At 41.2% G+C, this 72,089-nt stretch overlaps 2 protein-coding genes across 2 annotated transcripts; one reads left to right on the forward strand and one right to left on the reverse strand.

The window, feature by feature from the left end:
• The first annotated feature begins 31,682 nt into the window (after window positions 1-31,682).
• LOC131232313 (LRR receptor kinase BAK1) lies at window positions 31,683-50,171 on the forward strand. The gene is made up of 11 exons (XM_058228552.1): window positions 31,683-32,217; window positions 36,095-36,227; window positions 36,356-36,427; window positions 37,472-37,615; window positions 45,799-45,870; window positions 45,978-46,049; window positions 46,327-46,433; window positions 47,171-47,305; window positions 47,383-47,724; window positions 47,933-48,327; window positions 49,531-50,171. The coding sequence occupies exons 1-11, from the start codon at window positions 32,124-32,126 to the stop codon at window positions 49,843-49,845; spliced, it is 1,881 nt and encodes a 626-aa protein (XP_058084535.1). The 5' UTR covers window positions 31,683-32,123; the 3' UTR covers window positions 49,846-50,171.
• Window positions 50,172-52,068: 1,897 nt separating this feature from the next.
• LOC131232321 (CRS2-associated factor 1, mitochondrial) lies at window positions 52,069-62,838 on the reverse strand. The gene is made up of 5 exons (XM_058228560.1): window positions 62,171-62,838; window positions 56,747-56,874; window positions 55,030-55,255; window positions 54,820-54,947; window positions 52,069-52,319 (listed from the first exon to the last, which is right to left on the reverse strand). The coding sequence occupies exons 1-5, from the start codon at window positions 62,730-62,732 to the stop codon at window positions 52,092-52,094; spliced, it is 1,272 nt and encodes a 423-aa protein (XP_058084543.1). The 5' UTR covers window positions 62,733-62,838; the 3' UTR covers window positions 52,069-52,091.
• Between the last annotated feature and the right edge of the window lie 9,251 nt (window positions 62,839-72,089).

Consider the following 72,089-nt stretch of genomic DNA (forward strand, 5'->3'; position numbering starts at 1 on the left):
AGTTGCGAATTCTCAAAGTTTTAGTTGTAATTTGATTCTGAAATCTCTAATGGCTTGTTTGGGCAGTGGGATTAGAAGGGATTAGGTGGGATGAGATTCAAAAAACATAATTATTACCCATGGCAGGGATTGTCCCCTATTACCATGCGATAAGATTAATGTCATGCTTTGTTGATAATATGGTGGTACATTGAATGGATATACCCACCATCATCTGAAATTATTAAGAATAATACACATGTATTATATCTAAACAGTTCATTTGTTTTGTAACCTCATTTTATGGCATGGGCCTAAAAGTGAGGTAGATCCAAAACTTATGTGTCCCCAAAGAAGTTTTCAACGGTAAGTATTCAATCCCCGTTGCTTTCTATGGTAGGGTCCACTTGAGCTTTAGATTTACCTGATTTTTTGGCCCATGCTCTAAAATAATCGCGATAAATGGGTGGACAGTGTGGATATAGCCCACATCATGGTGGGACCTACACAACTTGCTAACATCGAATGAAATTGGCCCGGGACCCAATGCAATTCCATTTAATGTAATTCCAAGCTTTTCCATTCTTCCCAAGCATGGAGTGGAATTGGCACAGAACTAGATGAATCACATCCCACCTAATCCCTTCTAATCCCACCGCCCAAACAAGCCCTAATAATGCTTAGTATCCTTATTTAAAGGGATGTGAACTGAGCTGGTTTATTTCATTCATTAATTAAATTATGAATTTTATAAAATTTATTTCTATTTTTCTTGTTTTTTCCCTCGCGGTGAGTATATGTGAAGAGTACGGAGAAGCCGCGTGTATTCAGATAAGTAATTGACCTCATCAAGTTCATCCTCAACTGTTAGTCTTTTCACACGTGTCTCTGCACCGTGTACAGCAGATAGCGATCCCCAGCACACGAGTCAGGGTAGCGCAGCTGCGCAGATCTTGTAGCAAAGGAAGATGCGGTGGTAGCGGTCGCCATCAGCTATTTCTCGTTGATTTGCTGCTCTTGCGTTTTATTATTGAGTACGTTGTCTAATCTAAATCCGCATGCTTGACCCCTTCTCTTTATGTCAATTCCAAATCCTCATATCAACCATTGCAATAAACACTACAGCCATCAGATTTTTCGGCCCAAGCGCACGGGTTTCTCTTTCCGTCCATTGATGACATCCTTACCCCACCTGCCTGCCCTCTCTTTCTCACTCTAATGAATTTGATTTATGAATGCTCTTCAGTCTAACTGGGAAAAAGTGGGGCCTACCTGATGTATTCACCGCATCCGATCCGTCTGTTATTTATGTGTGGCCTCGCTTCACTCCCAGGACCCAAAAGTCAGCCCAAACTGAAATTTCAGGTGGGCCATGGGATAGGGGACGGTTGAGAGGGAGGGCCCCACCGTGTTGTATATATAGAATACAGTCCGTCCAAACGCTTCATCTGTGTCCCAGTGGTACCACCATAGCAACGGCAGCACCAGTCTTTCGTGGGGCCCACCAAACCGTTCATCAGATGTGCCCCACACGTGTGGCAGGAATCTCAAAATTCAGATCGATTCAAACCTCAGGAGCCACGCCACGGTACTACCGGACCCCGCGCCTCTTACATCATTTACTCAGCGTCGCAGGTCAGATTGTGTGGATTTACTAGTCATGAGATTGCCACGTGTCAATCGATCTGAACCAACCAATGGATGTGTCCCCATGCTGTAGTTTGAACCTTCTTTCTTTTTCTTTTTTTTAACTGTCCAAAAATGAACGATGGATAGGGTAGCAATAGAAATCAAATGTGTGCAATTTAAATGGCTCATCTAAAAGGTGGGCCATTGATTCTCACGTGTCATAATGAACGATTTGTAGGGTAGTTACTTTTATCAAATGGCATCCAATGGAAGAATAAGTCTCACGTGCGCTTAGTTGACTTTATCTTATCGTCCAACTGGCACATCATTAACAATGGTCATGTGTGACTGACATTCAACCCATCGAGAAGGATGGCCCATCGCAAAGATGCCTACTAAAATAATCAGGCCAACCAGTTGATGAGGTGGCCAAATATATGCTTTGGATTGGATGGACGGTTCTTCCATATTTCTTAAATGTGGCCAACATTATGAGTCGATATACTTGATTTTTGTAATCTGTGCTCTTCATGGTGTGTTCAACCCTTTGGACGGGTTGGATTTTGTATGTACTTCATAAGTTGAGGCTTTTGGGCTGGTTGGATGCATGATTTTACCATCCAACTCGTTGCGGATGCAACTTCCTCTACTAGAAAAAAAGGCGTGGCATCTGGATCTGTGGTGACTTATTTACTTTCTAGATATTGATTTTGGAGGTAAATTAATACGAAAAATGATCCGGTGCTCCTTGAGCACCCCAAATTATAATGCTCCTAGTTGTATCAGAGTATTTTGACAGTCCAATCGATAAATCCAGACCTTCTACTAGGTTCAAAATGCATGAATGAACTACAGAATGAAATTACAGTGATTGGGTAATCTGATTTGTTTACAAGATGGAATTCTCTTTTATGGCCGTCCATTTTCACGCCATGGATAGGATCATTAGTATTCCCCCATAAAACACGACACCCTAGAGTCCCTGATGGCCCCAATGAATAGATGGTTCAAAATTATTGATTATGCCTGATTTTTCACAAGTGGCGCTGCTCGTCCATTTTTAGACTATTGTTTTAAAAAATGAGAAGAGGAAAAGCCCGTCAATTGTCCTTGTAGCGAAGGAGCACTAACTTACATGAACACCTGATCATTTCCAACCACACGTACAGCAGTGAGAAAAAATCTTTGTTAATGTAGCAGATTCTGATGGATGATACGCAGGCGCTTAGAGAGTATTTGTAAATTGCATATAGTGGCATAAAGAGAATTCAAATTAAACTGTCCAAATCATGGACCCCAGTCCAGATGTATCATGAACTAGAAATTACACTGATTTGATTATGCGACTATTAGGTTGTTGGATATTTTATTGGACGGTTGAATATGAAATTTATCCCTTGGTTCTATCTAAACGACCAAGTGCCTCTGAGCTGGAGCATCAAGCATATTCAATTTTATATTGTAGATAAGTGATACATTGCTCTTAGAGCACGTATGGTGTGCTCCTCCTAGTTGCATTAGTTCACTTGGACAAACCAATTAATCAATCTAAAGTGCCCATCTCATTTGGAAGCGTAAAACTAAGGTAAATGAGAAATGGAATTTGAGGTAAATGAATATGCAATGGATGACTTTTTCAATTGTATTTGAACGTGAGTAAATGAAATGTACTTAAAATCTAAATATTCTCTTTGGATGAGAGTAAATGTTAGGAGTTGAAAGGTATTGAAAATTTTCAATATATTCACGAGAATATATGTGATATCTTAAATTAATTTTAATATACTAAATTAGTTACATACAATATAATAATTGTAATAAGTCCATTGAAATATATATAGACTTTAAAAAAAAAAAATGAGAAAATTTTAAGCCTTATATGGGATATAAATGCAATGATGACTAACAAGCAACTCTTTGACATTTTTAAACCGTCCATTTAAATGGCCACCCTTTGGACAATTTGGATTACTTTATTAGTGTGATTTTAATTATATAGCTGATAATTGGATTATCTCAAAGTATCATGAGTGTGCCGTATATATGGTGGACATGTGCATAGTGACACATTATTATTATTATTATTATTATTATTATTAATTTTTGTTAGCTTGTTAGTATACACCCTACTGTCACTCGATGCTCCACTGTTAGCCACCCCCACTAGGGAATTGAGACCATGACCTCAGGTGTTGAAATGAGATATTTTCTCTCAGTCTACCACTTGAGATATGGATTAGGGTGTTGATGCATTTGTTCACGCTTATGACTATTTAAGAGAACTCAAAAAGGCATTCCACCTCGTTCACAATCCTTTCTAAAAAGATGATTTCACATCAAGTCCATTTACACCCATTTCATCTCATTTATATTCATTTACTCTTATCTAAATACACCTCAAATGCTATTTACTTTTATTTACTCCCAATTTTTCTTATTTACCTTCATTTACTCCCATCCAAATAGTTCATAAATTAATGTGAAAAAAAAAAATGGAAACCCCCAAATGATCCAATACTTTCTTGACTTGCATTTATTTATACCATGACCTTTTTTCCCAAGCCTTATGATGGTTACATTTTTCTAACAAAAGTTACTCTTTAAAATTGCATGCAATCCCTGACTTGCCACAACAAATGTATGAATCCAATTGTTCATCAAACATACTTTGCGTACCATCATTCATGTTTTGGGCCATTAATCAAATGGTTAATATTTATCAAATAAATCAGTGTAATGTTTCCGTGGGCATGTGGATTATGAGATGACCCTACCACCATGGACATATGCGGTGATTGAGCCATGTGCCACTATTAGAAATGGCTCGATGTAACTTTCAAATATGCTTTGGGTGGGGCCATCTCTAACGGTGATGGCCCAATCAAATCCCACCATGACCTCTCATAGGGAGGCAAATCAAATTAGTGGACCTCGGTAACCACCGAGCACCATGATCTCTAATATGGCAAGATTGGGCCATGTGGTGAGTAAGAGATGAGGTCATCGTTAGGTACATATTGGGCCAAACAACTTTCAAAACTCTCATTGTTGACTTTGTTGTTGCCATCTTTGACAGAATCACATGACGCAAACAAATCATGCCATTTCAAGTAACCAAAGTTCCTGCATTCATTGAATCCGGCTGCATTCCTTCCATAGTGGTAGGGTCACCCCATAAACTCCATCAGTCCTGAGATACGTCTTTACTTATGCCCTAAAATGATATGTAAATTTTGATGGATGGTGCTGATATGCAACACATACTTTGAAGTGAGGTGAGCCCCACCATCAGCCTCTCACCTACATTAGTGGATCCGGGTCGCTCCACTTCCCACCATGAACATGTTGAAAGATGAGGTCCACTAATCAGTGGACCACATGTGTACACTGAATATAGATCATTGCTCCTCTTTTTTTTTTTATAACCGTAAATTCTTCACATGCATTTATCTTATGTGATGAGTGAACTTACTTGGGTTAGGGCATTGCTATTGTCACTCAGGGGTCAGTTCAGGTTAGGGCATTGCTATTGTCACTCAGGGGTCATTTGAATGCCTGTAATTTTTTTTAGTTGTAAACACATCACACCTTAAAATTTTTTTGGGTGTAATAGGTTTACATGCTATTTTATTTGGCTTTTAAGTGGTAATTTATTTACATGTAAATAAATTATTTGTTTTACTAACCTATAAAGTGTTTACGGCGAGTAAAGTAGGTAAAGTAGGTATTTATATCATAGATCTTGGACAATAAACCTTTCAAAATCTGCAAATCACATAAGAAGATTTGATTTTTTTAAGGCCTAAGCGAGCATTAAAGCATATGCACACTAAATGTACTGGATGTCTTCCACCCATCGCAAGAGACCACATTGCAATCTAAAAAAATTTAATGGTAGGGGTTCATCCTTCCTTGAATGGTCCATTTAATAAGGGACAAGCTACTTTTTTAGAGTCATGGGTGAGCATTAAGGAAAGTACATGATGGATATGATGGATAGATGGATGTACCACACACATTATAGTATGACGAGTGTATATTAATCAAGATGGGACTGCATGCATTGATCGTTGCATCACTAGCCATGGCAGTTTATATCAACCAGTGGGCCTTGGGGACATGCACTGATCATGAACTCTCTAGTTTCTTCTCGCTGTTCTCACCACATCCTCCTCCTTTGAAACGCGTAAAATGAGACAATCCAGACCGTTGATCTGGTGGTGGACGCCGTTGGACAATGATGGCCCAGAGGCTCTCCAATCACATGATTATAACCACTGATCAGCAGATGTTTACTCGTGTTCAGGGCCGTGCTAATTCTTCTCAAAATCAGATTATTGCAGTTAGCAGTGTCCTGTCGCTTTGATATTCCCTCCATCCCTTATCTACGGTGGGGCCCATCGGTTAAATGGTCCTGATTACTCATGACCAGCTGAAGTATACTCCTGATTACCGAGGCTGGTCTCGGCACAGTTGTACACTTCTGCCGAATGCACGGCTTTTCAACCTTTCTTTCTCGTGGAAATTTCCATACAGCGTACACAATGTGGTTTGGATGCACTATTTTTTAGCGGGCGCCGATTCTCCCGTTTGGTCAGCGGATTAGGTAAGTCCCGGGATCCACCGAAGTGAGTGGGAACCCTCACACAGTCACGTGTGCACCTTAAATCTACACCGTCCAACCGTTTTGAAAGCTCATTTTAGGGCGTGATCTAAAAAATGAAGCAGACCCAAATCCCAAATCTTATGTAGACCATACCACAGGAAACAGTAGTGATTGAGTCCCCACCATTAAAAACTTCATGGGGCTACAGGAATGTTTATTTTCCATCTAACCTGTTGACAGGGTCACACAGATCCGGATGAAGAGACTACACAAATATCAGCTTGATCCAAAACTTTTGGAGCCCATGAGAAGTTTTTAATGTCCAATTAACATTGTTTCATGTATCATGGCCCACCTGAGGTTTCGATCATGCCTTAAAATGAGCTTTCAATGCAGATGAACGGAGTGAATGTAGTCAGATACATCACAGTGAACCCCACAGTCAGGGTTCCCACCCACCTCCGTGAATCCGGGGTCTCACCTCATCCGCTCCCTCCTCACAGGGAGTTGCTGGGCCAACCCAGATTAGCAAAAGGACTCAGTTGCCTATATCATCCTTCTAAAATGGCACCCTCTTTTCTCGAAATAACCACGATTTGGAAAGTGCACCGCGAGTAACGAACGCAATTGCCATTAGATGCGTGCGTTATATATAAAAATATAAATAGAAAGAGAGGACGGTCTTTTGATTAGCACACATACTTTGAAAATTCTTTAAATATCCCTAAGTTGAAATTTTAGAACTCTCTGAAAACTAATTCCCAGTCAAAACTGTCCGTTTGCTAGTCGCTTTGTATTTATTGCATGGACTGAGAAGTGATCTCGTGGAACGCGTGAAGAGACTTTTCCGTGGGTCTGCTTGCATTCGGACTCATTGGCATCCACATCACCTATTCTGACCGTTCATTAGTTCTAGTCTACTCTTCAAAGCATCCCTCTGTAAAAAACCCGTTGATCGGATGATCCAAGCCATAATTCAGTACCATGTAAAAATTGATGGAAAAGATCCTACACTGTACGAAAGATAGGTCTGGTCCCATCATGGATGTTTAGGACTATCCGGTTGTCCTGATTTTTGCATCGCGGTGGAAGAAAATTGGATGAACATAATGGACGGTTGAGATAGGTGGTACGGATGCCTCTGATGAGTCCATATGCAACTAGATGCATGGATATATTTTTGCTAAGCCCATAAGGGCGTGTTTGGGCAGTGGGATTAGAAGGGACTAGGTGGGACGGGATTCATCTGGTCCTGCCACTCCATGTTTGGGAAGGATGGAAAAGCTTGGAATTAGATTAGATTGCGTTGGGTCTCGTCAAATTTCACTCAATGTTAGCAAGTTGGGTAGGTCCCACCATGATGTGTAGGCTATATCCACACCGTCCACTGATTTTTTGAGATTATTTTAGAGCATGGGTCAAAAAATCAGGTAAATCTAAAGCTCAAGTGGACCCTACCATAGAAAGCAACGGGGATTGAATGCTTACCATTGAAAACTTCTTTGAGGCCACATAAGTTTTGGATCTACCTCATTTTTAGGCCCATGCCATAAAATGAGGTTACAAAACAAATGAACAGTTTAGATATAACACATGTGTGTTATTGTCAATAATTTCAAAAGACAGTGGATACATCTATTCAATGTACCACCGTAATACCAACAAAGCATGGCATTAATCTTATCCCATGGCAACAGGCACAATCCCCTGCCATGGGTAATAATTATGTTTTTTGAATCTCATCCCATCTAATCCCTTCTGATCCCACCGCCCAAACACACCCTAAGGGCCTGATTGGCCGGGCAGATCCCATGGTATTAGGAGGGATGGGATCAATTTTAAGGTAATGATGGTGGTGGCAGTGGATTGTCTTAAGATCCAAGGGATTGCTTATATCCATGGACAAGTTCACTGGGTCTGATTGGCACGCCGTTAATATCCCGGGATTTTACCTTTCAATCCATCCAACCAAGGGATAGGATGAATTTTAAGGTAATGACGGTGATGTCAGTGGATTGTCTTAAGAACCATGGGATTGCTCATATTCCGGACAAGTTTGCCAAATCTGTTTGGCTCGTCAGTGGTACCTCAGGATATTGTCGTTCCCATCCCTCCTAATACCGTGGGGTCTGCCTGGCCAAACTGGCCGGTCGGATTGGAAGGGATTGGATGGTATCGAAAGGGATTGGAAGTCAAATCCCGGGCTTGGCTTGGCGTGCCAAACAGAGTCGGTGATCTGATCCCAATCCTATGTATCTCAAGGCAATCCCCTGACAACACCATCATTACATTTAAATCCCATCAAATCCACCCTAATCCTTCAAATTTGCCTGGGACGTGTTTGGTTTGAGGGATTAGATGGGATGAGAAGGTTTAATACTGGGATTCGCCGGGGGCGCTAAACAGACTGATATAGCAATTCAGGGATATAGCAATCCCATGGATCTCCAGACAATCCACTGACAACACCATCATTACCTAGAAATCCATGCCAGCCACCCTAATACCATTCAATCCCTTCCAATCCACCCGGCCAAACGGGCCCTAAGGGTCTGTTAGCCATCCCCATCAGGTGGGATTAAGGTGGATGGAGTTGCAAAAGTTATATTAAATGCATAGATGAGGTATTGTCTTTAGATTGGGTTTATCCCATGTTTTCTGATACTATGTTTTAATGTATGCATTAAAAAAAAATAAAAAATCTTAAGATTTACTTTAAAATTGCATTTCACGTGAATGCATCAAAATTCCGTGGAATTAGTAATCTCGTCTCACATTATACAATACCAGGCTCATTTTCCAAAGCTCAAAAAGTTAATTTTAATTCCATCTTACACTCCTTTCAAATATGCTATATGGATTTTCAAAGTGGGAATGCAATCTCATTTAATACAACTTAATACCACTGACCAAATAGGCCAAGATCATTTCTGTAATATCTTTACAACTACAGTGATAGTCAACTTGCGTATTTAAGGATAACAACGGGCCTATCTTGAGCAAGACTTGGGGTGGTCTTAGCTTGACACTAAGCTCTAGGCTTGGGCTGGTCCTAGCTTAACTGGGCTAAAAAGGAATCTCCGTGTTCTTGGCCTTGCGCCAAGCTAATCACGAAAGGAAGAATTGAAATGATTAAATCAAATTTCTTTTTTAATTGTATCTCATTGGCAAATCTTATCATATAAATGGTTTTTATGATTTTAGACACTGGATTAAATGTTATATAGTTGCATTAGATGAATTTACTACTATTGTTACACAATGATTGCATGTCGGGAAATACTATGGTATTTTGACCATCTAATCTTGCATCTGGGATCAATTTTTTTTTTTTTTTTTTTTAACATTGTATTAAATGAAACTTGCATTTAGTGGACCATGGAATTGTAATTAATGATCTAGATTTCACAATTGATGCTAGTCATTTATACCCATATGCAACTTAAATGTCACATGTAAAGGACATGTGTTGATGGATAGTGTTGATGCAAAAAACTGGGTGCGTCTCCTTTGATCCTCTCACCTGTACAAGTCAATGTGATGGATGTAAAAGGAGGTTTTTAGGAGAGTTTTCTGCGTACCTTTCACCTTAGAGGTCCCCTGTATTTATAGGAATGGGAGGGCCCCGGCGTGCAAGGATTCTTCTCTTGATTTCTCGGAGATTTGATTTTGATCTATTTTTGGACTTCGTCTGATCCCGAGATCTTCGGGATCGAAGATCCTTCTACTGGATTTTTGGGACGGTATTTCTATTTACACTGTTTTTTCCTTGCTTTGCTCGGTCCTAACCGACTCTGGTGACGAGTGGGCATCGGCTGGTTACAAGGATAAACTATTCGCCATCTGTCGGATAAAACGAAGCAGACTCGTAATCGATATCCTTTCTTAATCCGATAGCCGACTTTATAACCAACCCAAACATGGGTCGGTTTTATAGTCGATCGGGTGGCTTCTAAGCTTTGGGCCTTTATCGGCCTCTTTAGATGTTGCTTCCTCGTTTGCCGAGTTAACTTTATGCATCTTATATACTTAGCCTTGTAGCTCATGACTTTGTAAGTTTCGGTTGGGACTTATTTTCCGGAACCTGAGCTAAGTCTCTTTAGGCTTTTCGCTTACCTACCTCGGTCGAGCTTATTGCCTCGGATCGTTGGGTAGTGTCAATAGAATTGGTCCATTCCATAGCCGAGCCTTTGGACTTGTACTATTTTTTCCCCAACAGTAAGCCCCCTTACTCCTTGCATCAACGTTGTTGACGCTATGGAATAGAGTAATCGTTGAGTCGGCTTGAGTTGAGACCGACTTTATGATGGACCATTTAATGCTTGCAGGAGTGTTATGTTGTCCAGAGCACGCGGCTGTTTGTCGATCGAGGTCGTACGAGTGGGCAGCCGTCAGAACGCTTCTTCCCGCTTATAGGCGCTGGACACGTGGCGATGGCGGCTATTGCGTCATTCGGAATGCTCCACGTGTCGGGTGGGGGAGTCGAAACGACCATCGATTTGACTCCTCCTTAAATGCCCTAGCCACATGGTGTGGCTATATAAGGAGAGAGATGCGCATTTTTCATTTTCGCGTGTCTTCCTTTCCCTCTGATTTTCACTGCTTTCCCGTTTTCAATCATTTTTTACTATTTTTCCCCTTGGATTTTTGACTTTTGCTTCCACATTCACTTCCTTTTCAGCCCTCCTCGCTATCTCCGGTGAGTTTCGTACTCTCTCCCTCCCTTTCATTTTTGGTTTTGATGGCAATGCACGGCTCCTCAAGCCCCCGGGAGGGAGTTTTCGGTGAAGAGGCTGAAGCGAGGCATCTCTGGGATATCTCGGAATCACATTCATTTCTGGCGGAGATGGTCGTTAGTGCCAATGAGGCTTTCCAGCACTCTGAAAAGGGTGGCTAGATCCTCAGTGAAGCGTCCTATTTCTGCGGTCCCTCCCGCGGAAGGGCGTCTCTGGCGACTGCCCCGGGCAGACCCAATCCTCCTGGGGAGGAATCGAAGGAAGAGGATGAGGAAGCCGAAGGAGCCAGTGAGTCGGTCTCTACTCGGAGATCAGCGAAAGCTGCTGAATCGGCGGCCGAGGGAGGGGAGGCTGGAGATGAGCAAAAGGGTCCGGTTCCCTCAGTTGTAACCGAGGTGAATCTGGACAAAATTAGGGCCGGGTATCAAGTCTCGGACTCGGTTATCATCTATCTCCCTCTGCCGAGTGAATTACCCGACCGTCCTCCTGTTGGGATGGTTGCTATCTTCTAAGTCGCTCTACAATGCGGCTTACTCTGCCCCTCCAAGGAATAGCTCGGGTTCTGGGACTTTCACCCAAGGACATCCTAAGTGCCCATAGTGCTATAACCAAGTATTTTCGGTGTCCCATCTGACCATCCATGATGTGCCTGTGGAGGCCACGACCCTGATGTCATTACGACATACAATGATCATGTCACACATATGCGAGATGCATGAGTCATGCAGCAATTCCGCGTGTACCACGTGCTCATGTGGGTAACTCTTATCCATGAGTCCCATAAATAATCTGCCCAATGGCATATGCAATGATCAGTCACTACTTATATCAAACATACATATGATGCGTATGGGCATGAGTCATGGAGTTACACTAAGCATGGTATAAGGTGATGAACTATCCTCACAACGAAGATGGGCCTAGATAGCCTACACACCACAAGTATGGGCCTATCAATGGGCCCTAGGGAGAGTTTATAATGCGGACATTTAACCAACATTATTCTTATAATGTGGACGTCAAACCATCATTGCTCCCAAGGCACAACCTGCCATAAACATCATTACATAAACTATGGTGGAATCACACATTGCAATGGACCTTAAGGACATCCCATTGAGCCTCGACCCATGGGCCTTAGATACATCAAATGGGCCGCATCACATGGGCCTTATATTGATCAAGTGGGCCGCATCAATGGGCTTTACCAATGGGCCTTATGTACATTGCAATGGGCTATAACCCATGGGCCTTGAATACATCACAATGAGCCTCATAACATGGGCCTCATATATATATCAAGGTGGGCCTCAACAACGGGCCTCATACACATCAAGGTGGGCCTCAACAATGGACCATAAATATGGCAAGTGGGCCACATCACATGGGCCATATGTATATCAAGTGGGTCACATCCAAATATAGGTGGTGATAACGATTTCCACCATTAAAATTCCCAAGGGTCTAATGGTGGACGTTCAAACCCACGGTCTTCTATAATGTGATCCACCTGATCCTAGATCTGTCTTATTTTTAATCCTAAGCCTTAAAAATTATTTGACAAAATGGTTGGATGGTTTGGATGCAACACATGCATCATGGTGGGTCCCATAAAGATGGACGGTGTGGAGAGAACACATACATCATTAGGTGGGTCCCACTGTCCAATGCTGTGGACGGTGTGGACAAAACACATACACCATGGTGGGTTCCACTATCCAATACCGTGGACGGTGTGAATAAAACACCTACATCATTGGTGGGTCCCACGTGGGGCCCACTATAACGTTATTTTTCCATAAGGTCACACAAACCTGGATAGAGAGGAAAATCAAATTTCATAATGCTCCAAAACTTCTATCAACCCAAAAAGGGTTTCAATGGTAGCCGTTTAATCACACTGTTTCCTGCCATGTGGGCCACTTGAGTCCCACACGCTACTGATTTTTGGGAGGGGGCCCACTGCCCTAAAGGGCCCTTCAAATGCACGGCGTTGATGTTCAACGCACATCACGGTGGGGGCCACGCATGGGACCCATGTCCCTGGCCACCGTCCCACGTAGCAGCGCCAGGGGACGCGCTCGTCCTCTGGACGGTTAGCAGCAATAGCAGGCATTGCTGCTCTCTTTCCCTTGTATTTTTTTTTAAAAAAATAGTAATTCTGCGGTTTTTCATATGTGAGGCCTGCACCAGGTGAATTCGACCCAACCATTACATTCTACGGCTCAAGACACTCTAAATGAGCCCAATATTCGGTATGTTTTGGCGTGTAGAAAGTTAAAGTGGATTCAATGGTAATGCCACTATTTTCTATGCTATGGCCCGCTAGATAGTCGGATCTATTTCATTTTTCGGCTCAACACCTAAAATGACATAGGGAATGGAATGGACGGCGTGGATTAAACTTATACATCAAGGTGGGGCCTACTTGAACAGTCCACCCAAAGAGTTAAAAATCAAACTAATATTTTATTTTTCATAGAGCATGTCTAGACGTGTTGGACCTCCCACAGCTGCTCAGACTTCACTGGACATCGTCCAGCGTCCCTGGACTGACGGCTGAACATGTTCATCAAGGTGGGTCCCACATGGACGTGGCCCACTTGATTTGGATCAATCTAATATTTGTGTTTTCCCATCATCCGAAGGGTAGGGTTCACATGGCTTGGATGGTGTAGATCCAACACGTCCATCAAGTGGGTCCCACGAAGGCGGACAACATGGATACATTGCATACATCATGGGGCCAACAATCAAGGGAAAAGAGAGAGAGAAAGAGAGACACGTGATGATGGAGGGACTCTGGCACTATAGGCCCTCCCTTCCATGATTTACAACATACATCAAGTGGGTTCCATTACATATGGGCCCACCGATCAAAATCAACGGTAGAGATCCTTTCTCCACCGAAATGCAAGGTTTAGATGATCATATCCATACAAGGAAAATAAACATTATGATGGGTCCATGGAAAATGACCCCATCATAAAATGATCATGGGAATCAAGGTGGACCATCGGCCACATCTAGGGTCCAAAGTGAGATCCATACCATCAATCGGTAGGCCTCACTTTGCCCATCATAAAAACATGAAATCTAGGCATATAGAAACACTCACCGTTCAATCTTCTTGATTCGATGGAACGCCGATCTCCTTGTGCTTCACTTTGATGGAAGATGATGATAAAGGAAGGGCTAGGATGATGGATCTTGGGGTGGGAAGTGGGCCGCATAACACATTTTTCTCTCTTGAAAATGGCTTGGACGTGCATTACTTCTTGCTTGAAATTTTTGTGAAGAGAAAGAGAGAGAGAAGGGATGGTTGTAAGAGAGGTGAGTGATGGATGTGAGGTGATGGTTGTACTTGACATGTATGGGTGTGTAAGAGATAGGGTGAGAGAGAGTTGACTTTGGGGTTGCTCTTGTGCTTGACATGATGTGATTGATTGATTGATTTGAGTAATTAAGTGATGGGACATGTTGTAGAGATTCTCTTGGGATTACAAATACACGGTATTTTTCTCGAATTGAACGCGGGTCCACATGTCCTGGCCAGGGTATCCGATCAGTATACAAGACGTAGCGTTGGAACCGCGGCGATGGTGCGGTCGCAATAGTATAAGTCTCAGATTGAGCCGACTCAGATCTATGGAATACGACTTAAGGTCATGCGCAAACGTCGATTATCGATCGCGAATTGCTGAAATTCGATCGGAAGGATCGCAGAAGTCTACGGAACGGTACGGACTAGGATACGGGCCTTACAGTCGGTGACTTAGGGCCTGCTAAGAAGGCTGTCGATGATACCAGGGCCGAGAGTGCTCGTCTGGCCTTGCAATTGTAAGAAGCCTGGGAGGAGAGCCGACTAAGTCGTTAGGCTCTAAATGCTTTTGAAGAGAAGTTGTCTTGGCTTAGGACTGACACTAAGACTGTCATTAAGTAGGCCAAAGCCTAAGCCTTAAAAGACTTTCCTGAGTCCCAAGAGTATCTGGAGGAACGGGACCTCTTGTATCAGGATGGATACAGCAAATGTGTCGAACTGATGAAGCAGTCTTTTCCCGACCTCAATCTCTCGAGATTTGATGAAGGTGCCTCTAGGTCTGAAGGTCCGGAGGCCGGAACAGCTGGGTCTGCCGATGCTGCGGCTGATCCTAAGGTCGCTTCTGAGACTGCTCCTGAGGAGTGCCCAAGGTTACTCCGAGTGGTGGCAGTAGCTGAGTCCGAGCTACCTCCTGTGTTAGCTCCTGATAAACCTTGGAGCTGGTTTGAAGATGTTAAGCACTTTAAGCACACCAAGCTTCAGGTACTTCAAGCACACCAGGCGGGCTCGAGAGCATCTGCAACCGAGAGGGGACATAACGTATCGCGGCCGACCCTTTTTACCTTTATCTTTGTTATTCTATCAACCGAGAGAGAGACCGAGTGGATACATGAACGCCCAAGTGCCGAATACTAGGAGGCCGTGTTTCCCACTGTGTCGTAGTCGGTTGGGAGGGGGTGTGGCCTTACCCGCCCGAGAGCGGGGGGCATTGCTAGGCTGAGTTTGACCATTGGTTTCGCTATCGACGTGCCGAATAGGTATTGACAGACTATTGGCCAAGCGGATAGTAAGGTTTCTTACACTCACTTGGACTGTGTGGCTGGGAGAGCGGCAGTGCCATTTGGAGTGTACTAAACCCCGGTGATGATCCCAGAGATGAACTGTACTGATACGTGGACTTATTGAGCAGGAGTTGTAAACTCATTCATTCACTCATTCATTATCCACTTGGGCTGGTGGTGCGTAACTATTTGTTACGTGTACATTTGCAATGGCCAGGATTTCGGTTTAGGCGCGCGACTAATCTGAGATCAGGAGTTTACCACATTGAGACTGACTATCCAAATTAGGTATGTGACTAGTTTGGATAGAAGTCCCTTGTGATGGGCCCCATAGCCTGTGATACTACGTACTATCATCCCGACTTCACACTCTAGCATGGTCACTCCATTCGCACCGTATATTGCATTATATCTGCGGCATATGGCAATTTAGGTTATTGTGTTTTTACATTTATATGGTCTAGGTACGGCTGACGCTGTTTGTGTTACTCATCAGGAATGTATATTGCAATGCATCCTCTGCATCTGATATTTGGCGCTCTATAACTCCCCATTTGCATAGTTGATTCGTATTGCATATTCTAATATTGTATGACTTACGGACTTGTCAGTATTTTCGATTACTCTGTTATCTTATGATTTATGATCTTGTTAGTATTTCTGTTTACTTTGATAATTCCTGATCTTGTCAGTATTTCTGCTTACTCTGATAATTCATAATCTTGTCAGTATTTCTGCTTATTCCGACATTGTACGATTTATGGATTACCAATATTTTTTTCGGTATTGTATAACTATGGCATTGTATTGAATACTTGACACTTACCTTGTGCACACACTTACACCACCCTCTAAGCTTTTTATAAGCTTATGCACGATAGATGCGTGCAGGTGATGTTAGGTTGCAGTAGTGTTGAGCTTGGAGCGTGCGGCGGTCTTCTAGAGCTTGGTTTTTATTTATGTATTTCCTTCCAGCATTGTACTCAACTGATTATATTAGTGGATATGTAATGATGATGTTGCCTTTGTGAATTGGTAATCTTGTGGTTATGCTTATTGCGAGTTAAACGAAAAAAAAATCCTCCTTGTAGGATCCCAGGATCGGCATCTGGCGTATGGACGCTGGAGCCGAGAATGGGGTATTACGGAGGCTGTCGGCACCGGATTCGGCGATCGGGATTCCTGTGAATCCGATTTTCGGGTTTAGGGCGTGACATGTGGTACACGTGCCAATCCAATCCATTACAGGTGGGTCCTACGTGGGGTCCACCTTAACGTTCATCTGCCATCTAATCTATTAATGAGGTCACACAGACCTGGATAAAGAGGAAAAATAAATTAAATAATGATCCAAAGCTTCCGTGAAAACCCAAATGGGTTTCAATGACAGACGTTCAATCCAACATTGTTCCCTGGGACGTGGGCCTCTTGAGTCGTATACGGCTGATTTTTAGGGGGACCCACTGCCTAAATGGGGCCCACCCAAATGCACGATGTTGATGTTCACAAACACCACGGTGGGGCCCACGGTTAGGACTCGTGGTCCCTGGCTGTAAGACCCGTGTCCTAGTCCGTATCGTTCCATCAGCTTTCGCGGTCCTTCCGGTCAAATTTCAGCAACCTTCGCACCGTATCCGACGTTTGCACGTGATCCTAAGCCAGGTCCCGCACACCGACGTCGGCTCGATCCGAAACTTGTATCATAGCGACCGCGTCGTCGCCGGGGTTCCAACGCCGTGACTTGCGCACCGAACCGATACCCAGGCAAGAAAATGTCGATCTGCGTTTATTTCGAAGAAACACCGCGCGTGGTGGATTTCGAGGGAATCTCTACAATTAGTCCCATCAATCAACCTTAAATGCAACCATACCTCAAGTACTACAACCCATTCCCTCCTTTTTCAAAAGTCCACCCTCTTTCCACCTCACCATTCCTCTTTTTCCCATTTTCAACAACAACCATACCCCTTTTACAAATTTTCAACCCAACCCATCACCCATCACACCTCACCCATCCATATCATCTCTCTCTCTCTCTCATTTCTCAAATCTCCTAAACAACTCAAGCCTCACACGTCCAAGCTTCCCTCTCCCTCCCAAGTGTAGTCCACCTTCTCATCTTCCATCTACACCCTCCCATCTCTCATCCACACCATTAATCTCCCATCATTCACCGTCCAAGGCAAAGGCAAAGAGCATTTGAGGCCAAGGGAGCAAGGAGGAGGCTTAAAGGTGGGTGATCCACCATTGAAATCTTGATCTTTAGGGCCCACTTGTTGTGGGACCCATTTTGATGTATGTGTTGTATCAATGGAGGGCCCATAGTGGCGGGGTCCCTCCTCTCTATCCCACCGTATATTTCTCTCTCTCTCTTTCGTTGTGATGGTGTGGATCCCACCAATATGTGTTATATCTACCCCATCCATTTACATCAGACGGCGTGGCCCACTCTATTGCAGGTGATGATCCACACCATCCACTGTTTGGATGGGCCCAATGCTTATATATATGTTATTTTTTATATAATATATATATATAATATATATAATATAATATGTATTATATATATAATATAATATAATATATATTATATGTATATATATTGGTGGACCACATCTACGTGGGACCCACCACAATAATGTATTTATGTATGCCGTCCAGCGTCCCTGGACGCTGGACGCTGGCAAACAGTGAAGTGCTAACTGACATGGGAGTGTACTACCAAGCTAGCCAAAGAGAAAGGAGAGGTGGGCCACTCATGCAGGCCCCTCCTTGATGTACATACATAATCCAAGCCGTCCATTTCGTTCCCCAGGTCATTTTAGGCGTTGAGCTGAAAAATGAAACCGATCCCTTTTCTTGGTGGGCCATACCATAGGAAACAGTAGTGTTTACCGTTGAAAACTACTTGGATCTTTTTATTCGCTAGAAACAGGCTGCATATTGGACTCTGTTTGACTGTATCGAGCCGGGGAATGTAATGAGCGGGGTAGATTTCCTCGATGTGGGCCCCACCTGTGAAAAACCACAGAAAATTCAGTTTTTTTTTAAAAAAAAACAGAAAGCAGCAGCAGCAGCAGCGCTGCTGCTGTCAGAAGACGCAGGCAGCGCCTGCGGCTGCACTGGCCGCTGACGGACGGACGGGCTGGGGCTCATGGCCCCAGCTGTGGGCCCCACCTTGATGCGTTTCTCCCATCAGCACCGTGCATTTGATGGGTCCCCACGGACCAGCCGTCCACCCCAAAAATCAGCCATAAACGGAACTCAGGCGGGTCATACCATCTAAAATCATGTGTAGACATGCCTAGAATATATAAAATCGCTTGGTGGGGCCTACCTGAGTTTTGGATGTTGCTGAAATCTGGTCTGGACCGTTAGTCCAGTGGGACACACATAATGGGTGGGCTGGATCTGTGGACCACATCACGGTGGGCCCCCAGATTTGGGTGGCCTCATCAACTGTTTGAATGGCAAAATAAACATTACAGTGGGACCCCCTCCCTGACCGTGTGACCCACTTAACGGGTTGCATGGCAAATAAACGTTAAAGTGGGCCCCAGTTTCCCAAGGTCCACATGACCTTATGAATAGATTGGATTGCAAATGAATATTACAGTGGGCCCTACCTTGGTCCACGTGGCTTTATGAACAGTTAGGTGGAAAATAAACATTATGTTGGGCCCTAAGTTGGGTGGAAAATAAACATTATATTGGGCCTTAGGCTGGGTGGAAAATAAGCATTATGGTGGGCCCTACTTATGTATGTATTATAAACCACACCCTCCATTAGTGTGAGCTCCATCATGATGCATGTGTTTCATCCAACTGTCTAACCGTTTTGGAGATAATTTAAGGCCCATTGTGGAGGCCCATCTTCATGTATTGGTGTTCCTTGTTGAGGCCCACCTTGATTTGTATTAGGCTCATATTATGAGGCCCATTTGATGTACTGGAGGCCCATGGGTCAAGGCCCAATAGGAGGTACACAAGGCCCATTGTAGTGTGATTCCACCATGATATATATATATATATATATATATATATTGATTTTATAATGGGCTATACCTTGGGAGCAATGATGGTTTGATGTCCACATTGTGAGGATGATGTTGGTTAAGTGTCCGCATTGTCACCCTCTCTCTAGGGCCCATTAATAGGCCCATATTTGTAGCATATAGTCCGTCTAAGCCCATATTCATTTTGATCAGAACCCATCACCACATAACATGCTTAGTATAGATTCATGATTCATGATCATACGCATCATATGTATGCCTGATATGAGAAGTGATTGATCATAGCATATGCCTTCGGGCAGATCGTTTATGGGCTCCCGGATAGGCGGAGTCGCCCCACATGAGCGCTCGGTATGCGCAGGATTATTGCATGTTTGGTAGGGTGATTCATGCACTTGCATTTGTGTGATCATGATCATTGTATGCCCTAACAATATTAGGGCCATAGCCTCCACAGACACATCGTGGGTGGCTGGGTTGGATACCGAAAATGTTTGGTTCTAGCATATGGGCGCCATAGATGTCCCTGGGTGAAAATCTCTAAACCCGATGGTACGAGAGGATGACTCCAATGTCGAGACCGAGTGGATATATGAGCGCACGAGGGCCGAATACCAGGAGGCCGTGTCTCCCACTGTGTCGTGGTCGGTTGGAAAGGGATATGACCTTACTCGCCCGAGGGTAGGGGGCAATACTAGGCTGAGTTTGACCAGCTCGTAAATGGGTCCATTATCGACGTGCCAGATAGGTATTGGCAGACTATTGGCCAGGCGGATAGTGAGGTTTCTTACGCTCATTTGGACTATGCAGCTTGGAAAGTGGCAGTGCCTCTTGGAGTGTACTAAACACCGGTGATTATCCAGAATGAGAACTGTACTGATACATGTTGAGGATTGGCATACTTGAGTTGCATCTCGCATCACATGGCCGTGTTATGGCCGATGGCATTCATATCTTACACCGCTTAACCTTGGTACGGCTGATTGCATTCATGTACTCATCACCATGATTCCGCATTACTCTGACCTTGCATTTTGAGCACGCTTATATTGCGCACATACTTACACCACCCTCTAAGCTTTCTATAAGCTTATGCACGATTGATGCGTGTAGGTGACGCCAGGACGCAGTCGCAGCCATAGTCTCGCCGTAGTTGGAGCGTGCAGCCGGTTTTGTTTCTTTCGTTACATTATATTTTCCCTTTCAGACGAATTGTACTCAAAAGTTTTTTATCATAGTGGATTTTGTGGTGGTGTTCTTGTGGTTATTGTTCGTGGGTTATGCTTTTGGTTATGCTCATTATGAATCAGACTGATGATTATAAATCCTCCTTGTAGTATCCCAGGATCGGAACCTGGTGAATGATGCTAGGATCTGATAATGGGGTTCTACGGAGGCTGTCGGCGCCGGATTTGGCGATGGGGAATTTTGTGAGCCCAGTTTCCGAGTTCGGGGCGTGACACTGGCCCTCTCGCCCAACGAAGTAGGACGTTGCTGCAGCAGCAGCGTCTGCTGCTTGAATTTTTTTTTCATTTTCTTGCGGTTCTTCCATGGTAGGGCCCGCATCAGGTGGATCCAACCCAGTCATTGCATTCCATGGCTCAAGACAGATGAAATAAGCCTAATATTCGGCATGTTTCAATGTATAGAAATATCATATTGGATTTCAACGGTAAAACCACTATCTTCTATGCTATGGCCCGCCAAATAATCAAATTGGCTTTATTTTTCAGCTCAATGCATAAAATAATTTGAGAAATAGGATGGATGGAGTGGATTTGATCCTTGCATCAAGGTGTGGCCTGCATGAGTGGCCCACCAAAAACCTTTAAATATTATATATATTTTTTTTGTCAGAACACTCACCGTCTGTTCAAACTTCACAACCACTTCTAGTGTCCTTGGACGCTGGACGGATGGCGTGTATATACAATTCATCAAGGTGGGTCCTACATGGATGTGGCCCACCTAATTTGGATCAACCTGATATTTGTGTCTTCCCATCATCATTAAGGTAGGGCCCACGTGGCCCAGATGGTGTAGATCCTACACGTCCATCAAGTGGGTCCCACGAAGATGGACAACATGGATAAAATACACATCATGGGGCCATGAACAAGGGGAAAAAGAGAGAGAGAAAGAGAGAGATCGAGTGATGGAGGGACCCCGACACTATAGGCCCTCCTTTCCATGATTTACAACATACATCAAGTGGGTCCCATTACATATGGGCCCACCGATCAAAATCAATGGTGGAGATCCTTTCTCCACCGAAATGCAAGGTCTAAATGACCCTATCTATGTAAGGAAAATAAACATCATAACGGGGTCTATGGAAAATGGCCCCATCATGGAATGATCATGAGGATCAAGGTGGGCCATTGGCCACACCTAGGGTCCAAAGTGAGATCCATACCATCAATTGGTAGGCCTCACTTGGCCCATCATCAAAACATAAAAATCTAGCCTATAAAGCACCCACCATTCGATCTTCTTGGTTCGATGGAACGCCGTTCTCCTTGTGTCTCACTTTGATGGAGGGTGATGAGAAATGAAAAGCCAGATGATAGATCTTGGGGTGGAAAGTGGGCCACACAACACTCACTCTTATCTCTTGAAGTTGCTTGGACGTCCACCACTCTTGCTTGAAATTTTTTGTTGCTTGGAAAATGAGAGAGAGAGGTGGTTGTAAGAGAAAGGTGATGGATGTGAGGTGATAGTGTACTTGACTTGAGAATTGACTTGGTGGTTGCTTGACTTAGGGAGAAAGAAAGCATGAGTTGTGTACTTTGATTGATTGATTGATTAATGAGACATGTTGTAGAGATTCTCTTGGGATTTGCAACGCGCGGTGTTTTCTTCTAACTGAACACGGGCTCACATCTCCTGGCCTGGGTATCGAATCAATGTGCAAGATGCGGCGTTGGAACCGTGGCGACGGTGCGGTCATAATGGTATAAGTCTCGGATTAAGCCGACTTAAATATACGAGATACGACTTAGGGTCGCGCGCAAACATCAATTATAGGTCGCAGGTTGCAGGAATTCGATGAGAATGATCGCGGGAGTTGACGGAACAGTACGGACTAGTATAAGGGCCTTACACTTCCTTATCTAACAGATCGTTTTCTCAGTTCCGTTGATTGTGCCTGGTCGAAACGGAGCTTGCTGGACTGGCAGGAGCATCCTGTCGGTTATCGGGTCGGTTTTGGGCACCTTGGGCTCCATTCGTACTCGGCGGACCTTCGATTGCTGGTGGTCCGGTGACAACAACCTCAGTAGGCTCGTTTTGAACAGTTCTTTTAGTTCTCGTCATTGAAACTTTTCGATAGAGCTTAGAAAACGACTTTTCGTATTGCTTCCTACAGACAACGTCAATCTGTTGATGCAAAAAACTGGGTGCGTCTCCTTTGATCCTCTCACCTGCACAAAAAGGAAACAAAGGAGAACCTGGCTAGAGACGGGGAACCTCCGATGCTTAAGTCAGTGTGATAGATGTAATAAGAGGTTTTTATGAGAGTTTTCTGCGTACCTTTCACTTTGGAGGTCCCCTGTATTTATAGGAATGGGAGGGCCTCGATGTGCAGGGATTCTTCTCCTAATTTCTTGAAGATTTGATTTTGATCTGTTTTTGAACTCCATCTGATCTCGAGATCTTCGGGATCGAAGATCCTTCTATTGAATTTTTGGGACAGTATTTCTATTTACACCGTCTTTTCCTTTACTTAACTCAGTCCCGACTTTGGTGACGAGTGGGCCTCGGCTGGCTACAAGGATAAACTATTCGCCATCTGTCAGATAAAACGGAACAGACCCGTAATCGATATCCTTTCTTAATCCGATAGCTGACTTTATAACTGACTCAAACATGAGTCAGTTTTATAGTCGATCGGGTGGCTTCTAAGCTTTGGGCCTTTATCGACCTCTTTTGATAGTGCTTCCTTGTTTGCTGAGTCAACGTTATGCATCTTATATACTTAGCTTTGTGGCTCATGACTTTGTAAGTTTCGGTCGGGACTTATTTCTCGGAACCCAAGCTAAGTCTCTCTAGGCTTTTTGCTTATCTGCATCGGTCGGGCTTATTGCCTCGGATCGCCGGGCAGTGTCAGTATAGTTGGTCTATTCCATAGCTGAGCCTTCAGACTTGTACTATTTTTCCCTCAACAGATAGCATGAATAAAACACGTGTTTTGATATGGGGCCAACAAAGGTAATGAATTTCAAAATACACCAAAAATCTTATAATATCTCCCATCAGAATTGAAAGATATATTACTTGAATTAATTCAATCCTCCTTATCCTTTTCAAATGCGGGATAGAATTTACAGGGGACCACATACAATTTCATTCCATCTAATCCCACATCCCAAACAAGCCAAAATTTCCATTTTCATATAATGGGGTCCAATTGATAACTGGACTGGGGCAATGGCCTAGGCCAGACCATCACCATCGGCTCAAGTCTAGCTAAACTCAAACATTGGGCCTAAATTTAAAGTCGGTGCCAATCTTAGTAAAGTTTATGGGCCCAAGACCAAGCCCCATAAGGACAGCAAGGGGGCCCATTGCCACCCAAAAGGTATTTGCATTTTGAATAGCTCATCAGGCATGATCAAAGATCCTCAAATCTAGAGATCATCATGTTTAGCAGGCCAGCACTCAAATTGAGTTGTCACCATTTGACCATCTGGTTGCCTTTAAGGTGGCATGAAAGGTCTTCGAACGGCTAAAATACCATTTCTTTCACTAACTATCATAAAACCTATATCCACGACATGTGACTATTTCCCTCCATTTAGATGGGCCTTTTTAAAAAAATTATTATTCTCTTTCGAAATTTTGATTTTGAGGATGGAATTTAATTTTCTTTTATTACAATAAATATAAAGAATAATCGGACATTTTGGGGTACACGTCAAAGAAGGCCATGAGGGGCCTTTCAATGCCTTCTTGGGAACTTGAAAGGGGCATTTATTCAAAGAAAGAGGCGCAAAAAAAAAAAAAAATTTAAAAAGGCTAAAAAGTTTGATAGTCTGAAAGAGTTTGATGGTTTTATACTCATGCAAACTGGTTTTTTACCAGTGAAAACATATTACGAAATTAGACCATCCAAATAGTGGGTCCCACTGTAAATTGAATATAAGAAAAGTATTACACTTCATCGATATTTTATCTAACCGATCGTTGGGCATCTAACGGATAGTTAATAGTCAATGATCCAAGTTAAAGAAACGAGTGTCCATCCACTAAAAATTCGATTTACGATTGTGAGCTATGTACAGTGGGTCCCACAATTTGGATGGTTGAATTTGGGCTACAGAGCGTGCTAAGCGTACAACTTCTGAATGTGAGTATGGAGTGGAGTATCAAAGCCTGCCAGAGCGTCAAATGATTTCCCAGGGAGAAAAATCGCACACCCCAGAGGGTCACCGCTTGGCACGTGGCGGTCAGTCCCAGCTCTCGCACGAGGAAAGCATCTCCTCTCAATTAAAAGTGCGAGGCCTTTACACATGGGACCCACGCACTATGGAATGTCCGGAGATGGGGACCGCGTGCGAGCGGATTGCCCGGTCCGGCGACCGGCTATGGCCGGTTCGAAGCGGGGCTTCCTAGTCAGAGACACTGGTCCAGTTATGGGAGGGCTGTACTGCGGCTCAGATCATTATCCAGTGGGCCACAACATGATCGTTCCGATAACATTACTACCCTTCGGACGCGGATTTCCAGCGAAAGCCTTTCGCGTGAAGTTCCTGCGCAAGATGCTGCGTGGGGTTCACTACAATGTTTGTGAGAAAGCCACTCCGTCTGTCCGTTTTTTGAGTTCATTCCAGGACATGCGAATAATAATGAGAAAGATCAAAAACTCAAGTGCGCCACACGAGAGGAAACAGTGTAGATTTAGAGACCACCCTAATAATTTTCAGTCTAATGTCCTAAAATGAGCTAAAAAACCGATGGACGGGTTGAATTTCTAACAAACATCAGAGTGGACCCGTCCAGAATCACTGCACGGGACATCCTGCCAAAGGCTTTAGCAGGAAATCCGCGTCCCTATCCTTCCTAGGAAGGTAGGAAGCTAGCCGGGCTAGTACACGTCGCCCGCGTTTAGGGCAATCGGGACGGTTAATCTGGCCGCCATGTGGATCTGCCATAACCAAAATTCGGTGATCCATCAATCCTTGCTATCCATTGATGCAATTTGTGCCCACTGATATATCAGTCCGTTAATCTTTGTTCTCTTATCTTTTTTTAGCCGTCCATTTTGAAGGCCACTGACACGATAGCAAAATAGTCCGATGGCAATGATTTTTTTGCTTTAGATCAGTTATTGTGATGGACGACCAAATCAACAGTTCCGATTGCCCCGAAATTATGGCACGTAGAGAGCGGAGAGGCGAGAGTCTCCATTTCTAATGAGACTCACGGGCCGTCCAAGCAAAGCTCATTTTCCAAAGAACAGTCCACGGAAACAGAAGTTAACGGCCGTCCATCACAAGGACGGATGGGAGTAGCACTCACGGATAACAGTAATGGAAATACCGTAACGATGGATATCGGATGTGGGAAATGCATACTGAAAATCTAGGGACCAGGTGTCCACGGCCCACCTTCGCAAGGGCAAGTCGGTCATTATAGGGAAATATCAAGTTATCATAAACTAGTAAAAGGCACGTGAAGGAGGACCTTCATGTGCTTATGCTTGGTAGAGATGCGAGAGATCTGGAACGTTCTTAGGCGGACATGCACATCAAGTGTTCCACACGTGTGACATGTCAGCATTTGAATCATGGTCGTGGTGGAAATCCACATCGAACGAGTATCTAACTTGTGGCCATAAAACCGTCGCTGACAATGGTAAACGACCCACATTCAGAGGGGAAAGTAGTCATACGTACGGTTAGGATTTTCCCAGCGATAGGAATGGTGGGCCATCCATAGTGGCACGCAAGAGATTGGACAGCTGGATTCGGCATCATAAAACCACGTTGTTCTTTGGTGGACTGCAGTGTACCAGGACGAGTTCATCCCGGGAAAGCTTCTCCAAAAACACATGCTATTGCGGGTATAGACAACGAGGGCATTTCCGGAATAAATGTATCCGGTCGACAGTTGACCGCCATTTAAAAAAATGGCAGTGACTTTTCAACCGTACATATGGCACAGTTTTAAGGAAATCCAGACCATCCAATTCACTGGCCATAACGTTGATGGAGTACAACACAAAAATTACCCCTAAGATAATAAAGTAACCATCATATGTTGCTCTTGGAATTTGGACCACTCATTATTTAACTTTTACCATCCATTCGACAAATAAAAACTGGACGGATAAGATTGCTTGATCTATGTGATTTTATACGTATGCTCCACTCACAATATACCCCACAATTTGGATGGTCTCGATAACTGTACGCAAGAGCCACAAATAGTGATACTTACGTCACCACCATTTTGGATTGGGTGGTGAACTATCACGGGAGTCTATCCTTCTTTCGTAGTACTTGAATCTACCGTTCACTCACATAAGATAATAGCTATTACAATAATAAAAGCAGAGCGGTCCACATTTGCAACATCCACAAAAAAAAATCAAATAAAATAAAGAAGTACAGTAGTAGTACGTTTCGGACTTGGCCAAAAATATCCTCCGTTAGATTGCCTTCTTCCAGAACATGGCAAGCTTTTTCTACCATACTCCATTCACCGATTCCACACATTTTCAACAGTACGTGTCACCACCTTTCTGGATCTTGGATATCAATCATAACGGGGTGCAATGTAACTGGTTCAAGGCATGCCCCAGAGAAAATATGTGGTCCGCACTGCATCTTCCCACTACCTTTGGCATGCTTGCTCACCAATATGGCTATTCATTGGTTAGTGCGTGATAGGTGTTAAAGAGAGGCAATATTACAGTTTTATATAGTCCCGTAGACTATTGTAACAAAATATTTTATTAATATAAATAGAGAGAAAAGTTAAGAAAAATTATAATCTTAATTAATTACTATTTAAGAAATTCACTTGGTATTTGAGTTAATTATTTTATTAATGTAAATGGAGAGAAAATATGAGAAATTTTTTATCTCAATTAATCACTAATTAAGAAATTCACTTGGTATTAGAGCTAATAGCATGTCTTGCATTCGGGTGATAGAAGAAGCGACTTGCAAAAGTTGTAAACTGGACAAGAGTGAAAGCTGAGAGGGCTACTTATATAATCAAGGTACAACTATCATAAGTGGAGAGTGTGTTACCTGGGAAAGGCTACTTGGAAAAGAGGTTAAGGTGAGTGGCGCCATAAGTGGGCTGCTGCAAACATCAGTTGTAAAGCGTGCTAGAATGTTACAATCCAAAGAGGTTTAATGGCTTAGATGCATCTCATTATCTCACAGCTTTTTCATATATTATTTCAATACTATTTATGTAGAAATTGATTATAATTTCATTTGAGAGAAAATCGCTTCAAAAGATATTATCACAAACTAATTCAAGTCCAAGTTACGTATTAGATACATCTTTATAAAGATCTCACCACGGCATGATCAAATTTCTTTACTTGGTTCCAAATAAGGCATCATCAATAATTACACTTTGACTTTAGGGGAGAGTTTAAAGAGAAGATATTGTATTTTTTATGGTCCTACAAAGTAACATAATAGATTATTTTATTAATGTAAATAGAGATGAGAGGAAGAAAAATCATAATCTCAATTGATTACTAATTAAAAATTTATAATTATATTTATATATCTAACTAGTGGTCTATGCATATGTGGCTAATTGACTTAGGGAGGGTGGGTTGGAGGCTGGCCTTACAGTGATGTCCTGAAATCCACTCCCGACCATTGGGTTCAAGATGGAAATTTAACCATATGGATAAAAGAATGAGTGGATTCATAATTCAAGTGTTTCATAGTGAGAGAAAATATATTTATATGGCCCGCTGTTATATTGCTGTTATATTTACGTGAAATCCAATCCAATCATCATCTCTCTCTCTTCTTTTTTTGTTAGCTCATTTGTACCCTCACTGTCAGTTCACACTTCACTTCACTGTTAGCCACCCCCCACTAGGGAATCAGTACCAATACATGCATAGGGGACCAAGTATCACACCCGTACATGATTCATGTGGGCCATACAAAGTGAAACAATTTGGATAATGGGCGTCTCTTGCACTATTTCAGCTCATGTGGCGCCCCACCTAAATTATGAATGTGCATGGGTGATTTTTAAGCGCTATAGATAAATTCTTATCATTCAAACCATATGAAATAACTGTGATTGAATGGCTAACATTAAAATTTTCCTGACAGCCACATAAGCTTTGGCTCAAGCTAATAAATTTTCCGTTTCATTCAGGCGTGCATGACTTAATCAATTAAATAGATGGCAAATAAGTGTCACAGTGAAGACTGTATGAAGTTTTCAATGGTGGGCATCCAATAACAACTATTTTCGTAGTGTGGTCCGCTTGAGATTTGTACCTACCTTGATTTTCAAAACACACCATGAAATGAGCTGGCAAAATGGACAAGCGACTTGGATAAAGCACACATCATTATGGGTCCTATGAGCAGGGACCAGTAGCAACACCTCCGCCTGTCCTTACCTAGTGTGCTTTAGGGTGGGCTGAGGGTGAGCCCACATTGAAGTATATGTGAAATTCAAGTTGCATGACATGAATTCATCAATAAGGCCAAAAAATCACCAGCGTCCATAGCTCACATGGATGAAATCCTCCAGGCTGATTAGATGCGTTGTCACGTGCTCTAAGTAAACCGTAGGAATAGTTGAGATGGAAAATCTGACCTTTAAAATCATTCAAATTATCTGTAGGGTCCACCTTGGTGCATGACTTAATCAATAAAATATATGGCAAATAAGTGTCACGGTGAAGACTGTACGAAGTTTTCGATGGTGGGCATTCATTAACAACTATTTTTATAGTGTGGTCCGCTTGAGATTTGTACCTACCTTGATTTTCAAAACACACCATGAAATGAGCTGGCAAAATGGACAAGCGACCTGGATAAAACACACATCATTATGGGTCCTATGAGCAGGGACCAGTAGCAACACCTCCGCCTGTCCTTGCCTAGTGTGCTTCACGGTGGGCTAAGGGTGAGCCAACATTGAAGTATATGTGAAATTAAGTTACATGACGTAAATTTATCATTAAGGCTAAAAAATCACCAGCGTCCATAGCTAACATGGATGAAATCCTCCATGTTGGTTAGATGCGTTGCCACGTGCTCTAAGTAAACCGTAGGAGAGATGGACAATCTCACCTTTAAAATCATTCAAATTATCCGTAGGGTCCGCCTTGGTGTGTATATGCTGGCCAAGCTAACACGACTACACCATGACCAATAGATTCTCCCAGAAGAATGCATTACAAAGCTTAGGTGTGCTAATCACATGAATTTATGGTTTGTTTAGCATGATTTTAAACATCACTAGTGTCGTGGCCCATTTAAGCCTTTGGATTTGATTGATTTTTTAAGATTCACTTTGTGGCACACCTGATTGGATAAGACTGATTTTAAAGATTCACTGTGAAAATGCATTGGCCCACCTGATTGATGGAGGGATCTGATGCAATTCTCTCCCACACGGTTCACGATTGGCTGTATGCTGGCCCTTGATGTAATTAGACTATAGGGCGTACCTTGATGTATGTCCCTTACATCCACGCCGTACATCTGTTTTTATATCTCATTTGAGTGCATGATTCAAAAAACGAAGCAGGTCCAAATCTCAGGTAGACCATACCACAAGAAACAACAGTGATTGATCATTAAAAACTTATCGTGGGCCACAAAATTTTGTATCAAGCTGATATTTGTGTGATCCCTTCATTGAGGTCTTTGTGACCTTATCAACAGGTTGGATGGCAAAAAAAACATTCCGGCGCCCACCAAGAAGTTTTTTATGGTGGGTATTCAATCACCACTGTTTCTTGTCATGTAGTCCACCTGAAATTTGAATCAACTTCATTTTTTGGTATTATGCCCAAAATGAACTTTAAAAACGGATGGACGGCGTAGATGTAAGACACATACATCAGGGTGGACCCCACAGCGCCCTAAGCAGTCGAAGATTTAATTGGGAGAGGCATTTTGGGTATCACAAACCTAAATGCAGCAGCAGTTTTGCACATTTTTGCAACCTGATGCAGTTGTTTTAAATATCCATTAGAAAGCGCGTAAGTAGGACATTGCAGATTTGTCCTTAGTTTTATTTTTCGATCGTGCGGTTGACGTCTTCTGTATTATTGGATGGCCCACTTTTACGGAGCGAACTTATTATCAACTTGCTACGCCGTACACATGGACCCCACCCAAATGGATGGCCAGTTGGTGTAAGAATCAACGGCTGGCCACAACTGATCAAGTCTAATTCGTTGGCCACACAAAAAAAAACATCTGCCTCAATGACTGGACGGCTATAGGCACTGACGGGGGATCATGTTCAACCGAGATACGGCGAAGGACAATGCTGGGTACTCCCGCGGGTTACCTTCCTTTTCGGTGACACAGCATATACCGGCGATATCTGCGACTCAATGGTCGGTTACTGTCGGCAGGACTTACTCCATGCTCTGCCATTGCGTGGAATTTCATATGCATGACCCACCAGTATATACCTGTTATCTGTAAAGATCAATCCAAACCATCGAAATCACGGATTCGACCATAGATGGAACCAAACACGAAAATCAAAGACAAGAAAAGATCCTAACATGAATGGTTAAAAGAAAAATTAATCAACCGTTCCAATTCATCGAATAAATCCTAACCATTAATCGTACCCAGGACCGTGCAGTCAACCTCTATTTGATACGGGGCCCACGATTTTCCCGGTTGAGATTGTGACACCTGCAAGGGCGTCTACACCAGGCGTGACGGTGCGATGGATAGCACTCGTCGTCGGAGGGAAATCACGGCGGGCAGCGGGCAGGCGATTGACCGGATCCGACTGGCAAGGCTCGAGGCCTACCTGTCTTTGACCGGACTGGGTGTGCCGGATGGGACTGCTTCCATCCGGAGGCGTTTGTTTGCTCCTCGCGGGCAGCCGTTTTGACTCGAATTGCGGGCAGCGGGCAGCAGTTCTCGGGCAGCTGAAACCACTGCACGCCAGCCCTTCCCACCCCTCACTACTTGAGATGAAATGACCAGAAACACAACAAAAAGATATCGGAGGTTTTCTCAAAACGATTAAAAAAGAGGAAAAAAGGAGGGCCAGTGTAGCAGAAAAAGGGGTCTGAAATATCCTCTCGAATCTACTCCAAAATCCTCTCTTTTTTCTTTTTCCTTTTTTTTTTTCTTCTTTGATTTCTCTCTCTTGGATGTAATCGGCCTGCGATTTTGATCAGTTTGGAAGCTTTTTTCGAGAGAAATGGTGTGGGTTTTGAGCTGCAGCTAGGGTTTTTGGGATTAGGGTTTTTCTGATGCGCGATTTGGGCAGAATCTGTACGGATCTGGTGCGATTGATGTAGTAGAGGCGCGGATTTGAGCTAGAGAGATTTGTATCAATATATAGAGAGAGATGATAGTCATGGAGCGGGAGATCGCGGCGTCAGCTTTGGTATGGCTGATCTTGATTTTTCATCCTCTAACGACGATCTATGCCAATTTGGAAGGTATGTGTTGGTTTCTGTATCTTTCATCTCTGTTTACGTCGATTGTTTCGGTGTTGATTCAAAGGAAAGCCGTGTTCTTCAGTAGTGAAGTGATGCAATGAATTAAAAGGGCGTGTGGGGATTAATGTCAACGGTGTAGATACAAAGGGCTTGGAGTGGGTAGATTCGTTGAAAGTGTTACTGATCTGATCCTCTTGGATCATCTTGTTCTTTTGAATTTTGTTGCGTTTGAGCTGATTCACGTCTTTTGAGAACTGCATCGATGGTCGATGCATTTTAGAAGCATTCATAAGCAACTGTGTTGGAATATTGGGGGTTGCCCTTTAATTGCTAGGAAGTTCGGATTTAGGGTACTGTAAGATTTCAGGAGTGAAGAATTAGCAGTCTTGTTGATATGGCAGGTTGTACTTAACCAAAGATGATATTAGGAACTTAAGAGTCAGGGACCATTTGTGGTGTGTATGAGTTCACATCTGAGAGGTAGCTTGTCTTGCGTTTTTTGTGTGAATTTATCAGTCGGCACATACACTGGAGTCTTTGGACTACAGTCAATTCAGTTGCTAATCAAAGGAATGCCCAATGATCAGTTGTTTGATGGTCTTAGCATCTGGGGATCTACCACAATGGATATACTTTCAAGGTTTATTCAGACCGTAGTTATGAAATTTATAATTATCAGTCACCCATGACTACAAACTGATTCAACAAACTATGTAGTTGGGCTATTCCACTTTTACTTATAACAGGAATGTGAAACAGGCAACTGTGTTTTGAAATGCTCTTCCATTTCTTTCAGAGTCTATTTTGATTGGGGGTTTAGATTTTTGGAATGCTGTGGTAGGTTGTTACAATAAGGTTGCTGCTCGTTACCAATTAGCATGGCACCTACATCTTTTAGTATTTGTCCATCTCAGATTTTATGAACCAGCTGTTTGTAAATGAAAATTTTGGATTTCATGAAGACCCTGCTAGTTTTTTATTTTTGGTTCTCTTTTAATCTTTTGAATTACATTTGGATTTCGTTTTACTTCTTCAATGAACTTCTCCCCTTTTTTTTGAAGGTTTCAATGAAACATCTGTTATGATAATTTTTTTTTTTTAAAAATGAAATAACAAGGGATGAGATGTATAATTGATTAGTTGAATATGCATGCAGACATATATTGTGTGGGAGCTGGGAACTGTGCAATTTTTATTTTTTTTTGAAAGGCGGGAACTGTGCAATTTTTATTTTTTTTTGAAAGGCGGGAACTGTGCAATTTTCCTTAGTTCAGTTTGATGCTTCAATTTTGAATGTCTCATTGGTTTCTCAAATTGCTTGCAAGATGGGTTTCTTATTTTTTTCTAACAGTAATTAACTCGATTTTAATATTAACTCTAAAACTCTTTTGAATTCCATCATGACAGACAGATTTAGAGACAATAACTCCAAAACTCTTTTGAATTCCATAATGACAGATGGATTCAGAGACAGGGATTGCCTGCAATGTTAATCGCGTAGATATACTTGTGTAAAGTGGGAGCTACTAAGCTAGATAAGATTTGGGTGAGGGTAGGGATCTCATGGTTCTCAAAAGATTTAGGAACTTAATATGCCAAAGATACCTATATAACTGAGGAGTTTACAGTTTGATGGCAATGTTGAAATAATCAGTACAAGTTGGTTATGGATGGTTGTACCAGATTGAGGACCTTGCCAGTTTGGTGGCCGGTCTGATTTTGAACATTGGCACAAGGTGAAGGAGAGTTTACTCTACAGAGAGGGAAATTATTGCAATATGGTGGATTCGGAAACGATATCCTTCTCATTGGTGATGAATTACATAAGCTGCAGTTTTCCACATTATCTCCTCTTCCATTGGAGAGATGGAAAATGGGAAGGACATACTTCTGAGGGTAATGTTTTACCATCAAGTTCTATCAGAGGTTGGTGTGTTAATTGATACTAAGCAGATTGTGGTGTGTGCTTAGTCTTTGTCTGTTGCACATCCAAGATACATAACAGCGAAAGTCCTTGGAGTAGTGCACCCCCATCAATAGCTATTCTGAGCTTAGTTGCAACAATCTTCTGCTAAAGGTGCTACTGTTTGTCATGGACTTTTACAAGAGGCTAAATAAGGGACTTAACCCAAAAATTTGGCATTTCTTGTACACTAGAGGCTGTGCACATAGTGTGTAGAGAATTCTAGAGAGGGCTAGGAGTACGTATAGTGTAGAGATATCTCTAGAATATTCTAGAGTTCTCTAGTGGGCCAATTTTTGGCACTTCTTGTACAATAAAGGCTATGTAGTGTGTAGAGAATTGTAGAGAGGGCTAGAAGTATGTATAGTCTAGAGATCTTTAGAATATTCTAGAGTTCTCTGGTGGGTTCTTGTAACTAGGGTAGTGTATAAATATCTAGAAGGCTTTTAGACCATTAGGGTTTCAAATATCGGTCTCGGGGGGCATATCAAATGGGCCCAAAAAACATACAATATGTGTCATACCGAACTGTATGGGACCCATATGGACCATTTTTCCCCCAAAAACTTTGATAAAGTATAAAAAGGGAAAAAATGTAAAACACTAGAAGTCATTGTGTGTGTGTGTGTGTGTGTTTCTAGCATCTATTTAATGGTGTACCAGAGCATTCTTTGATAATAATTTTCTGTCGTCTGGAAAATTCAGAAAAAATATCTAGAAAATTCAAAATAATGTAAATATTCCAAATATGTATTCCTTTTTTGTTTTGAACATGTTTATTGTAGTGTAATGGTCCACTCTTCGGTGAGTGTGTTGTATCGGGCTGTCTAGTGAATTTGCGAACACGATTATATGTCTCTAATGTTTACACATCACAATCAAGCATTAAAACTAGAAATCAGAAAAAAGGCATAAATACTACCATTTCAATTTTATTTTTTTTAAATGGCCTTCAAAGCTTCTATTCGCTCAAATCACTTCAATCTATGGTTTTAATATTAACAATTATAGATTAACAATTATAGTAAGAGTGGTCATATTTCTGTTGTAAAATGATATAGGAGAGTTTTTGGAATGACAATAGTGAAAAATTGAGAAGAAAATTTGATTTAAATAGAAAAAAAGTGGTCATTTTTTTACGGCCACCCTAACCGCTAATATGGTCATAACAAAGTATCTTTCTCGTTTCACCCCTGTATCGCGTAACGGTCATGGTCGTTACCTATATGTATTGGCCTTTACGGGCGTATCGTAAAGGATACGGAACACCCTCCTTCATTGAAACTGTAACTCTCTTGGATTGTATGATAAGACTCCAAACTGCCCTATCCAGGGTGAGTTGGTTCTAGTTGGAAAGGTTTGGCCATTGCAACGGAGACCAAGAACTACAGCAGTTAGGAGTGAGTGGGTTCAAGTTGAAGGATCTAAAGGGGCGAGGGGAAAGCCCAAAAGGATGTGGGTGGAGGTAGTAATGACCTACGGTTTAACTGAGGTGGTCCTTGTTAGGGTGGAATGATGAACACGACTCATTTAGCAGACCCTAATTAGTTGGGATAAGGCTTATATGATGATCACGATGACCTGTAACTGCTTATTTGGTGCTCCAGATCTGCTCTTGCTGGTCAGTCATTTGGCTATTCTTTTTGTTAAGAAAGAAAAATCTTGCATTCTGTTCTGCGATATTTGTGGCCAAGTGCCATCAATCTATTACATGGGAAGTTACAAAGAATAATTGTTCAAGTTCAATTCAAATGTTTGTTATTATGGGGAAATACTGTTACTCCCCCTCCCCTTTTACATACTCTTTGCTTCAGAAACTGATAGCCTTCACTGCCAAAATTTGATGATTTTCATCTCACTATTGTTTAGTTTGCCTGCTAGTTGCTCATGGTAGCTGAATGCTTCTGTCAACAGGTGATGCATTGCACAGCCTACGGACCAATCTAAATGATCCTAATAACGTGCTGCAGAGTTGGGATCCAACCCTTGTCAATCCATGTACATGGTTTCATGTTACATGTAACAATGACAATAGTGTCATAAGAGTGTAAGTTGGTGTATCCTGCTTAATATGTGGGATTCTACATGCTCATTGGATAACATTTAAGAAGTCCTTGCTTGATTGTAAATTTGCCAGCTTTTTTATATTAACATGGCGATGTATCTTTGTATCAGTGATCTTGGAAATGCAGCACTATCTGGTCTGCTAGTCCCGCAACTTGGTCAGCTCAAGAATTTGCAATACTTGTAAGAAGTGCTTTTATGCAATGGATTTGTTGGATCTGTTGATGTCTTGATGTTACATAGATATTGTTGAAATAGACTTAGAAGTTAGTTTCATGTTTAAACAATTTCTGATACATGAAAATGTGTTGCCTTTCAAAATAAAAATAAAACTACATACATTGCATTTATAAAAAAATGTTCATTTTAGTGTTACATTATTGGCTGAATATTTATCTTGGCATTGAAAGATAATTTGCCTGCAATTTTAGTGGCCTTTATATAAATAGAATTTTTAAGGATGTAGTAAATATGCAGATTACCTCATCAATTTATGAGTCTTCATGCCCTCAAGCGGTGTGTATCCAAATCATTATTCAATATTGCTGGCTGAAGGCAGCATCTGCCATGTATGCTCAGGATCAATGGCTGACGCCCATGGTCACAAAGATTACGCAAGGCACTGCTGCCTCTGATTGTGAATCTTACAATGCTAACAGAATTGTTGATAGACTGCCGCATTACCCCTAATCTTCTGTTTTACTTGTTAATATGAGATAGCCAAATCAATAACTGTTTACCTCATTTTAGAATACTCAATAGTTCAAGGATTTCAAGTATAAAGACCATTGAACATGTGCGCACGTGCACATGCCACACCTCATATTGCATTGCGTATACAATATGTTAAATAGTCTCTTCAGAATTCACGTCTTAAGAATAAATATTGCATTTTGCATGTGTTACACGTGGCTTTGGAGGAGAAGCTTTTTACCTTGACCATACTGAGGTTTTTGTGCATGTCACGCCTCATATTACAGTGAATATACAATGCCTCAAGTATTCTTCTCTTCAGAATTCATGTCTTAAGATAAGCATTGCTGCATCTTTTTTATGCCTTAATATGTGGATTTGGAGGAGAAACCTTTACCTTGAGCATGTGAAGGTTTGTGTTCTCTAAAATTAAGTTATATGATTTTATTTGTTAGAATCTGGGAGATCTTGGTTAGTTAGAAGTCATGCAAACCATATTGAGGTATAAATATTGATTTTATCTTTTCTTAACAGGGAACTTTATAGCAACAACATAAGTGGGATAATTCCTACTGAGCTTGGAAATTTGACTAGCCTGGTGAGCTTGGATCTCTACTTAAACAATTTCACTGGTACCATTCCTGCCACACTGGGCAACCTATCAAAGCTGCGTTTCCTGTATGAACACTCATCCCTAGCCTCGTTTTCTTGCACCTTTAATTTTCAGTTTGTTTGTGCATGTTCTTGCTTTTATGTTGGCTCACCAGGGCACCAGTTGATTTAATGTGCTAATATGCAGTATTTTGATATCAAGTACTATCTATTGGAGCAACATTGTTTGTCTCTAGAGTTATGCTATTGTTGTTTTCACTTCTGCTTTTCTTCTTCTTCTTCTTCTGATTAGTAAATGGTTTTGATTTTATTAACTCAGAAAAGGAAAGGAAACATAAACAAGAAAAGGATCCATTGGGGCAATGAATGCTGATTAGCAATATAAAACATGCATCTACAAGTGCCCTCCTTCGCCAACACCTCTGCTGTAGTGTTGGCCTCCCTCGAAACATGGGTAAATTGACAATCTTGAACAAAACCTTTTCATTGATCTCATTAACTTAACAAGGAGCATTTCCACAGGATGCAATTGAGTAGTGGGCACCAAATTTTCTTACAAGGAAGAGACCAATTGAAATGATCGTCTTTGAAGAATTCATAGCTACAAGAAGCAACAACCAACCTTAAGCTCAAACTGATTGAGCATGGCGAATCAATCCCTTTATCTCATCACCCAAGCCCCACACCCCATGGATTAGGACCTTGACCAAACATCCCTCGTGGGCCCCACCTCACAAGGGTTCCGCTTCACACGAGCTGCCCACCTTGAGTGGGGCCCTGCATCCCACAGGCCACCCCGCTCGAGCCCAGTGTGAAAATGTTTTTGCATTAATCACCTCCAGTGAGGAGTCTCGAACATGAGACCTCCTACTATGATACAACTTTGATGTATGACAATTAACCACTTGCTCTAAAAGCTTCAACTGATAGAGCATGGCAAATTAATCCCGTTATCTCATAATCCAGGCATCACATCCCATGGGTTAGGACTTCGGCCGAATCCCCCATCATGGGCCCCACTTCACATGGGTTCTGCTTCACACGGGCCGCCCACCCCGAGTATGCCCCTGCATTCCACAGGCCACCCCACTCGAGACCAGTGTGAAAATGTCCCTGCATTAGAAGGGATTAATTTCCTTGTTGAAGATGGTCTATAGTGAGGATTTATTAGTTACTAGAAGCAGCAGCCAACCAAGAACAGACCAATTCCTTCGTTAAAGATGATCTATTGTGTGGATTTCATTAGCTACAAGAACCAGCCAACCTTTCATGAGATCTGCCAATGAAGATGAGACCAATTCCTTCACTGCAGATGTCTATTGTGTGGATCTTATTAGCTACCGCTGCCCAACAGAAATTCCTTTGCGATTTGCCAACGAAGGACTCCTACCAAATTTTATCCAAGGCCCAAAAAATGGCTTCAAAGCAACAGACAATATCCTTGACTGTTTGACCTTTAACACCCAATGATTAGTCGCCTTGCAAAACATGATCATATTGTCCATAGAGTAGTGACGAGAGATGGCTATGTTGTTGAAGCCGAGTCTAAAACAACAAAGCCTTTCCAACTCCACATCTCTGTGAATAGGAACAGTGGCAAGAGGTATCCTTGCTTTAAGCCCCTTCAACTACTGAAGTAAAAATGACAAGGTGGATTCTTGATTCTCTATCCTATTTTAGCTTCTCGGTATTAACTAATGGCTCTCTGGTTAACTTCTTTCTAGAGCTTGATAGGTTTGTGGCAAGGCCATCGACAATCCCTATTTCGATTATAGTGGAAGATTGGAAGGTTTCAAAACGGCTACAAAAAACATTCAAGCAGGAGTTTTTTGGAAAGCTTTTCAATCAGTTATGCATTTCCCATGTTTGTTGTGCTCTCGATATCATCCTATTTTGTGAGATATCTTTAGACCAAATTCTTAATCCTATGGACAACATCCTTCTAAGATTGTCTTCAGGTTGAAGGTTGATATTTATAAGAACACTTGCTGGGATCTTCATGGATGCAGGTTTATAGAGAGTTAGTCAAGGACTGGTTGCAAGAAAGACAATTTCATAGGAATATTGTGGGATGTCTGGGAGCAAACACTAAATTGTTCTCAATTTGAGAGCCAGTATCACAAACCCTAAATTGGTCTCAATTGGGGAGCCAGTCTCACAAATCCTAAATTGGTCTCAATTTGGGAGCTAGTAGCACATACCCGAAATTGTGTTGTGGATTTCTAGTGGGTCTTTTTCCATTCTATTAATCATTGAAGGATATTCCACAATGCTCTTGGTTGGGCTTTATAGATGCATAACTGTGGAGATTTCATTCATCATTAATGGGAATGGGGGCTATCTCCATCTATTAATGATTCTTTTAGTGTTAAATTTAGGGAGGCCAAATGAGTTGGCTGATTCTCTTGTTAAAGGTTTTGTTGTGAGCAAGTCAATCACCATTTACTCCTCACCACGCATTCCTCTTTTATAGGTCTTCGTTTTTCTGTTAATATATAATTGTCGGTTACAGAAACAAATTCTCATGCTACATCAATATTGTTATCTGCCTGTGTCTCTGCTCCTCGTCTACTTCTTGCTACTTATTGCTAATGGTGCTCTGGTAGATCTTTATCTTGGCTTTACAGAGTCTTGGTTTGTTATGCCCCTTTGTAAGTATCATCATCTATTTTGGTGAAGTTATTTCAATAATATTGGCTCATTTATCTCATACTTCCACTTACCCCAATCTTCCAACTTGCTGGGGGATAAAAGGCTTGGGTTGAGGACTTCCCTTTATTTGAGACTTCCAAGGCTCTAAGTAGGTCTATCGAAATATGCTTGTGGAGGGAGCATGTTAATATCTGGATAGCAAAATAGTATGGGCGCTTCATTTCTGCTATAACCGTTGGGATTATGAAATAGCCATGGTCACAGAGCTCTGTGTTGCCTTAATGGGCTGCCATTTTCCCTTTTGAGGAGGAAAGGGTGTGGGCTTCATGTGTAAATGGCCAGTTTTCCTCTAGAAGCTTCCTTAAGGCTTGTCATCCACTCGATCCTCCGAAGCCACTTTGTTCTGAAGTGTAGCGTCTGGTGAGTCAAGCTCTGCTGCTGGGCAACATCCGCCAATAAGATCGTTACAACCGATAACCTCCAAAGGAGGAATTTGTTCTTTCCTAGAGTGTTTTATGTGCTAGAAAGATGTAGAATTAGTTGATCATCTCTTCGTTTGTCGCAATTTGGTGTCTTATATTTGCACTTTCTTCAAATTGATTGGATTCTATAAAGTACAGTGGCGGACCTTGTTAACAGTTGGAATGGTGGGTTGTTCAAACCAGTGTTCGTAATATTAATACTATCGGCCGATATATCGGCCGATATTATCGTTATCGCTGGCCAGTGATACGAAACTCCGTGGAATTCGCTCAGAAATGAAAAATAAATAGGGAATTCTTTGTATCGTGGGATATATCGCACAATATAGCGAAATATTGTGCGATATTGCCGATATATCCCAATGTATCGTAAAATTTCCAATGATTTTATACACAATATCGTCGATATCTGTTGATATCGACGAAATCTTCTGTAGCCACCTACCACAGAATCTTTCTGTAGCGGCATCATTTTCAGCGGTATGAGGCAAAATCCTCTCTACTACCCCACAAATTCGAAAATATATATAGATAAATCTCTCTTACCTAAAGAGGTTGTCGCTTTTGACCGGATTTGGTGGGCAAAACGTTGAGTGCGCCAGATTAGGTAACAAAATCGTAAAACCTCCAATTTTATTTTAATTTTTTCCTTTCGGAGAGAAATTTCCGGAAAAAAAAAAAACCAAATTGCTGTCGAGGTTTTCGGGTTTGTGGTAGGGATTCCAGCGAGATTTTTGGGGCTTTCAAACTGAAATCCAGCACCTTCCGGAGCCTACGGAGAAGAAAACGATTCGAGAGGGTTTCGTCGACTCTCTCCTTATATAAGGAGTGGATTCGGTGCGTGTACGGTGTATTTAGGATGGTGCAATCCTTACGATGGGGCCCACCTTGATGTATATATTGTATATCCATTCCGTTTATACGTTTTTAAATATCCATTTAGGTCATGAAACAAAGAATGAGGCAGATCCAAAGCTCAACTGGACCTCATCACAAAAAACAGTGGGGAACTGAACGTTTACCATAGCAAAACTTATTGAGGGCTAAAGAAGTTTTTGATCACGCTGATATTTGTGTTTTCCCTTATTCTATATCTCCCTGGACTTTTGAACAGGTTGGATCACAAATAAACATTATGATGGGGCCTAGGAACGTTAAAAGTTTCAATGGTGGGCATCACTATACCCATTGTTTCATGTGGTGAGGTCCACTTGAGCTTTGACTCGGCCTCATTCTTTGGCCGATTCCCTAAAATGATCTCTCCAAATGGATGTATGGTGTGGATATAGCACATACATCATGGTGGGGCCCATAGTCAAGGTCCCACTCACATAGCTCGTCCATTGTGCAACGCGGACTGAGAGTGGAGAGTGGATTAACAGTTACCGTGGAACAGCTTAGTGCGTATACCCTAACCATGTTGGGCCCATCTTGATTTTTTTTTTAATATATCCATGACAACCATCTGTTTTTCCATCTTATTTTAGGATGAGATCCTAAATCATCAAAATCCAAATCTCAGGTGGACCATAGCAATAGAAACAGTGATGAATAACCATTCAAAACTTTTTATGGGCCATAAAAGTTTTGGATGAATTTGATATTTCTATTTTCCATTCGTCCAGATCTTCTTGACATTGTCAACAAGTTGGATTTGCAAATAAACATTACAAAAACCTTATGATGGGCCCTTTGGATTTTTTAATGGTGAGGCACTAAATCACTATTGTTTCTTGTGGTGTGGTCCAGGTGAGATTTGGATCTGCATAATTTTTGGTATCCCATCCTAAAATGGGCTAGAAAAACGAATGGTCAGCGTTGATATACACAACATCATCAAGGTGGGCCCTATGGTAGGGGCAACACCCACTAAGCTACTACACGGGTAACACCCAATTTGCGTCCCTGTTTTGGGATGCCGATTGCCTAGTGCTATGTGGGCTCCGCATGATATATATGTGTTTTATCCAAGCCATCCATCTATTTTTCTAGATTAATATAGAGCATGGGCTAAAAAATGAGGGAGATCCAAATCTGAGTGGACCACATCACAAGAAAGCAGTGGTGATTGAATGCCCACCATTAAAAACTTCCTAGAGCTCACTGTGATATTTATTTGTCATCCAACCCGTTGATTATGTCACGCACACCTGGATGAACAGAAAACACAAATATCAACTTAATCCAAAACTTTTGTGGCCCTAACAAGTTTTTAACAGTGAGTGTTCAATCACCACTCTTTCCCATGGTATGGTCCATATGAGATTTGGATCTGCCTCATTTTTAAGCTCATGCCATAAAATAGTCTGGCAAACTGGATGGATGGAGTGGATAGGACACACACATCATGGTGGGGCGCACAGAGCATTGTCAGCTTGTTCGCCATCCAACCTGTTGCCTGTTGGTAAGGTCACAAAGACCTGGATGAAGAGACCACACAAATATCAGCTTGTTCCAAAGCTTTTGTGGCCCATGAAAAGTTTGTAATGGTTGATTACCATTGTTTCCTGTATTATGGTCCACCTAAAAAAAAATTAAAATATTAATTTATTTTTATATCTTTTGCTTTTGAATACATTGGTTGTGTTTTCATTCATGTCTTGATACATTTATAAAAGTTATGCATCATATTTGAATATAGTTTACCTTTGTTCAACCAGACAGCGAATAACTTAGGATCCTATACAAAGGAAACCTATTTTGTGCACTTGTTTTTTAAGATTTTATGATTTAAAAGTGTGTATTAAGGTCTTTTTAAATAATTCCTGAAGTTTCATTGAAAAATTCAACCATTTTTCCAATGTTTCCCATGTTTCTCAAAAAGTGCGATAAATTACGCGATACAAACGATATATCCCCTGCGATAACCGATACGTATCTGTATCCCAAGGTTGTGATACATTGCACGATACCGATATTTCGAACACTGGTTCAAACCTAGAGGCCAAATCCTTTGGAGAATGCTTCGTCATGCACTATATTGAGGATTCGGGAAAACCTCAGTGCAAACTGACTTTTCTTTTTCCAAAATAAAATGGGTTTTGGTAAAAGGAGGCCTTGTTACTGATGAGTTATGCGGAGTCCTCGAATCCAACATCATTCATGAATGGCTAGCATCCCGCCAACACACACACCCCAAGAAGCTTAACAAAGATAGCTTTTCGGAAGAGGGAATGACTTACTTGGTTATCACCAAGAGACTTGTTGTCTTGTGAAGGAGCCTCTGGTATGTTCTAAAAAATGTAACATCCTTTGAGACATTGTTTTTCTGATACAGGACAATAGCACTTGTAACCTTTTTGTGAATAAGTATACCCTAAGAAGACACATTTAGTGGACTGAGGACACAATTATAACCTTTTTGTGAATAAGCATACCCTAAGAAGACACATTGAGAGACTGAGGACTCAATTTGTTCCGGGATGCTCTGCGGATATGAACAAAACACACTCATCCAAAAACTTTTGGAGGAAAAAAAAAAAGAACAAAAATCTGGCTTCAAAGTTTTGAGAGAATGCTTTAGATCTAGTTTTGTTTTAGGCATCATATTTATCATGTAGGCAGCAGTCGAGACTGCTTCCTCCAAATGGATTCAGGAGCTTTCATTTCCAGCATAATTGATCCTGTAACCTCTAAAAAGGTTATGATTCTTCATCTCCACCACCCCATTCTGTTGGGCTGTCTTCCCAGTTCATATTTGTAGAGTAATGCTTTTCTTTTACACATTTCTCTACGATATTGAAGCTATTGTCATTAGACAGCAGTAATGTGCTATTAGGATACTGATTGGAATTTTAAAATTCTAATTTAGTAATGAGTCAACTCAAGACTTAATATGCTTGAACGTTGTGTAGTTTTAATTGCAACCAGATGTTCTATGTTTAAGGTCACAAGATTCCATTCACATGTTTTGGAAGAAGCAGGGGTGAACTGATTATTCAAACTTAATGTTTCAAACAAAGTTTTATAGAAGGGATTAAGTAAAAAATGTCAGAGTAAAACTATCTTATCTGCTTTTCTTTTCTTTTGTTTTTTATTTTTTATTTTTATCATTGTACGTAAGGAATATCCTAAAGAGCCCTAGAGCTCCGCACTGCACTAGCTGTTCAGAATTTTTTATTCAGAATACCTGTATTTCCAACAATCCTCTATACAGTTCATGAAACTTGAGCAACATTATCATCATCTTTTCTTCTTCTTTTTTAAATTTTTTTTTTTTAATTTTAAATTTTTATTTATTTTAAATTTCCAAAGGTAGCAACATTATCATTGTAATGGACCTACAATGCTTAGTGCATGTCAAGTTACCCACTACACAGAGTTGAGGGACCTGCACCTTCATCTTTTATGAATAATATCCAAGATCAGCTTGCATCTATTCTCTTTATTTAATGTTGCCATTATCATTTCCTTTGGTTGATGTAATCGCCTTGTTGACTGGGCAGCTTATAATCGTTATTGAGGAGCCTCAACATTAGGTTAGGCATCTCAAGTGAATATATCACTCCCTTTCAAAATGACATGAAAAATACAGCACTAGATGTCTCACCTATCTTCCTCAGCTTCCAATTTGAGGTTTTTTCGTCTCCAATACAAACAATGCTGATCATTTTTATGCAGGCATTGGCTCAAGTATCAGGTCACATCTGACAAATTTGCTAAATGCAAGACCCACCAAATTCACACATTTGTGTGCTTCTTCGTTAGGCCAAAGAGGAGTATGTGCTTTTAGCTGGAAGTTCCCAAGAAATGACCTTTATTTGTTTAGCAAATCTATATCCAAAAGAAAAAGAAAATTCAAAAATCATGTAATCCCTATGCACCTCAAGTATTAGTTTCCAGGACATTTCAGCATGATTTCTCTTAGATTCTATGTTGTCAAGGGATGGCTCCTCATGTGTGTGTTCACTTGGCATATGTCAGCTTTCTGCCTAGAAAGTAGAAACTGCAGAATGTAATCGGTAGAAAGCAATCAATATAAGTAAACTATCTAGTTGATGCCTATCTTTACTGGAGATGCTTTTATTGAGTATTAGCTACGTTGTTCTTTTTCCATTCAAATGATAACTAGGCCTTAATGTGCTGTTGCTTCTTGAACTGTTTGTGGAAGGATAGTCGGCTTAACAACAACAGTTTGACCGGTAACATACCCATGTCTTTGACAAATGTCACTGCACTGCAAGTTCTGTGAGTATCTCTGTTCCATGCAGAAATTTGGTTTCTCTTCTGTTTTTTATTTTGAATATGCCTTTGCTAGTTTCCCCTCTATGAACTGTTATGAATGGGGAATGCAGGGATCTATCCAACAACAAGCTAACAGGGGGAGTTCCAGATAATGGGTCATTTTCACTATTCACTCCCATCAGGTATCTTGCTGCTTTATTCTATGAGCCTAAGCTTTGCAAACACCTATAGGATTGCTGCTAACTGCAACATTTATAAAAGAATAGATTGGTGGTCCATTAGAACTGTAGCCCCCAACTTTCGGAAGGCATGGGCCCCACCTGGAAATTGTGACCCTCCATGTTTGTGTGGCCCACTGTTTCAGCAGCCAATAAGGAGCCCTAAAAAGTGAAAGCCATAGTTCCTGCCAACTTCTAACCAGGCCTTTATCAAGACTTGATTCTTTCTATTATTTTGCAGTTTCGCTAATAACAACCTCTGCGGCCCAGTTACAGGGAAACCTTGCCCTGGCTCTCCTCCATTTTCTCCACCTCCACCGTTCGTTCCCCCAACGATCTCCTCTCCAGGTGACAGTTTTTATATCCGATCAATTTTAACTGCAGATTATATGAAAACATTGTACGGTTCTGCATAGTAGAACTTGGATTACTGTGGCTTGACCCTCATGATCCCCAAATCAGCTTCATCCAATACTTTCCTTTTTCTAGACTACCCTTGTCATAACTTTCACAAGCAAACATTGGTTATTTTGTTGTGCTTAATCCTCATGCCCCCCCAACCCGTTCAGTCAGTTGGAATTTTTATTTTTATTTTTTGGAAAGGTAATCATCATTTATTTATAAAACCAATCAATAACGCAACAGGAAACTAATCAGTCCCTGCGACTGAGGGACGTGGCCAACATTAATAGCAATACATCAGGGGCAGCCTCTATTGGTACACATTTCTATATCATAAATCACAATATCACAATATAATCATATTTCTATGTTAGTTGGATTTATTGTCTCTCTGGGAGATTTATTTGCTTAAAATTTCTCTGCTACATTTGTGTTCAGTACGTCTCCAAAAGTTTATAGGATGGAAATGGATTAAAGTATCAATTCTAGTTATGCGTTTGATAAGAATTGGGATTTGTAAATGATAATCAATTAGAAGCTAGTTGGTCCAGAGCCTCATAGTTGTTTCTGTTAAATACCATTTACTTGGTTGTAATCTTTATGCAATTTTCTGATGCAAGATCACCTCAAATGGTATATTCTATCACGTCACCATATCTCCTTTTTTGTTACTGCCATTTCAGGAAATAGTGCCTCCAGCACTGGAGCGATTGCTGGGGGTGTGGCTGCAGGTGCTGCTTTACTATTTGCTGCACCTGCAATTGGCTTTGCATGGTGGCGTCGTCGGAAACCACAAGAACATTTCTTTGACGTACCTGGTTAGTAGATTGATCAAATATTGATAAGCTGGATCTGTTGGCATGTATAGTAACTTGGTGATTTTTTTTCGTTTCAGCCGAAGAGGATCCCGAAGTTCATCTGGGTCAGCTCAAAAGATTTTCTCTGCGAGAACTACAAGTTGCAACTGATAGCTTTAGCAACAAGAACATTCTGGGCAGAGGTGGATTTGGGAAGGTGTACAAGGGACGCCTAGCAGACGGTTCATTGGTGGCTGTAAAGCGTCTCAAGGAGGAGCGTACACCGGGTGGGGAGCTACAGTTTCAGACAGAGGTAGAAATGATCAGCATGGCTGTGCACAGGAACCTCCTCAGGCTGCGTGGTTTTTGCATGACACCCACTGAACGGTTGCTTGTCTATCCCTTTATGGCTAATGGAAGTGTTGCATCGTGTTTAAGAGGTATTTGCCAAGCACTCCCCAAGCTTCACATGGTTCCATTTTCCACTGTACTGCTGTTTTGGTTTGGCAATGCCTACCACAGCTTCCTAATGGTAATTGCTGGGTCGATTTTCTGGAAACCAGATTATGACTTCTGGAAAAGGTTATTATTTTGATCTTCTCTGTGAATTGCTCTAAAAGAAATATTGTATTCATGTTTTTCTTGTAGAGCGTCCACCAGCAGAACCCCCTCTAGATTGGCCAACGCGGAAGCGTATTGCTCTGGGATCTGCGAGAGGACTTTCTTACTTACATGATCACTGTGACCCAAAGATTATTCACCGTGATGTGAAAGCTGCAAATATCTTGTTGGATGAAGAGTTTGAGGCAGTTGTTGGTGACTTTGGCTTGGCCAAACTCATGGACTACAAGGATACCCACGTAACGACTGCTGTCCGTGGCACAATTGGCCATATAGCGCCGGAGTACCTCTCCACAGGAAAATCTTCTGAGAAGACTGATGTTTTCGGTTATGGGATCATGCTTCTGGAACTTATCACTGGACAAAGAGCATTTGATCTCGCTCGGCTTGCGAATGATGATGATGTCATGTTGCTCGACTGGGTATGTACTAAAGCCATTGCCCTTTCTACTCTGTTTTCATGTGTATCTTGTGCTTTTTCTTTCCAATTTTGATATAGAAGGTAATGCAGCTATCCTAGCTGTTCTTTGAATTGTTTTCTTTGAGTATTTTTTGGGGTCTGTGGACAAGGTCTAAAGCTAGGTTTAGATTCAGATCCAGATGAAGTTTAAGATTGTAGGGATGTGTGGGTTGTTTTAGGTTTTTTGGTGGTCACTTGTTTATATTAGAGTCAATACTTGAACACTTCAGTCAACCTTCATGGCGGACAAACTATGGAAGTTCTCAGACACTAAGAGCTGCCTTTCTTAAGGTGACTTTGGTGGTTATCCCAAAGATCTTACGATCAGTGGATGCCTATTTTCCAATAGAGTTGTGTTTAGTGTGGAAGTTGGGGTTACTTCAGACTGCTCTGGTACTGATGCAATGCTCCTCTTTGTTGCAAGTTGCAACAAGCATATAGAGGGGTTAAGCACGACCCCCAGCTGCTACCTTCACCTCTCACACTCACCACTCCAGAGTATCCTACCAGACACCTCCAGACCAGAAGTAGAGTTAATAGCCATCAGCAGAAAGTTCCTATAGCTAACTCACCTACATGAAACACTCCAGCTAGGAGAGGGAAGGAGGCTCCAGTTAACAAGTTCACACGCATGTGCACAGAGAGGGAAGGAGGAATCGAAGCATTTATGCCCAATGAATGAGTTCATTTTGCATGAGGGAGTTCATAAGAGTGAGGGAGGGAAGTTTGGAGAGAATTTGGTGTAAATGTGAAAGCCTTTAGTATTCAAGAATCCGTATCAGTATATTGTTGAAGTCTTGCCCAATGAATTTTTAATTCGTACAGTTTAGGGTCTGGATTACGCACGAGAGAGTTCATATGTGAAAGTTTGGAATGGTGGTTATAATGGATTTAGTCTTCTGTGTTTATTTTAGTAACTCTATCATGCTTCTTATGTTTGTTAGTGAAATATAAGGAGCATTCAGGGAAGAGAACCCCATAATGATGGTTATTGTTGATTTACTTGATTGAAGTAAGAACTTTTTTTTAACAGAAACATGTAAATAATCTGCTTATCAACATTACACAAGTACATAGGATCGAATGCCTTGAATTTCATGAAAAAGCAGTAGTGATCTGTCTGGCACTAGTTCCATTTCATTTCAACCTTGGTTCTGTTGGGCAGGTGAAAGGGCTGCTGAAGGAGAAGAAGCTGGACCAGTTGGTTGATCCTGATCTGGAGGGCAAGTATGTGGAGGCTGAGGTGGAGCAGTTGATACAGGTTGCATTGCTCTGCACTCAGGGCTCCCCAATGGACCGCCCCAAGATGTCAGAGGTGGTCAGGATGCTAGAGGGTGATGGGTTGGCCGAGAGGTGGGAGGAATGGCAGAAGGTAGAGGTGGTCCGCCAAGAGGTTGAGATGATCCCCAACAGGAATTCTGAATGGCTCGTTGACTCCACCGACAATCTTCATGCCGTGGAATTGTCAGGGCCGAGGTGACATCGACACGGAAGAAAAGAAGGAAATTATTTAGCTGTTTTAATTTTTTTTTTCTTTTTCTTTTTCTTTTTAAATCTTACATCTTGTGTCATCTATAAGCCCATTCTGTATCCAAGTGAAATTCACATGTGCATATAAATCTGTGGGCCCATTGTATCATCTGCAGCCTTTTACTTGATGATGTGTAATGTTTAAAAGATGCCACGTGGCAGTCACATTCACGCTTGGGGCAATGTCCAGTTTTTCATGATTATGCCATGTCGATGGGTTTTGTATTAACACGGCATCATAGTAAGGAGTGACAAAAATCTTATTACTTTGCTTGAGCTGTAAAAGGTTCCGAGGTTGTGTTTTTGTAGGTCTATTATCTGATGAAATACCGTTTTCCACAGGCTTTTCATTGCCTTCTAACCTGAAAAGTTAAGCCTGTGTTTGGATACAGCGTAGGTTCCAGTTGAGAAAGCCCGTTCCAATCAAGACAAAATCACCACATTCTTATAATGTTTCTAAGCATTCATTTTGGGCAAGCTACCGCAATATGATTCAAAGCCCATCTTGAAAGCTCAGCGATTGGGAGCAGGACGCAACCATAATCCCCAAACAGTCTGTCTGGATGGGAATGGCTTTGCATTCAATCACAGGATACCCATTTCGAGTTTTGTTTCAGGCTTTTCGGTGGAAGGAAACGGATTTGAAAGCTGCACCCTCCCTGCTTGTTTCCGATTCCAGAGACAAACGCCCTTGTTTAGTGGATTCAAATCCCTAGGATGGGTCAGGATTCTCCCCAGCATGCCCTTGATTATCAGCCCACCGTTGCATGCTGCAATGCCTTTTTGTTTCCATCTCCATATCACCTTGTCTTTAAAGCATCAGAATAATTAATTTGAAATTTGCTTCTACACAATTTGTGCGCATGTGTGTGTGTGTGTGTGTGTGTGGGCCTAAGAAGCCATTGATTCTGATGAGTCTCATCTGATGCCATCCATTGGCAGGTTTCGGCCTTCTAAAGGACTTCAAGGGCTTTATGGAGGTCCTGCTTGCTCAGATGGGCGGCCTGATGGACGAGGTCACTACACTCAAGAAGGCAGTAGGTCATGGATCACTCAGGATGCCAAAGATCAAGTGCCCATAAGCCTGGGCTGAGATGGGGATGAGTAAGGATTGGAGCCCCCCTTAGCTCTGCCAGAAACGGCACACGGTTAGCTGTGTGTGTGTTGGCTGTCATCAGAACAAATATAATTAAAAACACCTCCCATGATAGTGGGCAGGACTCAGGACTTCCAACATGTGTTTCCCATCGTGATTTGTAAAACATTCCATTTTGAGATGCGTGTTGTAGTTCCGACCAGCTGTTGAGATTGTCGCCCACCAACTACTTACAACTGTACTGATAGGTTAGAGAAACCAATCATGATGAAGATGCATTCCCGTTCCAACGGTGAGATCTTTTGAGAACCCATTCAAATCCTGGCTCTTTCATCCGAGAGGGACCTTGTGCTGGTATTTTTCTCCATTAGTATCTGCTTGAGCATGATGAGAAATCCATAACAAATAAATGGTGACTGGAAGCGCTGGAAAGTTGAGATGAGAGGTACAAGTTAAAAGAAGAGAAAGGCCCAGGAGGAGCTTCTGGTTAAGATGAATTATGTTATCCTCAACCTCTTCGAAGTTTTCAGTTTGTACAAGAGGGACCATGACAGATGGACCATGCCACAGAATTAGCACCTGATTCAAAGGCAATAGATCATCAATTCTTGGCCTCCTTTTAGTCAATTGCAGGCTATCGATTCATTTCTCCTCTTGACCATCTATCTGCAGGCCCTCAATTGAAGGTCATGACTAACCTATAAAAAAGGTTGTACAAATTAAAAACTGGAGGATACAAGGATGTGCTAATAATAATAATAAAAAACAGAGCACGTCCATAACTATCCATCCGTAGTATTAACAATTCACTAGTAACTACAGCAATACCTATATCCCACACAATGTCAATATAGTCTCTTGTGCATCAGTCCTAGAATACACTAATATATTGGACGACACTATAAAATCTGACAACTACAGTTGTTTGTTTCTTGCATGCTTGCCGGTACAATTATAGGCAGATGACATGACGCGTAAGAAAAAAAAAAATTTTGGGGACATGATCTCTAAGGGGACCCTGCAATTCCCACCACCCCGCCCACCCCACCCCGCCGCCCCCCCCCCCCCCCAATGGGAAATCGAGTATTGTTAGTGGGCATTTATCCGACTGGAGTTGGCATTCCAGTATCTAAAGAAAGCAATTCATCATTGGAGCTTTGTTGGGAGCTGCTACTACAGCTCTTCCTCTCTGTGCCACAGTCCAATCCTTCAACGGGAGAGAATGATTTGTCGCCGAGTTTTGGTAAATCTGTATCCCCGTCGTTCTTTCCCCTCCACACCACAATCTGCTCCTTGTCAAATGTCACGAGGACACAGGGAACTAAATCCTGCATCAAGCAAGACAGTTTGAATTCTATAGTCAGATCTAATCCCAGAAGACAAATAAAGTTTTTATTTTTTTGGCTACTAGCAGGGTTTACAAAGTAAGACAAACAAGATCGAACCCTGGATAACGCGCGCAGACTACACTGTCTCTGCCAGCTCAACTAACGAGCTGGAGACAAAATAAAAAATTACAATGAAGAGAACAAACACATGAGCAGATATAATATGCTACACCATGCGGGATGAAACATACCACATATTTGGTCTGCGTGAATGAGTGTTGTGTCTGTGAATGTGTCTCATCCACCAATCATATGCATATTCTGGGCTTAAGTTTTTGAAGTGGTGGGCTCGAGGGATATTATCCACTTAAGCCTTCCAACTAACAGCCTCTACAAGAATCTGGACCTCCTCACACTTTGGCATGATTCAGAGGCACATCCCTACATTAGGACATGAAAGAAAGACTTGGAAAGGAACTTATCTCTGTTTTGTGTTTCCCTGATAAAACCATTCCTAGCCATGTTATTGCGCCTAACAAGCTTGTCGGGCATTTTAGGTTAGAGATCTCAAGCGTTTGCAAATTTCCTTTCCTGAACAATGTGAAATGGTTAGGCTCAAGTCATGATAGTGATGGCATGTAAGTGGTGTTTGGTAAACGTATAAAGTGTGTTCCCTGCTATTCCTGCTTCCACTTTTGTTCTGATGGTGGTACATTTATGTTCTATTTTCGTCCTTTCGTGCTTATGGTTTGCCTAGCAACTGCCCCTCCATGACCCTACTTTGCTGGTCCACCCCTTTGGTGCGGGCATGTAATGGTTGGGCTGATGGGTCAATAATATTAGGAACTTGCTGGCATGTGAGTGGTGTCAATGTGAACATCTGCCCTGACTGGTAACAAGAGCCCGTGTAAAAGAAGGTTGATGTTCATTGGGCAGAAAACTGTAAGTCAATCTACCATTTCAACCCCAAATTGCTGGGTGAGGCTAGGATGGTGATGATGAAGAAAACTGATCCAATGTCTCATAACCCACCACTTCTAACCAGACACCAACTGACATACACTTTCTAATTCGTAATATAATTCTTTTAAAGAAGACTATCAAATAATTAAGCCCTTCAAAAAGACAAAGGGAAAAAAAGCAAGACCAGCAGCAGAGGTGACCCTCTCATCACCCTGCCCTGCTAAAGAGCAAAAAAAAAAACCAACAAAGCAATCCAAAAAGACAGTTCAGGCAAACATCCAAAACCTACTAACCGAATACAACAAGTCTCAATTCATTCTTATAGACTCAATTGACAATCCCATAAATTCCAGCAGCACCAAAATCCATTCAAGCACCTTAGAAGCGATACTCGGCAGAAGTGAGGAGAGGCTTTCACATCAAATATTCTGGCATTATTCTCTCCGCTCCCCATAGAATAGCACAAGGGAGCATCTGCCAGATAGTCTTCTGCATTCTGAGAAAGGACCAGCCACCCACCGAGGGTTAACCTCAAGAACCAAGGAACTTGCAGCCCAGCTAATTGTAAACAATTGAAGGAAGTGATCCCCAATATCATGCACAGCATTGCAGTGTAAGGAATAGATGATTTGTGGACTCCTAATTGCTCCTACTCATGGAGTGATGAGGAGTCTGTGATCAATAATAATTTGACTCATACAAAAACATAACCATCCGAGTCATCTGGCCAGACTCATCCACATCATTTTTCAGGACAAAAATTGTGCCCTAGAACAATGATGCAAACTATAGTTCTAATCCTAAACTGAGTTGAGTCAGTTTCAGTGAGCAATGAAGAGACTCACCGGGCAAATCATGGTCCAAAACCAGACCAACTCAGAAAAATTCCAACACAGTTGGAACAAATTGGATCGGGTTGTACCGGTACAGGTCTCCAGGCGAGTAATGCTCAGAAATGCTATTTAAAAGCGTGATGCAAACACACTGCAATATTCACAAACTCCCTTAATTGATCCAATCTCTTCTTGATGAATTATGTTTTTGGTCCCCTATAATCAGTTCGATCCATAGCTCAAGTGGTAGACTGAGTGAAAGATACCTCGTTTCAACACTTGAGGTCTTGGTATCGATCCCTAGCAGGGGTGGCTAACAGTGAAGTGTCAACTGACAATGGGTTGTACTAACAAGCTAACAAAAAAAAAAGTTAGATCCATCATGTAAGATTAAGAAGATTCTACAAAAGCTTCTCTCACTTTTGTAACAAATGATGTTTGAAACAAATGATGCACAACTGTCAATACTCACTAGTTTTACTATATACAGCAACCGTAAATGATAGAATTTTGACAAGTACTAGATCACTAAAAAAAGCTTCATGTCTGCTGCTAGCAAAAATCATAAAATCAAAGATGTAACTGCTAGAGCACAACACAGATATAACAGCTACTTCATAAATTATTAAATGAAAAAAAGAAGAAGTCACGTTGGCAAAATCCAATGGAACATCAAGCAAGGGCAGATGCAACTAAAATCTTACCCTGAGCTTCATGCCTATTTTCCTGTAGTCACTCTTTTCAAGGCCCTTGCAATCAATACAAACCAGCTCATCAGTGAGAAAAGCATCTCGGACCATTGGAACAAGATTCCCGTAATAACCATTCTTTGCTGCAATTGTGGCTTATCAAATCAGAACCCATACAAACAAATGGAAGTGACAGAAACTATTGGGTTCTCGAAAAGAACGTACCCAGTGTTGTCAAGGCAGGAACTGCAAGGCCTCTCTTTCTCATTTCCTTCGTTTCTTCAATGCTTAGGCCATCAATCACCGTTTTGATCAATCTTGGATAAATAGGTTCATGGGGTTTCCACAGCATTAACGGAACCACAGGCCTCTTCTTGGGATTATAATATCTGCCTCTATAAAGCACAATAGTACCACCCTTCCTATGGATAATCGCTCCACCAGTCTTATCCTGAAAACATTCATACCTATAGTTTCTGTCAAACGGTTCTGTAACAGTCCTAAAATGAAAACACTAGAACGGGAGCAATGGCCGTGATTGTTAGTTCAAAGTTTCTACAATAAACACTACCAAAAAAATCAAGAGAAACTCCTTTCCTTTGGCACTCGAAAGTTGAATCCGACTAACATGTCATGGAAATTGTGGCTAGCATGTCATATGAGGACAATAACACAGTTGAAAAGAATTCAGGCATATCCAATGTTGTCAAATTGCATATGCCATTGTATGTGACCAGCATATGCCGTTCACATATTGCTCTAGCTTTATATATATATATATATATATATATATATATATATATATATATGTAAAAAATTTGGACAAACTAAGCCTAATTACTATAAGTGATTGGATTGGGTTCTTTTACCTATTTCATTGTAGTTTGAGACTATTAGACCATCTATATATTTAATTATTTATATTATATTTACATAAAATTAACAAAACAATATGCAATCGCTATGCGATCGCACAAGATAACAATGGGCATATCTCTTCCAAAGTAGAAAGAAGAAAGAAATTATTGGAGTCCCAACAACATTGAAGTTTTCATGACACAAAAACAAAGGATGATAAAAGAGCCCCTAATAATAAATAGTGCGTGGCGTTAAAAAGCCATAATCTTCATTGCAGACTTCCGTATGGAAGCTAAAGTGTTAAGAAAATAGTGGAGCTGGAGGTGTGTTAAGTTGGAAAATGGAAAACTTCATAGCAGGCTTCAGTATCTCTCCAGAATGCAATAGCCATGACTTATGAGGCTGAATTCCATGTGCTTTTAATAAATCATGTTCCGCCAATCACATTATAAACAGGTATTCTCATGATTGCGCACAAAAGTTGTACGGTTGGCTACCCAGGCTGACTTCCAGGCAGAGTTTCCAACTTGCTCTGACACAAGGAAAAATTTTCATTCCAGGAAAGGAGGGGGAGACTGGGTAGGTAAAATTAAGACAGGGAAAGTTTTGAGTTCACTCCTCCGTCTTGCCAAAAGCTCCGACTTTTAATGGTAAATCAAGGTCAGACAAAATTCTTCCAAGGTAGATGATCAGGCAAACTTAGGAGTGGGATAGATGGTGGCAGAGGGTAGAAAAACAATGGGTTGTATCGCAGAGCTCATGATAGTCCTGGTAACTGATTTTTATTTTATTTTTATTATAGAAATTGTAGTGCTAGCAACAGAATTCCCAACCGCAAAAACTACTAGACAAGGGTAGGGTGGAATGAGAAGCGATTTCCAAAAGTCAAGCTAAACTCCAAAGGATCATCAACTGTTTCAATCATTACCAATACATAGTTTTCAAAAACTCTAACTGAAGATAACCATCACAACATGAAAATTAGAGTTTCATAGCAGCATCAAGATCCACTTTACTATCTTCACAAGGAAATGAGAGTGACAATGAGAAAAAAGAAAGCATATCTAGATTTGGGATATCATACCTCAAGCTGGGTGCACACATTCTTCATATCAACAGTGGGCACACCAAGACATTTTATCCTAACAGCTTCTGCATGCTTCCAGTGATTGTGAATATCATTCAGCATGTTGTGAGTCAGGCCATCTCTACCTATAGAGAAATAATCACCAATCATACAAATAAAAACATAAACACAAAATTAAAGTTGTGGGAAGTTTTTCATTATCTTTAGAGAAAACATATGGTACTCAGCCTGAACTAGTGGCATTTAGTTTTGTTAGGACTGGCAACAGGTTTGCTTCAGGTGAGGTCCTGTTGTACCCATACCCAGACCAGCCTAAGCCCAAGGGGATCAATTTTGGGTCCTCTTTGGGTTTGAGTCCATGCACCATATTTGAGGTCCCTGATCTGAATACAATCAGTTTCAGGTACTTGTGGGGTTTATTCATACTGGAGATGTGTGCTTTCTTCTAAAAGTAAAACCATTAGCTTGTTTTGTTTCATTCCATTTCATGGCTCAAGATCGTTAGCATGTCTCACCCCATGATGCCTGCATGCAAATATGCTCTGATTTTTGAACAGCGATGCAAATACGTTCTGATGATTGGAACCTTTTATAATGGTGGCCCAGATAGCAGTGTCTAGAACATGGAGAGTTTCCTATCATCAGAGCATGTGGGCTCCAATGGGGTGAGACATGCTAGTCATACTAATTCACAACATAATAGAAACAAACTCTAAAAACAGACCTGGAAAAGCATCCGTCCATACATTGCATGCATGGTGTCTTCCTAGATGCACGCATGTGCACCATATATGACAGATGGATGTGATGAAGAAATTAAAAATGAGAAACAATAATCACAAAATGTAATGGTTGTTGATATGCGGGCAAGTAAGAAATTGCAAACGCGGCATGCAACTTGAATTAAACCGTCCAAATTATGAGCCCTATTATTGATGACTCATAAACCAAAAATTACATTGATTTGGTTTCCTCGTTGTTGGACATTTAATGGACGGCTGAAATGAATAAATAGGCAATGGTCCATTCAACAAACATATGTGGGTTAATCAGACGTTGGTATCATTCAATCAATCTCACATTGAGATAACAACCTGTATATGGTGGGTCCAAACATTTCAACGGTTTACTTCGAGTTAATGCATGCCAAGTGAACAATTTCTTAGTGCCTTTGTATCAACCACACTTGAACAGAGTATCAAATGACTCCCAAGTAAAAAGGGTATGGGCATTGGAGTGTCATTATTACAAACCTTTGTTGCACTCTTCTCTGGTAATCTTACCATTCTTTATTCTTATCTCACTCTCTCATAAGGGGAGATGATATGGTACAATCAAAATAACCTATAGCACAACCATCTCGCCACAACCTTTCAAAAAAAAAAAAAACATCTGGCCACAGCACATGTGACAAGATGATGCATCAAGCAGTGCTGTCCATCTAGTGGTACCTAACATGGATGTGTATTAAAAAAATCAACACATTGGGCAATCATATGCATCTCTTCACCTTTTCTTTTTTCTTTTGAAAGGTACTTCTCTTCACTTCCACGTTGAATATTGAACTTTTATCTGTTTTTATCTACTACTACTACTACTACCCTAGAAAGCAACTGATCAGACAGATGGATCTATGTTTTGAATTGATTACCATCATAGTCAGGAAAACTAGAAAAATGGTCCGGATCGCCATTTGTGCTATGGAGAGATGGTTCTAATCCATTCTTGCTATACCAGCTCTACTGTATCGCTCTCCTATCATACATGGTTTCTGTCATTAAATTGCAAGTGGGGATGTAGTGCCACCTGGAAAATGAGTGTTCATACTTTTATCTTCTCTTCAATTTCATCAAGAAGCATTTTTCTCTCCTGTGGGATCTGGTTTTTGAAATTGATGGTGATTGCATTTTAGAGCTTCTTGACCAGGTAAATCTTGAAATCCCTTGAAGTTTGAGACAATCAATATTCTTGACTTTTCTTTTTATTCGCTTTTCTTTTGTTGTAGGGCATACACAGGTATGGTATACTAGATATTATTTTAAGATTAAATAAAATTAATCTTAATATTACTATTAGCCAGGTAGTCAGGTACTTGACAGGTACCCAAACTGATCTGATTTTTCACAGGATCTAAGATGGTGGACCAAAAACTGGTCTGTTTGTAAACGGTCCAAAAACTGGATACATGCCCATTTAAATAGGGTCAGGTCTAGTGGGTACCTGCAGATACAGGTACCAATTGAGAACCTAAAGTTTGTTCCAGCACTCTGTACATAAGGGTCCCATATGTTTAGTGATAGTGACTGTCGATCTAGAGGGCAAAAGCGGAGAATCCTAGCCCGTATTGATCTGATTACTGGCCTGAAAATGGATGGTTAAAGATAACATAGCCAGTGGGTCCATGTGCAACGCAAAAAAGTCCATTTCGGATAGTTGGGATTGTTCAAAAGATAAGATTTTTGGTCCATAAACTATTTGATGGGACCCGACAACAAATAATCTGGCAGTTTTGAAACTATGAAAACACCATTAGTCAAGGAGATTTTTGTACAATATGTGATGCTTCTAAATGGACTTGGGCATCCCAGATTTGCTCAATGATAGAATATTTTGACTAGCACTCGAAGACAAACTCTTTATTCATCACAAGATAAATAAAACAAAAAATTGGCAGGCACATTGATAAAAACTAAAATTTGTAGCAACACAAAACTGTCTTCAAACAAAACAATTAGGAATTTTCCACTATTTCACAATCTCCCTCCTAGTTATTCTAAGGCCCCAACACTGATACAATCAAAATGAAACCAAGTCAGTTTCTCAAACACCATTCTAACCAGAGCTTTTCAATTCCAGACATCGGCATGCCATCAAACTCTCCCTATGATTTAGCTTAATTTCAAGAAAAAACAGAGAGGTTACTCTCCCCTTGAGTTGTCCGCATTCCTTTCATCCCTATTATACAAGCAACACGTGTCCAAGGGGATATGAATAATTACCCTAGTGAGCTAACATTAACCCAGTGAGCTAACATGTATGATGTAGATGAGCCACACCATCAGGAACAATGTAATATCAAGCTAGAAACCGATAAATTCATAAGGTGTGGGTGTAGCCCACCTCAGTTTCGAAATGGCCTGTTTTTTAATATCTCCCTGCATCCTGGTGGGGCACGTCTGATGCATGGATTGGATGGCATATAGCCATCTCCACACCATCTTGGACTCCACAAACAAGTTGGAAGGTTTTCGATGGATGGGCATCCCCTCCCAATTGTTCTTGTTGTGTGATCCGCCTAAGTTTTACATTTACCTCATTTTTGGGCTCTGGGCAAAAGAGTAGAGGTGCAATTGATGGTTGGAGTGGATGGCATGCATACATCACAGTGGGGCCCATTTTGCTCAACACTTTTTTAAACTTATAGTAGTGTCAACACTATAGAATTGAATGCCATAGTTATGATGGAATGCTTTCCGTTTGGCATGTGTTTACCCATGGTAGAGGAAGAGCAGGGAATATTATGATTACTAGCATAGCAGCCAATAGGTTGTTTAGATATCAATCCTCATACGTTATCTTTATTTTATGTTGCACATACAAAGAAACATTGCGGCTACATCTTCAAGAAAAAAGGTACATATCCGAATTGAGATTCTCCCTTTTCGATTTGTTTGCTTCGGTCAGGATTTTTAAATCACAGTGATTTGTAGGCCATGGTCCATCATGTAGAGGCCACCAGATCAATGGTCTCTCTCTCTCTCTCTCTCTCTCTCTCTCTCTCTCTCTCGGCCTGTCCTAGTAGTTTTTTTTTTTTCTTTATCGTCTAATTCAATGTCTGTTCTTGCATTTGAATCAGCCCTGATTCAGTGAGGCCCCGTGACAATGTGGCCCACATAGCATGTATATATGCCATCCATCAGATTTTCCAGGTCATTTAGTTCATGGGCCCAAAAAATGAAGCAAATTCAAATTTCAGGTGGGCCACACATAGGAAATAGTGTTAACTGAATGCTCACCATTAAAACTTCCTAGGGCCCACCATTATGTTTATTTTCCATCCAACCTGTTGATAATCTCACATAGACCTACATAATGGGAAAACACAAATGTCAGCTTGATCCAAAAATTGTGGCCCATAAGAAGTTTTTATTGGTGGGCGTTCAATCACCACTGTTTCTTGTGGTGTGGCCCACCTGAGATTTGGATCTTCTTTGTTTTTTGGCACATGCCCTAAAATGAGTTGGCAAAATTGATGAACGATGTGGATATATAAAACACACGTCAAGGTGGGCTCCGCAATCACGGCCATTGCTCTTTCTTTTTTATAATTTTTATTTTCTTTCCATCCATCAAACTGTTAAAAATATGGGCCCCATTGTGGATGAGTTGTAGGCCATAAGCAATCAAGATTCTAACTTTTGTGTGCATATGAGACTTTTATTTTACAAGAATGCTCATGTTCTCTTGTTCATAGAAGTGGATCTTCTCTTTATTTCTTAAGTGCTGAGATCATTTTCAACTATTTGCTGGAAATTAATTTCTAACTGTCCAGCTGCATCTTCTCTTTATTTCTCAAGTGTTGAGATTATTTCCAACTTGTTGGAAAATTCCAGCTATTTGTTGGAAATCAAATTCTAACTGCCCAGCTATTTGATCCCCACTTACTGAATAGTTGTCGAATTTTTAATTCGAATGCTTATTCATAAATAGATGGCTTTTTGTTGATGTAGTTTGTTTGTATGTTTCTCTCCCTTGTAATATGGTAAACATATTTTAGATTGAAAATAAGAATTTTTAGTTTCCTTATTGCTTACCTTAAGTTATTGTTCCACATTATAAGTATTTTGAATACGTAAGCCCACTTTTATAGCCCACCTAATGATTAGTTTAGCCTAAGAATCGGCTCAACTATTCATCTAGATGGGCTAAACAAAATGGCATACTTTGTGCCAAGCTTTCTTATGTATCAATTAGATTTTGGAATGGTTCTCTACTCCAAGCTTTGCTTGGTGCGAATATACAATAACTAATTTATGGGTTACCCAAATACAAAAACTAAATTACATGTAACTTACAACTTACATCTACCAAGATAACCTGTAAGTTACTTACAACTTAAAGAACTTACAGGCATCCAAACGCACCCTAAGGTGGCGACAATTTCTAGTGCTTCCCTTGTAAGTCCAATTATGGTGATTTATGGGCTATGGACCATCCATGTCATGTGGTGGCCAAACAGGCAATGGTCTAGATCACCCTTGATGGTCCACCTGTATGGTGTGATTCCTTTTATTCTGGAAAAGATTAATCCTGCTTGCAGTGATTCAGATTTCATCCACTGTTAATTCTGGCACAAATCTTATGTTTCTGCTTCAAAGACAAAACTGGCAAATGATAAACGAAGAACAAGAATGCAATTACCCAAATTCACTTGCCGCTTGCTTTTATTCTTCTGATTCCTCTCCACGATGATCTTCCTCTCTGCATCGGTGAGTGGCTCCCCAAGAATCTGCTCCCTCAACCTCTGAGCCCTCTCTGCGGCTTCGTCCAATCCCCTGTCCCCATCCACGGATCTCACAGTCGGGTCAGTTGCAGGGGCGCACACCCCGGTCCACGGACGGTTGACCCGCCCAGGCCCGAAAGGTGAGTACTTGGGCTCGCGCAGTCCGATCGGTCTCACCGACGAGTTGCTCTCAGTGTAGCTGTACCGGAAGTCAAAAGGGAGGTCCGAGTGAAGAGGCTTTAGGCCCGTCCGATCAAGGGATGACGGTGGTCTGTACGGGGTTTTCTGGTGTTTCTTGATGGATTGAGAAGCGGAATTAGGGTTAGGGTTAGGGTCGTCTTTGGTGAAGGAGAGAGGGGGTTTGAAATTGTATTCTTTGAGTTTAGAGGCAGAATTAGGGAGAGATGAAGATGAGAGGAGACGAGATGAGAAGGAGGAGAAGATAGTTTGGTTTTGGCGGGAAATGGCTTTGAAAAACATGGAGAGAGAGAGAGAGAGAGCTCCGGAAATGACTGTTGTCCGGAGAAGGAATGGTCTTTTGCAGCAATGGACGTGCCCCCAGCGCGTTTTGGAGATTCCGACCGTTCATCAGGTGGGCCCAATCGTGGAGGGGTGCAAATGGGCCGTGAAGGAGAGCGGATTGCGTACCGAGTAACTCAGTACGCTATAAGTAGACTCCGTGGGCCCACCGTGATGTATGTGTCTGGTACATGCCGTCCATCCGTTTTCCAGCTCATTTTAGGGCATGAGCTGAAAATCAAGGCCTTTCAAAAGTTCAGTAGGACCACAGGAAACGTTGGGAATTGAATGCCTACCGTTGAAAACTTATCTGGGCCCCAAAAGGTTTGGATAAGCTGATATTTAGAGGTCATTTGATATGTTTGACGCTATAAAGTAAGCAGCCCCGAGAGGAGTTTGAAATCTCCGGTGAAAAGCTTGAATTACATATAAAATCTTTTTAAGAGTTGCAAGTATAGCTGGGCATCCGACCGAGTCGACTGGGATTTGGCCCAAGTTCCAGATTTTCCATGGCTCAACCCGAGCTCGGACAGAACCGGGACCGAGTCTGAGGCAGCTGATCAGTCAGACCCGAACATGTGCTGGTCTGAACCGATCTGATTCCGACTCGGTCAGGAAAACCGAGTCGGATCGGTTTGGGAAACGTCCCAATCGTTTATTTTTTTCAACGGTGTGAAAATTATAATTCTTAGTTTTTCCAATGATGCGATCTACTTGATTATTAAATATACTTAAAATTTAGTATTAACCCCTAAAATGATCTGAAAAAATTGATGGACAGTGTGGATAAACAAAAAAATTTCAAGACGGGCTCCACATAGTTTATCTAGTAGGATGAAAACGTACTGTAAGCTTCTTGAATAAGCTTTACACCAGCCATGGGAAGTGGATTGCGTACTGAGTAAACTCTATGGGATCCATCGTGATTTATCTGTTTGATCCACACTGTCCATCCATTTTAAATTTCATTTCCATATACCAAAAATAAAGTATATCTAAAGATCAAATAGACCACATCACAGGAAATAGTGTGAATTGAGTGCCTACCATTGAAAATTTCCAGGGGGCCACCGAAGTTTTGGATCAAGCTAATATTTTTTCTTTACCTCCGTCCAAGTCTTTTTTTTTAATCTTATGAACGTGTTGGATGACATATAAACATCACTGTGGGCACTAGAAATATTTCAATGGTCGAAATCATTATTCCCACTGTTTCCAGTGGTATGGTTCACTTGAGCTTTGTATATGCTTTAATTTTAGGCTCAACGTATAAAATTAGCTGAAACAACGTATGAACGGATTGGATAAACCGCATACATTCAAGGTGGGCCCAACTGAGTTTACTCAATACGATAAAGCCTACTGAGTAACTCAGTACGCAATCCCATTTCCCAACCCATGTAGCTTCCTGGAGAAGCTTTGAAATTCCCAAGTATCCGTAACTGGCACCAGCTATATATAGCTGCTCTAGGTACGTGTCGGGCGAAGACAGCACTGACGCTCCTCGAGCTTCGCGTTGTGAGGATGGTTCAAAGGAGATTAAAGCTACTGGGCCCACACTGATGTATTTATTATATCTACATCGTTAATCAGATTTTAGAGATCATTTTATAGCATTATTCAAAAAATGAATCATATCCAAAGATCATCTGGACCACACTATAAATAGCAGTGGAGATAATGATTTTCACTGTTAAAAAATTTATAGGGCCCACCATAACATTATTTTACATCCAATCTGTTCATAAGGTCACGAGTGAAGGAAAAACAAATTTCACAAGGTCCCTACCTGAATGAAGAGGAAAAACAAATTTCAAATTAATCCAAAACTTCTTTGACCCTAAAAAGGGTTTCAATGGTAGACGTTCAATTTCCAACTAGCTTTTACAGTGTGGTCTGGTTGATGGTTAGATATGTCTTATTTTTTGTCTCAAGCCTTAAAATGAGCTCGCCAAATGGATGAACAGTTTGGATATAACACATACCTCGTGATTAGACCCACAAAACTTGCCAATGTTAAACCAGCCAATCCGCTTCCGTCATCGGGTTTGACTGTCAAGACGACAGCTGGTAAACTGCTGTATGCCAAACATTCTTCTGCTGTGACTCTCTCTCTTTCCCTCTTTCTCTCTTCCGTACACAACTATACACCATCTCCAACAGCAGAAAGAGAAGGATTTGATCTCCAACAGCCTTCTTCTTGCTTTCTTCTTCAACAGAAATGGAGAGATAGATAGAGAGAGATAGACAGATATAGAGAGATAGAGAGAGATAGGGCGGGGTTTTTCGGCGCCGAACGAAAAATCTGGACGGGAAAATTTTTGTTTAGAGAGATATTTACATCTCGGAACAGGTCGGGTCGGTTCAGACCCTTTCGATTCGGGTTTTCGGATCGGTTCTGTCCGGATACACCTCTATCCGAACTGGACCTGAAAAACTATCGAATCCGGATTGACAAACTCGATCAGGTCGATCTAGGCCGTCGGTTCTGTTCGAAACGGTACTGAGTGGGGTGGGATTGGGTCCAATATACCCACCTTTAGTTGCATGTGTAACATATGTCACTAAACTATTAATCTATTAGGCACATGGTCAACTGATGATATCCCAAAACAATTAGATTATCAATTGCATCACTATAATTACTTTAATATAGTAATTTGTGTTGTCCAAACATTGTCCATGTAAATCAATGTTTAAAAATCATTGATTAGTTACTTGCATGTGATCTTGTACTTGTTGCCCATCTGAGACTTGGAATTTCAGCATTTGCAGGCAAAGTATATATTTCAACGGCCTTATTACAACCATTGTATCAAACATACATACACACACTACTTAGTGATATTAAAGTTGATTTAGTAATTAAATTCAAACCCTTGTAAATATACTATGCATAGCTACTTTTGAATTACAGGGGATTTGAATCTAGGGTGCCAAACACAACAAGAGGATTTCAAATCCAAGGGATTCCAAATCCACACTCCCAAACAGGCACTTATGCTTTCCCCACGTCTCTCTGCATGACTTTATAAATAGGCAAGATGATAAATAAACATCACTGTTGGCCCTAGGAATATTTCAATGGCGGACGTCATTATCCCTATTGTCTCTTATGGTGTGGTCTCCTTGAGCTTTCAATATGCTTCAACTTTGAGATCATGCCCTAAAATGAGCAGGAAAAACAATGGATGTGTGGATAAGACTCAAACATCATAGTAGGGACCCCATAGAGTTTACTCATTTTGCTACTTAGACAATCAACAATCCGCTATAAGTATAAGCTCATTTAGCATAATGGAATTCGACACTGCGTGTACCAAGCTTGGCATATACCATCAGGTAAGATTTGATTGGACAACAGGCTGTTGTTAAAATGCCCAAACATGAGGTATGTTAGAAAGCTATTAGATTATATAAACTGAGCTCATCTCTAACAGCAATTTACCATCCAATCAAAATTTCTTATACTGCATATGCATTGGGGTGAATAGATATAAGAGCAATACTCAACCTACATTTAACATGCTTTTTTAACAGTCATTACCTGACTATTGAAGGGCACTTTTGTGCTTCATCAGATAGTGCCTCATATGCATTGGGGTCAATAGATATAAGAGCAATACTCAACCTACATTTAACATGCTTTTTTAGTAGTCATTACCTGACTTTTGAAGGGCACTTTTGTGCTTCATCAGATAGTGCCTCATATGGTGCAACACGTGTCACACAAGTATCGTGAATTGGTACCCATCCCATGATGTTCTAAAATTTCGTAAATTCCCTTTAATTATATATAAAATCCTTCTGATGTCATTCCATTAGGCAAAGCTTCAACAAATAGTGGTAACACAAATGTAGGGAGGAAGACGAATCAAGACATGAATTTTAGGTATTGGAATTTTTTTGCCCTTACAGCTTGTTATTTTCATTCCAAAAGGATATTTTTATTAGTAAAACTTGTTATTTTCACTCTAAGATGATATTTTTAAGAGCCTTGTAAAAAAGAGAAACTTTATCAACCTGCAACTGTGGGGTGGGAATATCAATTTTAAGGGAATAACCAAGATTTGGATGATTGGATCCTTACTCCTGCTCCGGTGGTACAATCTTAGGAGTTTCAACAGCCGGTCAAGGTTTCGAGTATCCATAGGTGGTGAAATCCTACTAAGGCATGTGTGTGGGTTGTGTGTGCGTGTGTAAAAAAATAAAAGGTGGAAAGTGCATTTACAAAAGAAGACAACGGTTGCTCTGCATCGTGTGTAGAACGAGTTCACAAACTTATTCGGCTGCCTATAAAAGTTGTTTTACATGTATTCAAAAGTTATTCAACTGCTTGTATGGAGCCTATTGTCTCATGGATAAGCCATAAAAAATACATGTGTCAACGAAGCAACACCATGATGATGGGAAACCCCAGGCAATCAAGCCTATCCAGAAACATAGCTAGGTGGGGCACAACATTGAAATAGCGAACAACCACCAAAAAATCCTTTTTAGTCATGTGATTCCTATAAAATGGCTAGACCAAGCTGATTTATGGAACCTCCCACTTCATGTGGTGTGACCCTGACAGATGAGTTGGATGTCGTACATACAAAAATTCCAACACGCATGCCACTGCGAACACCACATATAATGTTGATGGAAAAAACTTATCTTACAAATAATGTTGTAGAAGAAATGAAGAGTCAGCCTTGTTTAAGAATTTAAATAATAGCTACAAACTTGCATGCCCACAGGATGTTTTAAATTCAAACGGTCTTATGTTAATTATTTTGGAGTTATGCTTTAAAAAATTAATGTGCACATTGATTTGTTGCCCATGTGGATGTGAAATGGTCAATCTCAGCCATTGATCTTGATGACTAATAAACCTCTTGGATAAGTGTAATATGTCTTAACCAATATATAATATTGCCTTAAAAAAATATACTAATCACAGATTATGTGAGAATTAATTCACATGTTCCTTAGGAAATTTAGTTTAGACATGGTGATCATTGACCGGAGAGAGTTATGATCAATGAATTTTAATACCCTGAGGGCCTGTTTGGACGCGGGGTTTAGATGGGAGTAGAGTGGAGTAGGTGGGATAGGGTATTGAAATCCCACCCCGTCCTCCTCGACTTCTGTTTGAGCGGCGCGGTATTACTGACGGATGGGAGTGGTCTCTGGATTCGGAGGACGATCCGGTGGATTACGAATCCCACATACTCCGTTCTCGCCTCATCCCTATCCCATGCTCCATCCCATCCCTAGCCCGTCTGCAGTCCAGCGTACGGACAGATGGATTGGGAGTTTCCATGCTTCCGATTGGGCGGGAGAGAGGCTGTGGTTGGCTTCCGTTTTGGCGCGAAAAGGGGTTTATAACAACCACTTGAGGGTCGTGATGGCCGTCTTCATCGTTCGACTGCCATCGCGAGCTGAGGGTCTACTCATCCTGAGGTAGGTCTTCTTCCACTCATGATCTGCATGAGACGCTGTTCTGGTTTGTGCATATGTCTTGCATGTTCCGGATGTTGATGATTTCTATAGCATTGGAAGCCACCATGAAGGGTTTCTATGCATCTAGTGCATATCTATGATTTCCAGCGAAATAGGCCCTCCGATTTGGAGTTCGCCTGTCCGGCTGGCTGCGATAGGTTCTAAACCAGGTCTGATATACATGTGCAGTAGGATTTCTTCTCTGTCCGTCCAATTTGTCCTGTATTTATTCCATCTTCTCCAATCTTTCTTACATAACTCTGTGGGGTGGTTCATGCTGTTGTGTTCCTCCCGTCAGATTTGCAGTGCATTTTTTTTTTTTTGAAAGTTGGTTGGGTCCCCACTACAATGTCCTTTACGGTCTGCTCCACCATCTCTATAGCTAGATCTCTGCCCCCTTGAAAAACTGCAACAACTTCTCAGTTCATCTCTGATAGACTTGAGTCTCAAAATTTCTTGGGCATTGCTATCTGACTATACCGATGAGCGTCTGAAAGTGGCCCCAACATCTACCCAGAGGCCTGTACAGTTATCTGTACTTACCATTGTAGTGGGGCATTCAGATCATAGGCCAGCCCAGCTAGGTCTGAGTTTGATTCCTCATCACTTGGTCTCAACCTAGACCAAAGAGTTACTCTGGCCCATTTCTCAGCCAGCAATGGTCTTCAGTTAATACATACTAGTTTGTAGCTCACAGGGACTATTTCGATTCAAATGTTTGTGGACTAGAGCAATCAAGGTTTTTTGTGTGGGCAAACCATGGACATATTAAAGTGGTTGGTTGTTTCATTCCTTATTCTATATGTCACATAATTGAATAATGAGTTAATATGGATTGTGGTTCATATTAGATATTTAAGCGATGAAATTGGCTACAGACGTTTGCCATGTGTGGATGAACAGTGTGGATTCTTCACAAATGTGTGTTTGATTAGCAATGCTATCTTGATGTCATACAAAAAATCCTCTGAATCATGCTTCACCACAAGTGCATGTCTCCGACTCTATATATACCATGCTATCTGTAATATGAAAACTGTTTTTTTTTTTTTTTTTTTTGTGAAAACTGATCAACTTTCAGTTATGATCTTACCACCAGTTGGGTCTTTTTCTCCATTGAGACCTAACCATTGGTTGGGCTTCTTTCATACTTACCTATTTCTGTTTCTTCCATACTGCATATGATTTTGGGTTTTCTACTTACTATTTTCTGTTTTAATGCATTTGCGATCTATGCGTTTCGATTGTGTTTGCTTCTGTAATGCCATGTATGTTTTTATTTTTATTTCTTATGTTTTGATTTGTTAAAGGTTCTTATTTTGATTTGTTATGTTTTTATTTGTTATAGGTTCTTATTTGTATTTCTTATGTTTTTATTTGTTATAGCTTCTTATTTTTATTTGTTATGTTTTTGTTTGTTATAAGAAAGGATCCAGTGCTGAGAGTTCAGGTATCAATCACATTATCCACACACACACAGAAAACATGTATGTGATCTGGTTAGCTGGTGGTTTGGGAAGACATTAATACGGGCCTGTTTGGGTTTACCAAATAATAGTAATGGGCCTGCAATGGTTATGACTTTTCCTTCATATCAATGGTTGTGATCACAGAACCATGAGCCTTTAAATGTATAGACTGGTGCTATTTCTTTCTAAATTTCTAGCTAGAAACTGATTTATGTGTCGGTACAGTTTTCTTAACATTGAAAAGTGCTTGACAATATTGATTTTGCTAGAAACTGATGTATGTGTGGGTACAGTTTTCTTAATATTTCTAGGTAGAAACTGATTTTAGTAAATGATAGCCGGTTGGTTCACATTCAATGTACATGTGGGGCTCCGGTGTGGCATGAGTATGGCTTGCTTCTCATTCAATGAGGACTTTCTCATCTTGCTTCTCATTGTGGGTCTTCTCCATCTGGTGTACATGAAAATCAGGCAGATGGGCAAGACTTTGTGAGTGTAGTTCCTATGTTATTGTTTGTGTTCCTAATAAGCTTGTTGTTAGCAGTAATATAGTTCATTGAGGTTGTGCTAGACTACTGTACATGTTTTCTACTTCTTAAAAGGTGCTGTTTCATCTGCTGCACATGTGGTGTACATATTTGTCAATCTAGACTAGTCAAAACATGGCTCCACTGGTGGTGGTGAATGTCCTAAAATTCACTTATCTGATACTCAGAACCAACCAATAGCTGGCCATCAAATGGGTTGTTAAAAGAAGAAGAAGAAGAAGAAGGAAAAAAGTTCATGAAAAAGAACAAGAAAAGACAATTTCAGCAGTTCATATTCAATGCCAGTACCAGATAATTAACATTGTCTGATCAGTGTAATTTTGAGGGCCTTCTCCATCCAGAGTGTAACCCATATGTATCAAAAATATAATCATGTGAATTTTTAGGTCCTATTATTGTATGGTGAGATGGAAATGAGGAAGAGATGGAGTCAGTTTCTAACTTTGTATATCTGAAGTTTGTGAACATCTTTACCAGCAAGCCAATACACCCCTAGGGAATGTTTGAACCAAGAATGTACCGCTCCTGGATAAACCAAATGCGTAAGACCTAAAAGACAAGACTCCAATGAAAAGATGGATTCTTCATCATCATGTACATGGGCAGGGGAAAAACATGGAGGGACTCCAGATCAAAGATATGAATCAACCAACAACGGTCACCATCAGGTCGTAGGGGCTGATGGTAACTGGTGGGACCACAGTTTACAGTCAACCAGTAGATAACTTTTATTCTGCTGAGTGCTTGGGACATTCAATCCTCCTAGTAGGTTGGCCCATCACCTAATACAAAAATTAGCTCCATCCAATTATCAAGTGAGCCACAATAGAAAATAGTGTATAGTCATTCAATCCTCCTAATTAACATTGTCTGATCACCCTTGCCTTCATATGTATTAAATCTCGTGTTAAGTAGCTGACAGTAGCATTCAATGTACATGTGGGACTTTCTCATCTTGCAGTACTATGCTTATTCTTGGGGTGTCTGGTTACAGTGAACTTACCCTGCAAAAAATTTCTCATACAGGGAGCCCAAAGTCTGATGCATACTCCTGAATTGTGCTGAATTCATAACAGATGATGTTAATTCCTCCTTAGTGATGCGGTTATTCATTGAATGTGCTGAAATCTTCTCATACTTGTTGTACTCTGTCCTTGTTGATTACAGGAAATAGTGTTGAGCACATCTGTCATTGTTTATTACAGATAAGTGTAAGAGGTAAATTTCTACTCTTCTCTTCATATGGGACATCAAATATACCATTTTTTCCTTCCATTAAGCACATCTGTCCCACTTGAGATTTGGATCTTCTTAAGGTTTGGGATCGGGTCCTAAAATGAGATGAAAAAGCAGATGGACAACATGGATATACAAAAAATATATCAAGGCGGGGCCCACATGGTAGATCCATGGATCCTTTGGCTTGAAAGCCAAAACCTTTAATTGAGTCCTGATGGGCTGCTATTCCTGATGGAGGGGGATTCTGCTGGATCTGGTTGCTGTGAGGGCTTCAGTAGCCTCTTTGTTGTCTGTTTAATGTTTTGCATCCAAGTATTGTCGAAAGCTTTTTTAGCCTATTCAGCACTTGGAAGATTGCATCCTTATTCTAGGTGCTATTTTCTTGTTTGTATTTTTGTTCGTGCTGCCCATAGATCTACATGATAGGCGAGGCCCATTTTTTAGGGGGCTCAACCCAATGGTTAAAAAAAACTAAAGGATCCTGATGATCAAATTAGGGCTCTGGCATAGCGGAAGGAAGAAAAAAAGAGCCCTCTACTTATCACAGGATAATCATTGTGTGAGTTCCATATATC

The sequence above is a fragment of the Magnolia sinica genome, chromosome 2, assembly GCF_029962835.1.
Source record: "Magnolia sinica isolate HGM2019 chromosome 2, MsV1, whole genome shotgun sequence".
NCBI classification, from domain to species: Eukaryota; Viridiplantae; Streptophyta; class Magnoliopsida; order Magnoliales; family Magnoliaceae; genus Magnolia; species Magnolia sinica.

Bases quoted from the DNA above. Each gene is read 5' to 3' on its own strand.
- LOC131232313 (XM_058228552.1), top strand. From the start codon at position 32,124: ATGATAGTCATGGAGCGGGAGATCGCGGCGTCAGCTTTGGTATGGCTG. The intron at 46,050-46,326 runs GTATCTTGCTGC...ATTATTTTGCAG, and splicing joins TCACTATTCACTCCCATCAG to TTTCGCTAATAACAACCTCT. The intron at 47,306-47,382 runs GTTAGTAGATTG...TTTTCGTTTCAG, and splicing joins ACATTTCTTTGACGTACCTG to CCGAAGAGGATCCCGAAGTT.
- LOC131232321 (XM_058228560.1), bottom strand. From the start codon at position 62,732: ATGTTTTTCAAAGCCATTTCCCGCCAAAACCAAACTATCTTCTCCTCC. The intron at 55,256-56,746 runs GTATGATATCCC...GAATGTTTTCAG, and splicing joins ATGTGTGCACCCAGCTTGAG to GATAAGACTGGTGGAGCGAT. The intron at 52,320-54,819 runs GTAAGATTTTAG...TGCTTGATGCAG, and splicing joins AAATAGGCATGAAGCTCAGG to GATTTAGTTCCCTGTGTCCT.